This window comes from Cervus elaphus, chromosome 13 (assembly GCF_910594005.1).
Source record: "Cervus elaphus chromosome 13, mCerEla1.1, whole genome shotgun sequence".
Classification (NCBI taxonomy): Eukaryota; Metazoa; Chordata; class Mammalia; order Artiodactyla; family Cervidae; genus Cervus; species Cervus elaphus.
In genome coordinates this window covers 54,606,659-54,678,747 of record NC_057827.1, presented here as the reverse complement: position 1 = coordinate 54,678,747, position 72,089 = coordinate 54,606,659, and the positions used below count along the sequence as shown (strand labels likewise).

The window sequence follows — 72,089 nt, the reverse complement described above, 5'->3', positions numbered from 1 at the left end:
ATACCATACCACGTGGTGTGTGGATTCCATTATGGGTTGAATTGTGTCCTCTCCAGTGGTATTTCCCTTCATACATTAAAGCCCTGATCCCCACTGCTTTGACTATTTGGAGGTAGGCTCTTTAAAGAGGTGATTTAGAGATTTGGACACCCAGAAAGTCACCAGATATGTGGACACACATAGGAAGGACCATATGAAGATGAGGCAGGCTGGAACCTGGACCCTTTGCTGCAGTGCTGGACAAACATCTCCTTGAGCAACAAAATGCAAAGAAACTGTATGGGACTAAAAATAACTGTGCAGTTGGGGTAAATTCTGGACAAAAGATACAAAAAGACCAAAAAAAAAAACCAACTTCCACTTCTGAAGAGCCAGGAGCAAAAGCAGGGCACTGGGCATGCAGGACCACACCACCAACCACCTAAGGAGGAGCAAACCAGCTCAGCCACCCCTCCTGCCAATCTCTGGAACACCCCAACCCTCAACCCATGTAAGGAGCCAGCTCACCCCGCTTAAGGAGTGAGCAAGGGAACCTGTTACTTGTTCTCTCTCCCCTCTGCTGCAGCAGGGGCCCTGTTAAAGCCCTGCCTGAATTTCTTGACCAGCCTCATCAATTGCTATTGATTGGGGAAGGCCAAGAACAGTGGTCAATATCACTTCTATTAGTATGTCCTCCTCATAGATTAACTATTATCAGCATCAGTTTTCCGTTTATCCTTCCCTCATTTCCTGCTCTCTCCTCTCCTCTCTGGCTCTCCTTCTTTCCCTTTTCCTTTCTTCCTTTCTCTTTCCCTTTTTCCTCCCTCCCTCCCTCTCTCCCCCTGTTTTTCCTTTCCTGCCCCCCTGCTTCCATACCTCTCCCTTCCTTTCCAAAAAAGTTAGAGAGATACAAAACTATATATTTCCTTACCTCTTCCTCTTTCTTACAGAAAAGGAGCCTATCATGGAATTTTTGCACATTACTATTGCCAAAGTCCTTTCCAAAAGGACAATTTTTTATTCTTACCAGCAAGGAGTCAGAGTGACTGTTTCTCTAAATCAAGCATTTCTTATCTGCCAAGGCAGCAAAAATCAGAGTTGAATTAAGTAAAGTATATATAAACACCTCCCTTCCTATCAAAGAAGCGTCTTTATTATTATCATGACCACATTGCCTACTGACTAGGCATTAAGTCAACTTAAACCCTCCCACTCTGACTTCAGTTATTTGAAGAAGGAATGAATGTCTAAATATATCTAGAAAAATGCTGTGTGAATGATCACTGTTTTAGATAAGCAGCTATAATTGAGGAAAGCAGTCAGATTCACTCTCAGGGAATTTTTACTCTTAAAAACATGAAAAAAATCAGCAAGTTGGGAGCTGTGGAGATGGAGATGGAGCTAAAATAATAGTCAGGAGTGTTATTTTTATTGTTTCTGAAGGAGTACGTAGGGTCCAGTTAATCACCTAGATTTGCTGTTGGACTTTTAGAATTACTGCTGCAAACTGAACAAGCTTCTCTTTTGAAGAGACATGGGCAGCACTTTTTCTGTCTGTCTAACTTCTCTAAGTAATCTTAGAGACAACATGCTGTGAGATGACTGAACATGGGTCTATTTGTTAATATAACTGAAAACCACAATCCATGGGGTTGCAAAGAATCAGATACAACTGAGTGACTGAATATGCATGCACTGTTCCATCTAAGGAAAAAAAATTCTCAGTTGCTTCATTCTAAGGGGAAAAAGTTTATGTTGGCTGAGCAAAGAGTACTTTGTCATTATAAATTTTTCGAGAGAAGATAATAAGCTATAAATTTTATGAGACAAAATAAGAAAATGTAGTCTATAGTCCCAAACAGTGTGCTTAGGGAACAGAAACATTCAAAAATTATAACTTATCCAATATCCTCTATGTTTCTTATCAATTAGAAGTATATGTGTGTGCATTTCAATTTTAATATGTATGTGTGTGCTAAGTCACTTCAATTATGTCAGACTCTGCAACCCTGTGGACTGTAGCCTGCCAGGCTCCTTTATCCATGATTCCCCAGAAAGAATGCTAGAGTGGGTTGCCATGTCCTCCTCCAGGGGATCTTCCCAACCCAGGGGTCAAACCCATGTCTCTTATGTCTCCTGCGTTGACAGGAGGGTTCTTTGCTACTAGTGCAACCTGGGAAGCCCTGAAACACTCATAAATTCTCTAAAGCATCTACCAAGAGGAAACATTTTGAGCAGAATTTTAGGAATGAGTTTAAGGTTCAATCTGACTTTAGCCAAACTAAGTTAGCATGTAATTATTTAACCTGATCCAATAGGTGATGATTTTAAAAGATAATGTTTTATGTTCCTAAGCAAGAACTCATATCCAGCATTTATTAGTACTTTGGTAATGAAGTTGGGAATTGGGAGTTGGTGATGGACAGGGAGGCCTGGTGTGCTGCAGTCCATGGGATCACAAAGAGTCGGACACGACTGAGTGATTGAACTGAACTGAACTTAATGAAAATAATATTTACTTCATATGATTTCTATGCACAATAATAGGAATAACATGTTTAAAACAGAACAATGCCAAGCATATAGTAAATATTAAATAATCAGTAAATGTTTAAACTGTATTTTATTGATGACATAAATGCTATAGGTAGTAAGTATTCTGATGTGTGCTAGATAACAATAGAGATTTAAAAAATTAAAAACTTCTCCAAGAGTGAAAATTTTAGAAGTCTAGTGATTGATCCATTTTGTAGATAATTTGTATTGACTTACAGAAAGCTAGTCACTAGATAACAGGTCTGATTTGTATGTAAAATAATTTTATGTTTCTATACAAATTTGCCACCTATACTATAGAAAACAAGAGAACTCAAAATTTATTTTGAAATGAAGTATCGCCTCAATTCTCTCACCTTTTAATATTCACATATACAGGGAAAATGATTTGATCTTTAGAGTAGATCATAGCCTATATATACATATATATACATACACACACAGATACACACACACACATATATGTACAGTAACATCTCTTTAAGTTTTTTTAAGCACAATTAAATTTCATACATAGATACACATTCACATGGGGTCAGAGATATGCATGAGAAAATTTTAAATGACCTTGTACATTTTTAAAAAATGCTATACTTAGGGCTTCCCTCATAGCTCAGTTAGTAAAGCATCCACCTGCAATACAAGAATCTGCCTGCAATGTAGGAGATCTGGGTTTGATTCCTGGGTCAGGAAGATCCCCTGGAGAAGGAAATGGCAACCCACTCCAGTATTCTTGCCTGAGAAATCCCACAGACAGAGGAGCCTGGTGGGCTACAGCCCATTGGGTCACAAGAGTCGGACACGACTTAGCAACTAAACCACCACCATGCTTATCACTATGATTTAGGCTTGACTGCTACCTAAAGGGGAGAAGGAAATGGCAACCCACTCCAGCATTCTTGCCTTGAGAATCCTGTGGACAGGGGGGCCTGGTGGGCTGCTGTCCATAGGGTCGCACAGAGTCGGACACGACTGAAGTGACTTAGCAGCAGCTACCTAAAGGAGACACCAGCTGAGATACCTATCTTCAAATAAAAAACTGAAATTAAGAAATATAGATGTACTGTATTGCACTGTTGTGGGAAAACGTTCTTCCCTGTCCAGTGGTGTGGAGTAAGAGCTGTGTACCTCCAAATTTCACATTTAGCAACATTATTATGGTTGGCTTCAGCCCAGCAACAAAATAATCTGACAGGGTCATTTAAAAAAGGGCTTGGAGGACATGGTATGACAGCAATTTGCTAAATTCAAATAATAGCATGATTATTGGTCTGAAAAAAAGTGCTAATAAGGTGTCCTGCTATCTGACTCTATGTCTTTTTTTGTGTGTGATCTGTGGTTGGATTCACCATAAGCCTTATACAATGATGAATATTGTGGTACATTTATGAATAAAAATGACTGAAAAAGTCAAAACCAGACCCATTAAGCAAAGTGACTTTAGATGCTAAAGTGCTAAATCAAATGAAAAGATCTTATTTGAATTTAAAAAATAGCATTAAATGGACTGAAGCTGTCATATGAAAGATGAGGCAAAGCACAAGAATATAATAGGCACTAATCCTTGCTTTTATAAAAATCAAGGACACATTGTATCCATGTACATTTTACTATGATGCTAACATAGAATACAAATTAAACCTGACTTTAAAAGCTAAGTCCAGTGATAACTATAAGAGAATAAGAAAATTAAAAAAATTCAATTAAAGAAGTTAAAATGACAATCGCATTTATATATCTAGTTCAAAAAATACAATAATTTAATGGAAATGTCTAAAGGAAGTTTTTATAGGGTTTTAATTGAATTTAAAACAAAAATGCCCATATCATAACTTTATACCTGATATTTTATATAAATCTCTTGAACTTTGCACGAAGTAGTAATTTATCTTTCAGCTTTGACTTTATTTTTAAATGATGTTAATTTAATAGATGCTTTTAAGGATTAAATATGACTTAACTGATTATTACAAAGGGAACTTTATATGAGGAGGAAAACTGAAAATAGATTTTAACATAGACCAGAAAGAGTGAAATGAAAGGTTTTTCTTAATGCATTTTAAGTTTATAATAAAGTACTTCTCTAAATACTTTAAATTAGTGTGTTTCAATCATAGAGAATGACAGAGAACTGTTTTGCTTTGTTTTTACTTTTTCAGTCTCCGTAACTACACAAGTCAATTATTTAAGATAAATCTCTTTGTATTTATATGGTTCTGTTTCTCTGGAGAACTCTAATTAATAAAAATTTTAAAGTCTCTAGTAGATTTTGGCCTTGGTGCATCTCTCTTTCTATATATATATATGTGTGTGTGTGTGTATATATATATAAGTATTCAGTTGTGATAGGTAAGGGTTTTTTGTTGTTGTTTAGTTTGTGGGTTTATTATTATTATTATTTTTTTTTCCAGTGGGTTTTGTCATACATTGATATGAATCAGCCATGGATTTACATGTATTCCCAATCCCGATCCCCCCTCCCACCTCCCTCTCCACCCGATTCCTCTGGGTCTATTGTCAATCCAAGTACAGTAGGATACCTCAAATAAATGCATATCTTTAAGTATCTCCTCCAAACTCCTCCAGATATTTTAGTGTATTGGTGTGAACTATATTTAGGCCTAAGATTGGAATCCTGCTGTTTAAATTTTTAAATATTTTAGAATTTTATGTTTAAAGAAAACAAAGTAACTATTTTTCATCAAATACTACAAGTTTGAATTATTTAAGCATTGAAGGGCTGTCAATTGAAGAGATCCTTTAAAACACAGATTTCTTATTGAAAATCATGTACAGATAGGAGAAACATTTTCTTCTCTCTCAGAAGTCCTTGGAAGCCATGGTAACCCAAGGAAATAGATACAGATAAGGATAAAATTGCCACAGGCATATTGACTAAACTTATGCAGAATATGGGAGTAGATTTGGTACTGATAGTCTCATTATATTCCTTACTTGAAAGGAGTAAAGACTGAACAGTAGATTTTAGCTGTGATGCGCTGAAATAAAAGTTTTTCATTCTGAGCCTTAAGATTGTGTAAAGATAGTCTCTGAAAAGACAGCTAATATAAGTATGAAGGTAAGGACTAAATTGAAAGCTTGATATTTTTGTTAAAAAAATACAGATTTATTTTCAACATATACGGATTGCTTTTCTTTAAAATAGGGAGCAATAATATTTTCAAAAGCCAACATGGCTGGAGGCCTTTTATTCTGAAAATTACCAAAAGCTTAAGGAACCTCTTGGACAGCGAGGAGATCCGTCCAGTCCATCCTAAAGGAAATCAGTCCTAAACATTCATTGGAAGGACTGATGTTGAAGCTGAAACTCCAATACTTTGGCCACCTGATGCGAAGAACTGACCCATTTGAAAAGATCCTGATTCTGGGAAAGATTGAAGGCAGGAGGAGAAGGGGACAACAGAGGATGAGATGGCTGGATGGCATCACCGACTGTATGGACATGAGTTTGGGTAAACTCCAGGAGTTGGTGAGTTGGGGGAGTTGGTGATGGACAGGGAGACCTGGTGTGCTGCAGTCCATGGGATCGCAAAGAGTCGGACATGACAGAGCGACAGAACTGAACTGAAAGGAATCTTTTAAATGAGAACCCAGGACTAACAACAATGCTGAATTAAGTGATGAGACTACCAATACTTGCCTCACAGTCTAAACGAGCAGTTCTCAAAATAGAGCATGCATTATGGAAGGCTTGAAAAACACAGACAACTGGGTTCAACCTCACAGCTTCTAATTTATCAGGTCTGAAATGGAGCCTGAGAATCTGCATTTCTAATAGTCCCCACGTGATGCTGATTCAGCTGCTCTGGAGAACACCCTTGAAGAAGCACTAGTCTGTAGATCTCAGCCAACTCATTTCAGGGAATATTTAATGGGCAGAGCAAACATACTTAATTAGGTAAGATACTTATACTAGATAACAAAGGAAAGTAAAGACCTACATGCTATCCATGCTGCAGCCAGCCCTACATACATGCATGCATGCACATACATGCACACACAATTTTAAGACTGAAAAGTTAGGCCTACTTATCCAAGAAATGTGGGCCAATTAATGTAGTCATTAGGGAGGAAGGAGCTAAAATAGCCAACTCAAGATCCAATTATTTCCCAATTTTCAGGGCTGAGGGAAAAGGACACTCTTCCAAAAAGAAAGAAAGCAGGTGACGCTGTCTAATCATCTCCAAACATGTTGGCAACTGACTATCCTGGAAAATAAACCAAGGATATTAGAATAAAGGGAAATCCATACTAAAGGAATTATCTTATAGAGGATCTCTAACTCAGGATTGCTTATAGTAACCAAATCCATCATTTATGGATTTATGAGACTGAATCCTTAGAAAATATAGTGTAAAATAAATGATCATCTAGACTATGATATAGAAATGTTTCATTAACTAAGTGCTCTTTTATTAAAAAAGAAAAGTGAAAGTGATCAAAGACCTCATTAGAGACGTATCTATTACCCTGAGTCTGTAATGTGGGAAGGAAGGACTTTGAGAGAACCATAAATTGTCCCAAGTCCTTTCTTCTCATAATAAAAATGACTCATTAGGAAGCTTCACTAAAAATTTAAAAGACATGTCTGATAAAGAACATGTGTTGTGAAGCTTTATAGTAAGATCTGTCTACTTTTTTGTTTTAGCTCTCTCACCAAAAAGATAAATCACTCATCTTGGTGAATTAAATAAGTGACAAAAGACAACCAAATTTTAAAATGAGAGAGGGTTGGAATAGACATTTCACCAAAGAAGTTTAGCCAGTCAGCACAAGAAAAGATACTCTACATCAAATGATTAGGGAAATGCTAATCAAAATGAGATACCATTTCACACCCACTTGATAGCTGTAATAAAGATGCAGACAATAATACTGATGAAGATGTGGAAAATCAGAACTCATATATTACTAGTAGAAATGTAAGACTTTTACAGCCATTTTGGAAAACAGTTTGGAAGCTACTCAGAGAACATAGTTACCTTATGACCCAGCAATCCCACTTTACAGTCAATGTGCTAAATACGAAAGTGAACGTGTTACTCCGTTGTGTCTGACTCATTGCGACCCCATGGACTGTAGCCCGCCAGGCCCCTCTGTTCATGGGATTTTCCAGGCAAGAATACTGGAGTGGGTAGTCAATCCCGTCTCCAGAGGATCTTCTTTCTTCCTGACCCAGGGACTGAACCCAGGTCTCCTGCAGTGCAGGCAGATTGTTTATAATCTGAGCCACCAGGTGCTAGGTATACACCAAATTAAAACATGTCCGTGTAAAAACTTGTACGTAAATACTCACAGCAGCATGATTCACAATAAACAAGAGCTTAACAACCCAGTGCCCATCAGCTAATGAATGGATTAAGGAAATGTGGATGCCTGTATATTATTGGTTGAATTGTATCTTTCAAAAGATATGTTGAAATCATAATCAAACTTGTCTGAGGATGTGAACTTTTTAAATAGAATATTTGCATATTTTATCAAGTAAAGAAAAGGTCTTCATGAGGCCCTAATATAATATGACTGGTGTCTTTATTAGAAAAAGGACATACCCTCTAAAATCAGACACAGAGGAAGAAGGCCATGTGATGACAGAGGCAGAGTTTGGCATGATGGAAATACAAGCCAAGGGAAGTCAAGGACATGCAGACACTTCCAGATGCAAAGAAAGATTCTACCCAGGGTCTTAGAGGGAGCATAGCTCTGCTAATGCATTGATTTCATACGCCTAGCCTCTAGAACTATGAGGCAGTACATTTCTGTTATTTTGATCAATCCAATCTATGGTACTTCATTACAGCAGTCTTAGGAAATTAATATACCATACAGTAGACTATATTCACCACAAAAAGAAATAATGTGTTGATATACTACAACATAAATAATCCTTATAAAAAGTAGAATAAGCCAGACACAAGAGGACAAATAGTAAATGATTCCACTTATATGAAATACCTAGGGGAGACAAGTCTAAATGAACAAACGGTAGATAAGTGGTTGCCGGGAACTGGAGGAAAGAGGGAATGAGGAGTTACTTGTTAATAGAATGAGATTTATTGTGGGGATGATGAAAATCCTTAGTAATTAGACATTGGTGATGGTTGTACACCTTCGTGACTACACTAAAAAGCACTATGATTTACACTTTAAATGTGAGAACTATGACGCCTGGTATGTGTGCTCAATTGCTCAGTCATGCCCAACTGTTTGCAACCTCATGAACTGTGTCACCCATCAGGTTCCTCTGTCCAGGGAATTTTCCTGGCTAGAATACTAGAGTGGGTTTCCGTCTCATTCTCCAGAGGAGTACTCTGGTAGGTGAATTAAATCACACATAAATAATGATAATAGTAACAAGGAGTGAAACAAAATGGCTCAAATAGGATAACTCATTATGGAAACCAAATATTTCCATTTGTTTACAATATGAAGAATTTACACAGATCTCTCAGTTAGCTGAGACTTCTGTGCAATATTTCAGCTCCTCCTTGAGCCCAGTGAAACATTTATGAAGAAATCTGATTGAAACATCTCTCCCAGACTCCTTCTATGCCATATATAACTCTCATTCCATGGTGATCAAGCTCCTTTTGGTGCTTATATTAACTGAAATTTGGTTCACTTCTGCACTTCTGTAGCCATCTTATGAGGAACATGTTAATACTCATATGCTCAAGTTCTTGCATTAGAAATAAGGTTTTAATAATCATAGTTATTGTGACCACATTCATAGCATCACACTTACTATCTCATACAAATAAAACCAGAACTTCTCCAATGAAGTTCTTCCTAGTCAATTCTCCCTGATACTACCTTGTTATGGTCAATTATAGAGATTGTCCCAGCCAAAACAAAAACAAACCCTTATTAAAAAAATTAATCTTTTAAAAATCAAGAAAAACAGCAAAAGAAATGAAATAAAGTGATTTAGTCTTCTTGGATCCCACTTTAAATTCCTAAAGAAGAATGTGCTTCTTCCTAGGTTTACACAAAGAAGTTTATTTCAGGAATCAGTTTTTTTCCTGGTTAAGATGTTTATCTCTTTATTTTTTATCTTTACTCATATTACAAACATGATGAAAATTCTGGGAATGTGGCTCCAGTTTTAAGAACTCCAGCAATAAATCTCAAAAAAAGGATATGGACTTAGCAATGATCATCACTACCACCATAATACAAGCACACCTCAGAGATATTGCCAGTTCCTGACCACTGCAATAAAGCAAATGTCACATTGCAGTGAGTCACATAATTTTTTTGGTTTCCAACTGCATACAACAGCTATGTTTACCCTGTTAAATGTGTCATATCATTATGTTAAAAATGTAAAATAATTAAAGATATTTCCTTGCTGAAAATGCTAACCATCATCTGACCCTCCGGGGAATAATAGTCATTTTGTAGTTGTAACATCAAAGATGACTGATCACAGGTACCATTGCAAATATAACAATAAAATTTTTTTGAACTCTTGTGAGAATTACCAAAATGTGACAGAGAGAAGAAGAGTGCAAATGGTGTTGGGAAAGGGAGCCAGTAGACTCGCTTGACCCAGGTCACCACAAACACAATATCTCTGAAGTGCAATAAAGTGAAATGCAACAAAACGAGGCATGCCTGTATTTTTTTTTTTTTAATTAAATGGGAAACCTAGACGTGGCTGAACCTGAGATTTAAACAGAGGTTAAAATAATCCTGGGCTACATTTGACTAAATTATATGGCTCCTGGAATAACTTAATGAGCCATATTTGACTGTAAGAAACAGACTCCTTAAATTACATCAAATAAGGGGTTACATTTTTCAGATAAACATGAAATCTCACAGATATGTCAGATTAACTTCATGAAAACTGAAGTAGAAATGATTCTGCCAATTGAAGCTGGAAATCAATGCTGAATTCAAAGTAACTCTAGGGACACAGTCAGTGGTTCTTATTGCTTTGCTCTAGTGTTCTGCCCCAGATAGATCAGCAAGGTCCACATGGGCACTCTTAGCATCTGCTCATGTAGGACTTCAATTTGCATATCATTCCTCATGGTCCCTAACACAGTATATATTGAACTTATGCACCATTGCTGCTGCTACCGCTAAGTCACTTCAGTCGTGTCCGACTCTGTGCGACCCCATAGACGTCAGCCCACCAGGCTCCCCCGTCCCTGGGATTCTCCAGGCAAGAACACTGGAGTGGGTTGCCATTTCCTTCTCCAATGCAATAAAGTGAAAAGTGAAAGTGAAGTCGCTCAGTCGTGTCCAACTCTTGGCGATCCCATGGACTGCAGCCTACCAGGCTTCTCTGTCCATGGGATTTTCCAAGCAAGAGTACTGGAGTGGGTTGCGATTACCGTCTCCATGTGCATCATTATGTTTGGCTAATGCTTTTTCTACCTGGATCTTTTACAACATTTGAGAGAGAACAATTAGTTCAAGTCCTATTTGAAAAGTAAAATCACATATACATATAGAATATGTGCCCTTGGTCAGTTTTAAACTTGGGTCAGTTTTAAACCTGGGTCAGTTCTAAACCCCTTGAACTAGTTGTCTCTGTTACCAAAGAGTACAGTTTGGCTTGTGAGCAAGGAAACATTTATTAGAAGATAGTATAAGCATCATGGTTGCCCCGAAGGACACAGTTAGTACCCTCAATCTTGAATGCTCTGCCCCAACATTGTTTATTCTATTTGTTATTACATTCAGTTCAGTTCAGTTGCTCAGTTGTGCTGACTCTTTGCGACCCCATGGACTACAGCAAGCCAAGCTTCCCTGTCCATCACCAACTCCTGGAGCTTGCTCAAACTCATGTCCATGGAGTCGGTGATGCCATCCAACCATCTCATCCTCTGTCGTCCCCTTCTCCTCCTGCCTTCAATCCTTCCCAGCATCAGGGTCTTTTCCAATGAGTCAGTTCTTCACATCAGGAGGCCAAGGTATTGGAGCTTCAGCTTCAACATCAGTCCTTCCAATGAATATTCAGGACTGATCTCCTTTACAAATGACTGGTTGGATCTCCTTGCAGTCCAAGGGACCCTCAAGAGTCTTCTCCAACACCACAGTTCAAAAGTATCAATTCTCTGGTGTTCAGCTTTCTTTATGGCCCAACTCTCACGTCCATATGTAATTACTGGAAAAACCATAGCTTTGACTAGATGGACCATTTTCGGCAAAGTAATGTCTGTGTTTTATAATATGCAGGCTAGGTTGGTCATAACTTTCCTTCAAAGGAGCAAGCATCTTTTAATTTCATGACTGCAGTCACCATCTGCAGTGATTTTGGAGCCCACAAAAATAAAGTCTGTCACTGTTTCCATTTCTTCCCCATCTATTTTCTATGAAGTAATGGGATCAGATACCTGGACTTCATCTTTTAAATGCTGAGTTTTAAGCCAACTTTTTCACTCTCCTCTTTCTCTTTCATCAAGAGGCTCTTTAGTTCATCTTCACTTTCTACCATAAGGGTGGTGTCATCTGTATATCTAAAGTTACTGATATTTCTCCCAGCAATCTTGATTGTAGCTTGTGCTTCATCCAGCCTGGCATTTCACATGATGTACTCTGCATATAAGTTAAGTAAGCAGTATCCTAAATAGTGCTTTGCCAGGCAGCCATATGAAAGAATAGTGAGGCCTGTTTTACAAGGTTATGTACAGCCTTGATGTACTCCTCTCCCAATTTTGAATCACTCCATTGTTCCATGTCTGGTTCTAACTGTTGCTTCTTGACCTGCATACAGATTTCTCAGGAGGCAGGTGATGTGGTCAGATATTCCCATTTCTTTAAGAATTTTCCACAGTTTTTTTGTGATCCACACAGTCAAAGGCTTTGATGTATATATAGTTTCAAATATTTTGCAGCAAAAGTGTTCAAATTCTCAAATGGGGTTTATCAAAAACTCTCCACCCTCCCTCCACTAGGAAAACCTCCAAGCCATATCATAAATTTTTCCTAGAGATGGTCTTTTAAGTTCCATTATGGAAGTGGTTCACAACCTGCTTAATGTGTTACCATAACCTGGAAAGATATCAAAATGCATTGATGTCTGGGCCCCACCACAAACCTATTAAATTAGAATCTCCAGGGGTAGAATGCAGATACTGATATATTTTGAAGGCTCCTAAGATGATGCAGGTCTGTACATTTTAAACACTGTCAATCTCAAAGTCCATAACTTCCAGGTAATAACCATTTCTTTTCAAAACTTCTAATGACTTTTCCAGGGTTATTTTCTCATCAGTGTCCAGCCAAACCACCACGAAGTGGCATATGTAAAGATGAAGAAGAAAATAGCAAATTATACAGGTTCAGCTCCAAAGTGCACAGTGCTTGATCTCATCTCTTCTGTTCTTGGAGCAAGACAAAGCTACCCAAACTGAGAATCAATGGTTTTTCTTGGACTCCAAGATTTCAGGACACACAATTGCTTTAAAACCTATCCGAAATGATAGAGCACAGTACGTCCAATCACCGGAAGCAGAAACTACAGAATCAATGTAATACGGGTAGAAACATTAAATGGCAGTTGTGATGAATTACTAGAGACAGAGTGTGGAATAGAGAGGGAGAGATTTCTGAGGGGAACAAACTTAGATATTCCCAAAACTTTCATGTGCTTCCCTTCAAGGAACCTGACCAGGTTCACAGTTTTAGGACCCAAGAAAGTCCTCTGCTGTTCCACAGAGAAGAAGAGGAACTACTGTGAAGTGTAGACAAAGCATTCCCCATAAGACAAACCTAGTCTCTACGAGAAAGGACTTTGCCAGAGCTCAATTCTGGAAACAAACTGGCTGAAGGAGAGAATTTATCCCCCGCCGAGCACTCTCCAGCCTTCCCCGTTTCACCTAAGGGGTGAAAAAGCATCATCAACAAGATACACAGTTTAAAGGAAATAATTGGGTACTTAGCAGTTCAGGCTTCCAAAGTGGCACCAGTGGTTAGAACAAAAAAAAAAAACCTGCCAGTGCAGGAGATGCAAGACACACGGGTTCAATCCCTGTATCAGGAAGATCCCCTGGAGAAGAGCATGGCAATCCACTCCAGTATTCTTGCCTAGAGAATCCCACGGACAGAGAAGCCTGGTAGGCAACAGTCCATCGGGTCACAAGAGTCAGACATGGCTGAAGGGATTTAGCACACACACATGCACATTGCACCCAGGGAAAGAATAGGGAACAGGAAAAAAACTATACCACTGAAAGACTTGCAGAAACAAACAAACATTTACAAAAACAAGGCCCTAAATTGAGGACAATTTTGAACTACTTGTGGGGACAGTGTGGTGTCCTAAATAGTGCTTTGCCAGTCAGCCATATGAAAGAATAGTGAGGCCTGCTTTACAAGTCAATAGGATAATACAGTAAGAGAATTATGACAGATCAGTGAACAAACATACATATGTTTTTAATACAGTGACCCCAGCCAGTTATTAACTTGGCTTTATTGGGTTAACCGAGCCTGTACAACTCTCCATATCTCACCAATCAGATAACTCAGTCCATCAATGTGGAGAAAAAGACTATTAAATCACCTAGATTGTTCACTCTAGTACTATACATTCTTGAGCCTGAAGCAAAGTCCCCTCATTGAAAAATGAGGACAGATATCAATGATATTGGTGACTTCTAATAGGTTGTGCTCACATGCAATATTTAGAGTAGTCACCTTTGTGTTTTCCTTTTGTAATGGGTAACTTTCTGGGGAGGAGGTAAATTTTTCTGTAAAATGAACTGTGAAATATTTGAGCAGTGGAGAACTGTTGATATATTGATCTCAAGGTGAACTAAACATGGATTTTTATATGTTGGGTTGATGTTTTCCTGGCCATGTATGTGGGGACCATGCAAATGTGTGTCCTCACATATATTCATGCAAATATCACATTTTATTATGAACTAAAGACAAAACACCAGAGGATTCCCATGCCCAGAATGAGAAAGATACTAATACTCAGTTATAATTGATCCTACAAGACTCTTGATGAAATCTAGGGACTGTCTACCAACACCTCTATCTCCCTCTTACTATACATAGTCTCCATGAACTCACCTTTCCAAGGATCTGTCAGTATTGGCCACTGCTTTAGAATGCTGATAAAAGAACGCTTGTTATAATATAGAATATTCATTTATAGGTCTTAATCTTTATTTCTTTATAATCCTTTGCAAAAACTCCTCTCATATGGAAAGTGTTTTTGTGATTGTGCAGCTGGGCTCCTGCCAGAATCCAATCATATGGCCCCAACTACAAGTTGGCAGAGAACTGTGGAAGTGCTCATGAATATTCAGTGGTTGTTAATTGTCTTCCACAGACCTCCAGGAGCAGAATCCTAATATGACTAGGTGTTTCCTAATTGAGTTCTCTCAGGAAACTAAATTTGTGATATTCTGCTTGCTCTCACTTTGCTAAAGTCCAACAGATGTAACCAACTCAATGCACAATTCTTAAATTTTTAATCACTCTTAAATTATCCTATGATTTTAATGATGCAATTACGCAAAGTCTATTCCCAGATCTTTAACTGCTACGCATGTGTAGCACTGCAGAGATCAACAAATCCATTATCTCTAGTCCATCCACTTCTGAGCTTGAAACCCCCACAGCTTGCCCATTGGATATCTCTAGCACAAGGTCTGAAAGAGGTTTCAAACTCAGCATGTCCAACAATAATTAAATCCTCTTGGTCTCACACCTATTCCTTTCTTTTTTTTTTTTTTCTTATTAAAATGGTATTGACAATTTCCTAGTTGTTAAAGCCACAGACCTGAACATTATTGCTATTTCTTCAACATTTTTCTCTGCCTTTCCCCATTAAATTAGTCAGCAAGACTGGCTGATTTTATCTTATGCTTTCTTATTTCCAGCTCTATTTCTCCATTCCCATGTCTCAGATCAATAGTGTCTCTTTCCTTGGTTGAATGATCTCCAGTCCATTCCTTACTCTACAGTCAGAGTGACCTTAATCAAAGACAAATCATCGTATCAGTTTCTTACTTAATGGGAGTCAGAGACTTCCATTACCCTCAAATGTGTTTCAAAATACTTAATGTTTACAGAGTGCTGCAAGGTCTGTACCATGTCTAACTCTCTGGCCTTATGTTTCATTATATTTCAGTTTCATATATTTCAGTCATTACTGACCTTCTATCCTTTCTGTCTTTCCTCTTTGACTTGAAATTCATACATGTTTCTGTACCTAAATGATTCTGAAGTCTTCTCCACATATACTCTCAACCCTTGTCAAGTTAATCCCTAACTTTCCTTCAAGTCTCGTCTTAACTATTATTTTCCTAAGAAAGCATTATTTCATTTTTATATAAAAGTTAGATATTTCACCTTTGTAGTACTGCAGTTCTTGTATTACGGATCTAAAGCATAGCTAATTAAAATTATCTACTCAAATGAATGAAGTTTCCATGTTGGTTCAGCAGTAAAGAACCCCTTTGCCAACACAGGAGATGTGGGTTTGATCCCTCGGTTTGGAAGATCTCCTGGAGAAGGAAATGGCAACCCACTCCAGTATTCTTGCCTGGAAAATCTCATGGACAGAGGAGCCTGGCAGGCTACAGTCCTTGGGGCTTCAAAGATCCAGACACAACTTAGCAACTAAACAACTTGAGTGGGTAGCCATTTTTTTCTCCAGGGGATCTTCCTGACGCAGGGGTCGAACCCTGGTCTCCTGCATTGCAGGCAGATTCTTTACAGTCTGAGCCATCTGGGCAGCCGCAACAACAAAAACAACTCAAATGAAAAGGCTGTTTACCATATTCACTCTTCTTGACATTGAACATTATTTATTTTTAATCTAAATTTTAATTAGATTTAATATTTTAAATTTTATTTCATTTTATTATTTAATTTTAACTTATTTTGGATACTATACACGTTCTAATCTGAAATCCCACACCATAATTTGTGAACACCTGTATTATGTTGAACAATTCCTGAGTATAACCTATTGCACAACTTCTTTTATTTATATAGATCTGCAATAATTAGTAATAAACATTACAAGAGTACTCATATTCACTGTTCAAAACTCCTGACCTAATTATTAGCATTTTAAAAATTGCTATGCAAGACAAATAAAAATTAACATATATCATATAATCAATAACCCTGAAAAATACACTTTATATTATCAGTTGGTGATGATGGTTCAGTCACTAAGTTGTGTCTGACTTGTGACTGTCTGGACTAGAATAGCTCACCAGGCTCCTCTGTCCATGGAATTTCCCAGGTAAGAAGCATTTCTACAAATGAGACAGCAAAGCATAATATAAACCCCTATGTGTAAAACTGCCTCACTGCATATGTATCAGTGGGGAAGATGTACCTACTCTATTTCCTAGAATATAAATTAAAATATTTTATAATAAAAATATGGTCTATGCTTTACCTAGTTAATCATAAATTTCATGGATATTTATGATACTATACATAGGTGCATTTCAAAAGTTGGTTTGATAAAGTTTTAAAAAATATTTTAACATGAAAAATGACAGATGTAGCTTCTGAAATTTATAATATCCATGGTGCTATTTAGCTTGCAAATGAGATCCTATTTATTAACATACAATGATTCAAAATTGAGAGATGCCCTTAGCTAAATGTTTATCTGAAAGAAATTGAAATCAAACAAATCTCATATATTAAAAAACCTCACACACATACAAAGCTTCCAGTCTTTAAGATTTCACACAGAGTTGTTTCTCAGGGATTACTTTATAAAAGAATTCCTGTAGAGTTTACTAAGATATTTTTTTAAGATAAATAGTTAGCAGACAGCCACTGTGATGAGTGGACACTACAGCTAGGAGAATCACAAGGAGGGGGCTGGAGTGTAACACAAATGGAGGGATGGCATAAGTCCACTGGAAGCTTTATCTCCTTGATAGATTGATGCTTTCTCTGACTGGGCTTGTGGCCCAAGTGTGGACACCTGGGAGCCAACAGAAGTTTCACTTGGTATCACTAAAAGTTACTTGAAGGAAATGGAAGCTCAGCATTCTACAGCAGACACGTTCAACTTGATTCTGAAAAACCATTATTGTTGTCAATTGATAAGAGTTCAAAGTTGGAACCCTTGAAAAGACAGAAGCAAAAGGGAAGAGTTAGGAGATAAAGTTATTATTTCTAAAGGAAGATTGATGAGTTAGGTATTTATCTGGTGACTTAATAAAAATGTGAACTGTAGGCTTGAAAGTTGGGATCTAAACAGGCAGACTAATAGGCTTAGTGAAGCCTGGATGGCTGGTGCTCCTTAATTTCCAGAGAAGATTGGTTTGATCTTGCCATAAGTCCTCTTGGAAACTAAGTGATTTCTCATCCTTTGCCAAGAACTTTCTTTTGATTGCTATTTTCTATTTATAACTGGCCGAGATTTTCAACTTTTGATGCATTCCCATACTCCTGCTATTTACAGTAGTCTAATGCTGATAAGATTGCCGGGAGAAATATCAATAACCTCAGATATGCAGATGACACCACCCTCATGGCAGAGAGTGAAGAGGAACTAAAAAGCCTCTTGATGAAAGTGAAAGAGGAGAGTGAAAAAGTTGGCTTAAAGCTCACATTCAGAAAACTAAGATTATGGCATCCGGTCCCATCACCTCATGGAAAATAGATGGGGAGACAGTGAAAACAGTGTCAGACTTTATTTTCTTGGGCTCCAAAATCACTGCAGATGGTGATTACAGCCATGAAATTAAAAGACGCTTACTCCTTGGAAGGAAAGTGATGGCCAACCTAGATAAGCATTTTAAAAAGCAGAGACCTTACTTTGCCAACAAAGGTCCGTCTGGTCAAGGCTATGGTTTTTCCAGTGATCATGTATGGATGTGAGAGTTGGACTGTGAAGAAAGCTGAGCACCGAAGAATCGATGCTTTTGAACTGTGGTGTTGGAGAAGACTCTGGAGAATCCCTTGGACTGCAAGGAGACCCAACCAGTACATCCTGAAGGAGATCAGTCCTGGGTGTTCATTGGAAGGACTGATGCTGAAGTTGAAACTCCAGTACTTTGGCCACTTCATGAGAAGAGTTGACTCGTTGGAAAAGACCCTGATGATGGGAGGGATTGCGGGCAGGAGGAGAAGGGGTCAACAGAGGATGAGATGGCTGGATGGCATCACCAACTCGATGGGCATGAGTTTGAGTAAAGTCCTGGAGTTGGTCATGGACAGGGAGGCCTGGCGTGCTGTGATTCATGGGGTTGCAAAGAGTCAGATACGACTCAGTGACTGAACTGACTGACTGACTGACAGTTTATATTCTCTTTCTATTTTTAGAGACAAGACTCCCTTGAAAACCAATTGTGCAATATTCTTAAAGCTACAAATTGAACAGACTTCAAATGTAATTCCGCCCATTAGAGGAGAAAACAAGTGAGCCTCCTTCATTGTCTTGTATCTAAAAGTTCACATTTCAAATTTTTAAGAAAATATTCCATTCTTCTTTTACCACTACATAATTTACCTTCATACTCGTACTTTATAGAAAATGAGCCCTATTTAGCATCTTTTAAAAATAAATGCATTTAGGTAAGTGACAATTATACACATTCAATAAGGGTTATCTGAATTCCCACTAAATTTTTTAAACAGGGGACGATATTGTTTTTGCTAGAAATATGAAGTTAATAGCTAGAAATTATTTTTACTTTACCTCAATTAATTCAGTTATTTCTACTTAAACTATCTGTTTAATCTTTGGAGCATAGCATCTACTGGTGCTGAGCAAAACTAAATCTGCCACATTATACTGAAAAATCTTGTTGAAATATGCATATTAAAATAAAATTAAAGTAGGTCAGATATTTTGTTTCCAGTTGTCCCATTCTGCTCATTTAATTACTTAATTAAAAAGAAGCCATAAATGTCAGTATGCAGTGACTAGATAAACAAAGCAAATAAAGGCTGTTACATTTGATTGTGAAGTCATATTTCTGTGTGTGACCACTAGATAGTATCCGTTTAGAACTAGTATCATTGATGACCTTTAGGAGGAAGCAATTTTCAGAAAGTCAGAAGAACTACTGAAACAGCAATGGTACAAGGCATGTAATTAATTAGTTAAAAGATACAAAGAATAAAATCCAAAATCAAAGGAATTTACTCTCAAAAGCTAGTCTTTATATATTGCCTAGTAATAACTATTTGAATGGTATTCAATAAATATTTAGTTGAATATTTATTAAATAAATGTTTAATAAAATCCAAAATCAAAGGAATTTACTCTCAAAAGCCAGTCTTTATATATTGCCTAGTAATAACTATTGGAATGGTATTTAATAAATATTTAGTTGAATATTTATTGTTTAATAAATCTAATAGTTTAGGTGTCTATACTTTTAATGTATAGAAGAGTGTAGTTAACTTTTTTTACTTAAGTTTTTACAAAGTATATGCCCATTTGTGTGTTCCTATGGCATCAGGTACACTTTGAATGTTCATGTGATAATGTCTCAATGTATAGGGAATACATGCTACACACTTCAAAAACCTTTTTCTTAAAGTAATCATTCCCTTCTCTGGATGCCTGAAGTGATTACTGCCTTCAGCATTATTTTAATTCTTTCTGCATCTGATTTTAACTATTCAAGTTTATAAATTACCTATCCTACACCTCCAAAGAAGTAAATAAAACATTTAAATCATTGAAGAACCATTTACTCCTATATATTTTATGCAAAATATACCCTCATCAAGATACCTCACTAAATATATTGCACAAAGTATGTAATCTCTAAATATGTTTACCTACATAATTGAACTAGAACTGATTCATTGGAAAAGACCCTGATGCTGGGAAAGATTGAATGTGGAAGGAGAAGGGGACAACAGAGGATGAGATGGTTGGATGGCATCACCGACTCTGTGGACATGAGTTTGAGCAAGCTCCAAGGGTTGCTGATGGACAGGGAAGCTTGGTGTGCTGCAGTCTGTGGGGTCTCAAAGAGTCAGACAGGATTGAGAGACTGAACTGAACTGAACTGATGGGATATTAAATCACTATTTTACATTGAATAGAAAAAAAGACAGTTCATCTTCATGATTCTAAAATTATTTAATTAAGACAAATAATATCTAATGCTTATATATCCCACGCTCTTTTTGATTAAATGTACATATACTTTTGTTTCCCAGATGGCGCCCAAGTAAAGAATCTGCCTGCCAAGGCAAGAGATGTGGGTTTGATCCCTGGGTTGAAATGGCTACCTGTTCTAGTACTCTTGCCTGGAAGATTCCATGGACAGAGGAGCCTGGTGGACCACTGTCCATGGATCACAAAAAGCTAGACACAACTGAACACACATATACACACACATGTACTACTGAATTAGTTAAATGCTATCTCTAGTATTTATTATTTTATTTAGCTGCTTGTATCTTTATGAGCACCTTAGTTTCTATGCTTCAAATCAAAAGCCAGTTAACTTGCATGTCTTAAATGATTTCTTAACACTAGAACCCTCCTCTTTTCCCATCACTGGCCTTTATATGCTATAAGACAGCAGGATCTAAGACTAAAAATTTTGTATAGAAGCCTGTGACCTGCTCTCTGTAGAGAGAATAGCTTCTAAAATAGAACAACAGCATCTGTGTTGCTCTAATTTGAAACAGCTCATTCATAGCAAATTTGCAATTATTTAACTTCAAATAATTCAAAGTTTTTATCTACTTTAATTCCCTTTAGCCCATGGAGGATAGAGTAGAAAGGGAACTAATTACTTTATATAGTTTATACAAACAGAAATGATGAATTTTGATTTCCTTTAATGTTCCAAGAGAATATAGTTAAAGCACATACTTAAGACAGGTGAAAATATCCCATTAGATATCTCTACAGATTGATATCATTCATCTTTTAAATCTCTTCCATTGTCTTCCTTTTTAAATGATTTTGAGAAAGCACATGTAAATAGTCAAACAAAAACCATGTGGATATAACACTTCTTTAATTCTGATATTACTCGATTTTCCCCCTTATGTTTTTAACTCCTTGAGAGAAGTGATCATATTCTAGACACTCTCAACCAACTGAAATCTATTTACTTCTTTTATTCAAAAACTATTTTTCTTTTGTCAAGAACACTGTGATATCCTCGTTGTGGAATATAATAAATGACTTTCAAAACTTTTCTGATCTGGTATTTTGGAGCGGTATATATGATGCTTCTTTTTGGATCTTTTTCTTTCCTTCTATGACATCAGTATTTTTAACCCATTGGCTCTCCTCACATTCCTACTCTGCTCTTTTTTTTTTTCTTTCCTGTAGGGATAAATGCTTGTATATAGTAATAAATTTTGTTGCAAATATGTATATCCAGTTCATAAGTTTCTCTAGCCTTTTGAAAGCTGTTAATTTCAGGATTTTGCTCATTGTACCAGTTATTTTCTACTTTTTAAAAAATTCTTTTTCTCTGTTCTCAAACTGTCTTCTTTACTCTTGTCCTCTTCTCTCCTTTTTTCTTCTCTTTGTGCTTCTTTTTTGTTTTTTCTCTCATATACATCCCAGGAAACCTCATTCACTTCAGGGACTCAACTATAAAATAAATAAATGATGGACTTAGTCCATAGAATTCAGAGAGCCTGATTTGCAATAGAATAATTCACAATAGCAAATTTTATATCTTTAGCCATGTATGGGCTGTGAGTACTCAGGAAAATGTATTTCTTAAAGTGTTATGGGACTTCCCTGGTGACTTAGACGGTAAAGAATCTGCCTGCGATGTGGAGACCCAGGTTCAATCCCTGGGGGTCGAGAAGATCCCCTGGAGAAGGGAATGGCTACCCACTCCAGTATTCTTGCCTAGAAACACCATGGATACAGGGGCCTGGCAGGCTACAGTCCATGGGGGTCCCAGAGTCGGACATGACTGAGCAACTAACACTAAAGTGTTATACAAATCAAAACCTAGGATAGAAAATAAAATTGTAACCAAAAACAAAAATTATATCAATAAGTTGAGACAAAAATGAGACCAAACAAAAAGTGGGTAAAAGACCAGGACTATACAGAAATAAAGAGTATTAGAATAGATAAGAATTAATGGGTCTAAAGAGGAAATCATGTAAAGTTTTTAATGAGCAAACTAAAACTCTGCATATTGGAGATCATTTTAAAGATAGCAGATTAAAATGGACACCTATGAATAGAAAGAATATTAATTTATATCTGCTTAATTTCCTTCTTGGATTTTTGTGACGTTTCTTAATGGTGTCCTTTCCCTACTGCATTTCTTATTACTCCAAGAGTAATAGATGTAAAAGACAAATTTTTAATTCAGTCATTTTTATTTCAGCATCCATTATATAGTGCTCTTTTTCACTTAGAATAAGTACCAATATATTTTTCATATCTTAGCATATCCTTCATGATCTGGAAGTTATAGACCACTTTAATTAATGTTTTACCACATTTTCCACTTGAAATTCAACCCTAATTATATTAAAATAATTTCACTTCCCAATACTGTCATGCTCATTCAAGTTACCTTTCTTAGTATGTGTATGTGTTTGATACCTTTGTCTAGAAAGTTTGCATGTAGAATTCTTCCAAACATAGCTCATTTTTTAAGGAAGAGCTTCCATTTTTTCTACCCAAAATACCCAATGCTATTATTTTCTTGAAATACTTATCTAACTACATTACCTTTTCACCTATATATCAAATTCATTTTCCCCCCAAACATCAAAGGCCTTTTCTCTGTATATAGGACCTAAAAAAAGGGCAAGTACTTGGTAGCTGTTTATTTTACTTCAACTATAAAGAGAATTTTAAGAAATTTTGATGAGGCATAATAAAATACTGATAATGTAAATTAGATAATTGAAATAATTTATAGCTTTCTTGCCTTGCTGTGTATACAGACAGCAGTACATATAATCAGGGCTATGCATTCTGCCTTTTCCAAACTCTGGAACCTTGAGAAAGAACTAAAGTTTAGTTGTGACTTGACATTCAGATTAAATAAATCAGTAACATTATATATAACTCAAAATTAGCCTTAAATAGGTTTAAAACTTAATTTAAAAAAATTAAAAATTACCATACTATATATCTATAGGAAATGCTAAGGGAGAGAATAAATTTGAAAAGGTTGAATCATTTTCAATTGATTCAACTGTACTCCTAGTATTAAGAAGATAATTCTCAATATTCTTCCTGTTGTCCTTATTATCTGGCTTCTAACTTACTAAGAAGTTGTCAATTGTGACTCTATCACTGACATACAGGAAGTCATTTTTCTTTTTCCAGTAGCTTTTGTAATTTTTTTTCTTTTTAGCAATTTCTGTTTTCTAAATATGTATAAACTGCTTTTAAATTATTTAGGTATTCATCAGTGAATTTTCAGTCATTGTTCTTTGAATATACTCTGTTACATTCTTCTTTATTATATATGGCCTATCTACGTCTATATATATCATCTATGTATCCATCTATCCATCCATGGTCGACCTTCTCACTCTAAAACTTCTTAGTCCATTCTGTGTTTCTTAACATTTTATGGTTGCCCCTCAGTATCCTCAGCGATTGTTTCCATGACCCTACAGATAACAAAATCCACAGATGCTCTAGTCCCTTGTATAAAATGGTGTAGGTCCTTATTTGTTGTCTGTAAGTTGTTGGCCCTGCAGGGACTCTATACTGACAATGCTGAAACTTTGGATAGGGATGCAAAGGATAGATGGTAGTCCTTATTTCTTTATATCTTTGTATGTGTTATGGATACTTCATATTTACATATTTCCCCCTGATTCAAGAGTCAGACACAACTTAGTGACTGAACAACAACATGAGAGGTTTTAGTTTCACAATTTAAAATTCTCCTGAGAGTTGCTTTTACACTTTTGCAAATCTACATATGCTTTCTCACTCACATTTTCATCTCCACTTTTATTTCTTCATACTTATACCCAAATTTAATGACCTGCCCGTCAGTTGAAGCTGCTGATTCATCTCCTTATTTCTGCATTGCTTCCTTCCTTCCTTCCTTCTTCTCTTCCTCTCTCCTTCTCCTCCTTTATCTTCCCTTCCTTCCTTGCTTCCTTCTCTCCCACCTCCCCTACCTTCCTGCCTGCCTCTCCTCCCTCTCTTCCTTTTTCTGTCCCTTCCTTAGGAGGATGCTAACATATACTATATATATATATACACACTACTATATATAAAATAGATAACAAATAAGGACCTACTGTTAAGGAGAGGGAACTCTATTCAATATTTTGTAATAAGTTGTAAGGGAAAGAATCTGAAAATATACTCATATATATATATATACATATATATATATGATTGTGCTATACACCTGAATCTAAAATATATCTGAAATATATATCTGAGTATGTATCTGAAAATATACTCATATACATATATATATATATGATTGTGCTATACACCTGAAACTATATGCCATTGGAAACCAGCTCTACTTCAATTAAAAATTAATTAATTTTTTAAAAAATGAGCTCCACAGTTTTAGATTCTATGTATAAATGAGATCATACATGAGCTCATTTGTTTCTAACTTATTTCATTTATCATATTGCCCTCAAAGTCCATCCATGTTGTTACAAATAGCAAGAGTTTCTACTTTTTTATGATTAAATAATATGCCATTATATATTTTGGTTATATATATATATATTCTAAATTATATCAAAGTTTCTTTGCCCACTTATATGTAAATGGACACTTAGGTAGTGAATGATACTGCAGTGCAGTTATCTCTTCAAGACAGTGATTTCCTTTTCCTTTGGAAATATACCCAGAAGTAAATTGTTGCATTATATGATAGTTTTCTTTTTAATTTTTGAGGGAACTCCATGCTATTTTCCAAGCAGAAGATTTGCCAGTTTACTCTCCTAGCAACAGTATACCAGGGTTCCCTTTTTTCCACATTCTTACAATTGTTATCTTTTATCTTTTTGATGGTAGCATAAAAGCATAAAGTAATATATCATTGTGGTTTGAATTTACATTTCTCTGAGAATTTAGTGATGTTGGGTACATTTTCATGTACTTATTGGTCTTTGTATGTCTTCTCTGGAGAAATATCAAGTCATCTCTCAATTTTTTAATCAAAAAATTATTTCTTGCTAATAAGTGTTATGAGTTCTTTATATATTTAGGACGTCAACCCCTTATTAGATATATGGTTTACAAATATTTTCTCCCATTCTGTAGATCACCTTTTAATTCTGTTTATTGTGTCTTTTGCTGTGCACAAGTTTTTTAATTCAGTGTATTTCTTCCTTGTAAATTTTTGTTTTGTTGCTTGGGTTTTGGTTTCATATCCAAAAGATCGCTTTCAGGACTGATGTCAGAGAACTTCTTCCCAAATGTTTTCTTCTAGGAGTTTATGGCTTCAGGTCTTATAATTAAGTCTTTGTTTCAAATTAATTTCTGTGAATGGTGCAAGATATGGATCCAATTTCATTTGACTGCATGTTCAGTTCAGTCCAGTCACTCAGTCGTGTCCGACTCTTTGTGACCCCATGGACTCCCTGTCCATCACCAACTCCCTGAGTTTACTCAAACTCACGTCCATTGAGTGTGATGCCATCCAACTATCTCATCCTCTGTCATCCCCTTCTCCTCCCGCCTTCAATCTTTCCCACCATCAGGGTCTTTTCAAACGAGTCAGCTCTTCGTATCGTTGGCCAAAGTATTGGAGTTTCAGCTTCAACATCAGTCCTTCCAATTAATATTCAGGACTGATTTCCTTTAGGATTGACTGGTTGGGTCTCCTTGCAGTCCAAGGGACTCTCAAGAGTCTTCTCCAACACCATACTTCAAAAGCATCAATTCTTCAGCGCTCAGCTTTCTTTATAGTCCAACTCTCACATCCATACATGACTACTGGAAAAACCATAGCCTTGAGTAGACAGACCTTTGTTGGCAAAGTAATATCTGTGCTTTTTAATATGCTGTCTAGGTCGAGCATAACTTTTCTTCCAAGGAGTGTCTTTTAATTTCATGGCTGCAGTCACCATCTGCAGTGATTTTGGAGCCCCCAAAAATAAAGTCTGACACTGTTTCTCCATTTATTTGACATGAAGTGATGGGACTGGATGCTGTGACCTTAGTTTTCTGAATGCTGAGTTTTAAGCCAACTTTTTCACTCTCCTCTTTCTCTTTCATCAAGAGGCTCTTTAGTTCTTCTTCACTTTCTCCCATAAGGGTGGTGGCATCTGCATATCTCAGGTTATTGATATGTCTCCCAGCAATCTTGATTCCAGCTTGTGCTTCATCCAGCCCAGTGTTTCTCATGATGTACTCTGCATTTAAGTTAAATAAGCACGGTGACAATATACATCCTTGATGTACTCCTTTTCCTATTTGGAACCAATCTGTTATTACATGTAGAAATCATTTAATCATCATTCATAGATGGAACTGTATATCTCCAATGAGAAATTTTGGTGCTTTGTCAAGTACTGTTGTTTTTCATTGTCTAGTCACTAAATTGTGTCCAACTCTTTCACGACCCCATAGATTATAGCCTGCCAGCCTCTTCTGTCTTTGGGGCTTCCTGGGCAAGAATACTGGAGTGGGTTGCCATTTCCTTCTCCATGGGATCTTACTGACCCAGGGATCAAAAGTGCATCTCCTGCATTGCCAGGCAGACTCTTTACCACTGAGCCACCATGGAGGCCTGGTTAAATATTAGTTGGACATATATACATTGATTTGTTTCTGCTTTCTTGATTCTGGTCCATTGGCCATGTGTCTGGTTTTATGCCAGTGCCATATAGTTTTGGTTACTATAGCTTTGTAATATAGTTGGTAATCAGGAAGTGTGCTGTTTCAAGCTTTGTTCTTTTTAAAGATTGTTTTGACTTGTTAGAGTCTTCTGTGGTTCTATACAAATTTTAGGATTTTTCTTTAATTTACTGAATGATGCCATTGGAATTTTGATAGGGATTACATTGACCCTGATGCTGGGAAAGATTGAAGGTGGGAGGAGAAGGGGACGACAGAGGATGAGATGGTTGGATGGCATCACCAACTCAATGGACATGAGTTTGGGTAAACTCCGGGAGTTGGTGATGGACAAGGAGGCCTGGCATGCTGCAGTCCATGGGGTCACAAAGAGTCAGACACTACTGAGTGACTGATCTGAGCTGAACTGACATTAAATCTATAGTTGGTTTTGGGTAGTGTGAGCATTTTAACAACGTTAACTCTTCTGATCCATTGTGTGCGGTGCTTAGTTTCTCAGTCATGTCTGACTCTTTGCAACCCCATGGACTGTAGCCCGCCAGGCTCCTCCATCCATGGGGATTCTCCAGACAAGAATACTGGAGTGGGTTGTCATGCCCTCCTCCAGGGGAACTTCCTAACCCAAGAATCTGATCCATTAGTACAGTTTATATTTCCATTTACTTGTATCTTCTTCAGTTTCTTTCATCAAAACCCCATTTAAGGTGTATAGATCTTTTACTTCCTTGGTTAAATTATGTTTTCTATCTCTTTGTTGAACTTATAATTTTTTTCTTATATTTTCCCTCATTTTGTTAAATGTTTATCAGTGCTCTCAATGTCTGATCATATTTACAACAATTATTTTGAATTCTTTGTTGAGCAGTTCATGTATCTCCATTTCTTTGTACTGTGTTCCTTTGGTGAAGTCATGTTTCTGATTATCCCTGATCCCTGTAGCCTTACATAGGTATCTTCACATGTAAAGAAGCAGTCTCCTCTTCCAGACTTTATGGGCATACTTCAGTAAGGAAAAACATGCACCCACAGATGGGGCATGCTGGAGTGTGCTGTGACTATATGTTCAGGGTGCCAAGTGAGGACTGTGTGGCAGCTCTGGGTTCTAGGCAGTGTAATGTCTGATGGACAGGGAGGCCTGGCGTGCTGCGATTCATGGGGTCGCAGAGTCGGACACGACTGAGTGACTGAACTGAACTGAACTGAATGTCTGATTGGCTCGGGCTACTGAGGTTCTTCACGTTGACAAATGCCTGCACTTTGACAAGAACGGCAGGAGGTCCTTAGTGGCTGCAAAGCTGTGGGCTTTCTCAGCAGTGACCCCAGTTTCAGCAGCTAGGGACCAGGTCATGCCACAGAAATGGCCAGAGTAGGTGGTATGCACACACGCTGCTGTGGGGACCAATTGCACATACCCATGTGGGGTGAGGGTCAGCTGAAAACACATACCTAGTAGTGGGGGTCAGGGCCAGAAGCAAATGTCTAGGCCAACCGTGAGCACACTGCCAGCTGCTGAGGCCTTAAGTGTCGATGTGCATGACTGTGGCTACAGGATTGTGCCACAGCTTTGCACACAGCTGTGGACGTTGTGTAAGTGCATAGCTGGATGTGTTAGTCATAAGCACATTCATAGAGTGGGTCGGGGGGGGGGGGGGCTCTGCCATGGTAATCTAGGTGGGTGTATTGCAACCACCCAGCCACAGAGGTCTGAGATAGATGTGGGTATGGCTCCTGAGGGTGCAGGACAGAGGGTAAGGGGATGTAAAGGAACCCAGGTGAAGGGCATCTGCAAACATGAATACCTGTGGGGAAAAACCAGTGAAATCTGCAGGGAGGTTCCTGGCAGCTGTGATTGCCATTGATTCTTCAGTGGTGAAAGCAGAGAATCCTCAGAAGAGGACTGGAGGCCATGGTTGCTCAAGCTCCATTGCTGATATTGGTAGCCCCTGCTCTTCTTTCTTGTTCTTAGCCATTTCTATATGTCTCAGCTTTGCTGATCTTTGGGTGTGATTAAACTAAAGTAGGTATTTTGTGCCCTGACCTGAAAGGTTGGAGAAGCTGGTTATTCACTCTGCTCTCCAGCTGCCAGTGAGGGGAACTTTCTGGCTGAGGAGTTCCCTCTTGGCACTGAGCAATTCTGGTGTAGAGGACTGGATGAAACGAAATGAAATGAAAACCTTCTTCCTTTCCATTTTATGTAGTAATTCTCAACTTGTTTGTTCCACTGTATTTCTAAAGTTTCTTAAGGACCCTCCTGAGCTCTCTCTGAGCCATTTGGTCTTTTTTGTGGATGGCTATTTAATTGTTGATCTTTATAGGGACACAGAAATTGGGGTTGTCTTAAAGATGTTATTTCTCTAAAATAAACTGTTTGCTTGAAAGTTTTTGACAGTAAAATTTCATATATTCCACACTGAACCCTAATTAGCATAGGTTTAGAGGTTAAAGTTTATTTTTCACTCATCTTTACAATGTGGATGAAGCCCTTTGGCATCCCAAGTTTATCTTAGATGCTCTTTGACTTGCTGCCTTGGGTAAGCCTTAAATCTTTAATTCTAGCTCCATTGTCCTCTGAAATATTTAAAGCAAAAGCTCAAGCATATTAGGGTTCAGAACATAATGTCAGATCAAAAACTAGCTTTAGTATTTGTCTATCTTCGTGTCTTTCAGTTTCCACTTTATTTTTGGCCTCGAAGGACATGCGACTTTTTGTCAGCTTGGCATTAGACTTGAAATATTAAGTATTTAATCAATGTATTCTATGTTTTTTTAGTTGTTAAGAGGTTTATTCAGTGTCTGTAAACTGTAATACTGCTGGAAATTGAAATCTTATGTTCCCATTCATCCTCTTAAGCAGTTCGTAGTCTCTGGTTCTGAAACTAATTTTCCCAAATTTATTTTTCATATTACTTCAACCAAGTTTCTGTTTTCAGAAGATCTCAAATTAGAATAATTTGGATGGATTATCTACCCTTAAACCTTTTCCTAGGTAAAATATGGATTTTTTCAAAACCAGTTATTAATCTGTGGCTTTATATTATAAATATGAACAGTTAATTTTGAAATAATGTCCTCCTCCTGTTTATTATGGCAATTTGGTACATATGCGTACACATTTGATTGACATTTCTTTTCTACAGAACATCTCTTTCCAACTTCTCTGGGACAACCCTTCTTTCCTTTCACAGTCATACCTTAAACCATATGGGAAGAGCGACTAAACACAAATTCAAGTAACCTCTATAACAAGCCATAGTATCAATGTGTCACAAGCTAACTCATTCAAGTCCTCATTTGGTAATTTGTATTTTGAATGATTAAGTCTATAGTCAAAAGGTTTTTGAAACTTGAGTCATCTGAGGTTTGTGCTCAAAAGTAAGGTTCCAGAGGTGTCATTGTGTCATGCCATTATTAAGCTTTCAGCTATGTTAGCAAAGCAGCAACCAGCCAGTATATATAATTCAATTTTTTAATGTTACTTCCTTTAGCAATAAGAAATCTTTGATATTGATACATACCTCTTCTTAAAGTAGAGTAAATCTGAAAAAAAGAAAGAAGGTAATCAATAGGTAAGATGAAAGGGACAGAGGGAGAAAGTAAAAGAAAAAAAGAAAGATATTAATTCACTCATCCATGAAAAGTTGGATGGATTCAGGGCCCCAAACTACTGTAATATGAGAGATTTTCTCTACTCGTGGTGATGACCTTCTCTGTGTTGACTTCATTTTCTGGTCATCTGTATACAAACTGTCAGTAAGAAATATGCCTTAATATTTCTCTTTAATATTATCTCCAAAAATAGCTCCATTGTTCTGTCATGATCTAAATTCCAGGTGGACAGAAAATATCTCTCCAGTTAAAAGTAGAAAAAATTTCCTGGAAAGGTACCATTAGAAAAAATCATTTTCAACCTAAACAAGGATGAAAGAGGCTTCTGAGAAAGTCTAGGTTAGGAGGCCACCTCTGGAATCTAGAAGGTGGAGTGAGCATCACTCAAAATCACAAGGACGGATATGGTATGAGCAATGTATCTTCAAAAGGAAACATCAAATTCAGATGGAAGAAGTGATATAGTGTCAACCAAATAGCACAATGGCCATTATACTTTCTCGTTTCCATCTGAATAACAGTAACCAAAAAATATAATAAAATAAAGCTTCACATTATTTGCATTTATTTTGAAATACATCTATGTGAAGATGTACACAAAGCTCCATCTTTAATGATACCTAATCACTAATTAAAAATAAAAAAGGAAAATAAGGACTTAAAGCCAAACTATAAGATGCACTGCATTCTGTCTCATTTACAGATATGTGCTTTTACCCAAGGGTTGATCTGAATAAGCATCATGAAAATTTATGCCATTAGTTAAAAAAAAAAAAAACAACATAAAATAGCAAGAAGTTGAACAGGTTAATTGAAACATATTTGAAACTTAAGTATACAACACAAGTCAATTCAGGAAAGTACTTTAATCCTTGTATTTAGAGGATGCTATGTATTTATTTTTCAAACAGGCACTGACTATCATAAAGTTATGTTTGAAAGAAATGTTGGTGCATGCAATTTATGCTATGAATTTTTGCTTAATGATTTGTTTAAAGTTATCTATCATATTTGATTTTCCATGAAAAAAATTAATATTTTTCTTGTTTTAATGATTAACTGAGAAACCCTTATTTTAATTTGTAGTCTTCTTTATAGACATATATATGTATACAAAGGAGGTTCAAACTATTCACTTGCCCTCTGTAATCAGAGGAGGCATTATTATGGAGTTAGAAGTATGTGTCCTTTGGAAAGAGGCTTATTTTTTAAATCTGAATCTGTCAATTACAATTGTATCATGTTGGACAGGAAATGTAACTCCCATATAGCTCAGTTTCTTCATCTGTAAAATAAAAAGCCTAATATCTATCTCATAGTATTGTCAGAATAAATTGGGCAAAATATTTAAAATACCTAATAAGTCTACAAACTGAAATTATTACAATGTTTGTCCCTTTGCTTTACATTATTATACTCTTGCCCCTTCTTCTCACATTTAAGTTCTTGAGAGTACAAAGTTCAACTCTACCAGTTGCTCACCATTGTCTATAATGTCTGAGCTCTACGACTTGGATCAAGATATTTCCTCACAGAGAACAGAAAGAAAACTCTTGCTTCTCCTTTAGGACCCAGCTTTGAAGTACTTATGTAGCATTTCCTCTCTTTACTCTTTAAAAACTGAATTAACCACTTTCTCCTTTGTCCTCCATAACCATTTTGAGCACTTATCACATTATCATTTATACTATAACTATGCTTATAAATTTCTGTCTCCTTCAGCATATAAATCACTAGAAGAAAAACAGCTGTAGAAAAGAACCAGGGAACACATATCCTTATGAAAATAAAGTGAAACTGTCATGTCTGACTCTTTGTAACCTCATGGAGTGTAGTCTGCTAGGCTCCTCTTTCATGGAATTCTCCAAACAAGAATACTGGAGTTTGAGCATTAACTACAATTTTGTTTTTCTGCCCTCCCGTAACATCTTCCAATAAAGAGTTATTATTATTTTGTATTGTTATCAGTATGGGGCATACAAGATTTTAGCACTATGCCTAGTACACAGAGAACGTTCAATAAAGTAAATTATTATTTAGTGGTCAGTCAGTAGAAGCTGTGAAAGGCAACATAACTTAATTCTTAGGAGATGAGATTCTGGACATCTCTAGATTTGAATTTTAGTTCCTCTACTCTCTGGGAAAGTGTGAAATGTACCTCTTTGTAAAATGGAATAATAATACAATCTATACCACTGGGTTATTGGGGAAATATAGTAAGTGATAAATCCAATAAGTGCAAAAGCATTAGAAGAATACTTGGACCATAATAAACACACATTGAATAAAGAATACCTGAGTTAAGCTACTAGAATCATATTCTTTGAATGAGGATTATACCTTCTCCTATCTGGGCAAAACTGTAGCAGTTATGTGACCTCTCTAAATCTTTTTCTTTTCTTTTTTTTTTTTCACTTACCATATGGGAACACTATGCCATCATTTAATCTTGAGTATTAATTGAGACCTGTCATTGTGAAATGCCAGGCTGGATGAAGCACAAGCTGGAATCAAGATTGCCAGGAGAAATATCAATAACCTAAGATATGCAGATAGCACCACCATTATGGCAGAAAGCAAAGAAGAACTAACAAGTCTCCTGATCAAAGCCAGTGAAAAAACTGGCTTAAAGTGCAACATTCAAAAAAACTAAGATCATGGAATCTGGTCCAATCATTTCACGGTACATTGATGGGGAAACAATGGAAACAGTGACAGACTTTATTTTCTTCGGCTAAAGAATCACTGCAGATGGTGACTACAGCCATGAAATTAAAAGACGCTTGTTCCTTGGAAGAAGAGCTATGACAAACCTAGACAGCACATTAAAAAGCAGAGACATTATTTTGCTGACAAAATTCTGTCTAATCAAAGCTATGGTTTTTCCAGTAGTCATGTATGGATGTGAGAGCTGGACCATGAAGAAAGCTGAGCATCAAAGAATTGATGCTTTTGAATTGTGGTGTTGGAGAAGACTCCTAAGAGTCCCTTGGACTGCTAGGAAATCAAACCAGTCCATCCTAAAGGAAATCAGTCCTGAATAATCATTGGAAGGACTGATGCTGAAGCTGAAACTCCAAAACTTTGGTCACCTTATGAGAAGAAATGATTCAGTGGAAAACACCCTGATGCTGGGAAAGATTGAAGGCAGGAAAAGAAGGGGACAACAAAGGATGACATGGTTGGATGGTATCACCGACCTGATGGACATGAGTTTGAGTAAACTCTGGGAGTTGGTGATGGACAGGGAGGCCTGGCGGTGCTGCTGTCCATGGGGTCACAAAGAGTTGGACACGACTCAGCGACTCAACTGAACTAATTGAGACAATACTTTTGTAGGGTCTAGGATCTCTGAATATATAATAATTACCATCCTTGCCATTTCTTAAAATAACACTCTTGACTGCTCTGTGTTCTTTATTTTTGCTGTTGAACTCTGGGAGAAAACACTTTACATGATTGTGTCTTATTTTCCAGCTATCAAAATATCACATAATTGTAAGAAATAAGATCCCTTTTGGAAATATCTGTTAGTATATGAAATTTAAGTACTTAAGGCATATTTTCATAATTGACTCTGTTCAAAGTAATTTAAGTGAAGTACCTTAGGCTACATAAATTTCCAGAAGAGGTGTTATTTTTCTCTTCATTAGTCACCTGCAAATAGGCAATATATGTATAATCCTTAAGTAAATCAACACCTCAGCACCTTAAAGGCAGGTATAAAGTAGCAAGGAGGGAGTTGCTCTTTCAATTATCTCAGGTTAATGTCTAGGAAAGAAATCACAAATAAAATTAGAAATAATTTTGACACATAAAAACTGAATTGTTAAATTAATCTGTACTAATGGTGGCTGGCAACCCACTCCGGTATTCATGCCTGGAAAATCCCATGGACAGAGAAGGTTGGTAGGCTGGTAGTCCATGGGGTCGCAAAGAGTTGGACATGACTGAGCAACTTCACTTTCCTTCACTTTCACTTCTTCAATGGTGGCAGTTATACAGGGTTCATTTTCCAATCAGGATTCACAGAACCCAAGATAACATTGTTTACAAATCCACCATTTACTGCAGGAAAATACAGTATAGCAACAGCATTAATCACAACATGAATCACAACCAAGGGCTGCCTCATAGCAAGGAGTCTGAACTGATCTGGTGTGATTTCCCTATTGCCTTATTTCTGTAAAGTCTGTACCATATACTCTTCTTTCTCAAATCAGTGATCACTGATTTTGGAACCAAGACAGGGTTGCTGTACCCTCCTAGGCATCATGGTTTCATGTAACGAGCTCCAAAGACAAAGCTCACTGGGAGTCTTACAAAGACCATGTGAAACTTGCAAATTGTACCATTATTAATACCCAGTGCTGATAAATTGTTGCAAATTGCCCCAAATTCTTTGAGAATATGGCTGTAAATCAACATTAGTAACCAGTCTGTTTGAGCCAAAGTGTAAATACTTTAGTATAATAAATCTCATGAAAACCAATTGTAAGATAACCAAAAACACTCAATAGGCAAATGAGCTGTATAATATATACATATTTGGGAAAGGATAAACACACAAGAAAACATATTCAAATTCTAAAAATTTTAAAAAGTTAAATAAACACAATTCAATTTTTCTCTTTTCATGTTTATTTTTATCACCTTTCAAAAAACAAAGCTTACAAATATTAATATGATTAGCAAAAATTAAGCCTGACAGGTGCTCTCACACCCTGCTAATGCGTCTATAAATTGATACAAGTAAATTAGCCTGAATTTATTAATCATACTAGTTGTATGACTCAAATATTGGTCTAGAATGGAAATCAGGAATTTAATCTATCTTGTCCTGCTTTCAAGCTCTTATACTTTTTGAACTTGTCAGACACAATTTTAAAATATCAAGTTATAGTCTCCGTCTTTCCTTGAAGCAGAGTGAATATGAGTGATAGATATATTGTAGAGTTCTCTCTCATGGAAGATATCACTGGAGCTAAATGTTTATCCCTTTAATGCTTGTTCATATATATTAAACAAATAACATATCAATAGCTCCTAAAATATCCAATTATTGTTTTACTTTATATTTAAGCTTAGTACTTATCTGAGAGGCTATTAGGATGGTACAAAAGTAATTGCAGCTTTTGCATTGTTGAATTTGCCTTTGATCTTGGAATCCATTCTTAAATAAATGTGATTATGCTATACATAATTTTAATGCACATTTCTCACTTTATATTTTTTACTTGATTTTTTTTTTTTTTTTTGTATAAACCATGGAAATGATGTCAGACAAAAAGCAAATTCAAGCAATTTTCTTACTTGTGTTTAAAATGAGTTGTAAAGCACTGGATATAATTTTCTACATCAATAATGGCCCAGAAACTGCTAAGGAACATACAGTGCAGTGGTGGTTCAAGAAGCTTTGCAAAGGTGATGAGAGCCTTGAAGTTGAGAAGTGTAGTGCCTGGCCGCTGGAAGATGACAATGACCAATTGAGAGCGATCATCAAAGCTAATCCTCTTACGAGAGAAGTTCTCTTGTTGCCAAAGAACTCAACATTGACCATTCTATGGTTATTTGGCATTTGAAGCAAATTAGAAAGGTGAAAAAGCTCAAAAATGGGTGTCTCATGAACTGACCAAAGATTTTTTTAAAATGTCGATTTGAAGTGTCAGCTTCTGTTATCGTACACAACAACGACTCATTTCTTGATCAGATTGTGATGTGCGATGAAAAGTGGGTTTTATAAGACAACCAGTGATGAATAGCTCAGTGGTTGGACTGAGAAGTTCCAAAGCACTGCCAAAAGCCAAACTTGCACCAAAAAAAAAAAAAAAAAAAGGTCATGGTCACTGTTCGGTTGTCTGCTGCCCAGCTGATCCACTACAGCTTTCTGAATCCTCATGAAACCATTACATCTGAGAAATATGGTCAGCAAATTGATGAGATACACTGAAAACTGAAATGCCTGAACTCAGCATTGGTCAACAGAAAGGGCCCAGTTCTTCTCCACCACAAACCTGACTGCACATTGCCCAACCAATGCTTCAGAAGTTGAACGAATTGGGCTATGAAATTTTGCTTCATCCACCATCAGTTCAGTTCAGTTCAGTCGCTCAGTTGTGTCCAACTCTTTGCAACCCCATGGACTGCAACATGCCAGGCTTCCCTGTCCATCACCAACTCCCAGAGTTTACCCAAACTCATGTCCATTGAGTCGGTGATGCCTTCCAACCATCTCATCCTCTGTCGTCCCCTTCTCCTCCTGCCCTCAATCTTTCCCAGCATCAGGGTCTTTTCAAATGGGTCAGCTCTTCACATCAGGTGGCCAAAGTATTGGAGTTTGGGCTTCAACACCAGTCCTTCCATGAACACCCAGGACTTATCTCCTTTAGGATGGACTGGTTGGATCTCCTTGCAGTCCAAGGGACTCTCAAGAATCTTCTCCAACACCACAGTTGCCTTTAAGCATCTTGACAACTATTTGCAGGGAAAACTCTTCCACAACCAGCAGGAGGTAGAAAATGCTTTCCACAGTTTATTGAAACCTAAAGTACAAATTTTTATGCTACAGGAATAAACATTTCTCATTGGCAAAAAATGTGTTGATTGTTATGGTTCCTATTTTAATTAATAAAGGTGTCTTTGAGCCTAGTTATAATGATTTAAAATTCACAGTCCAAAACCACAATTACACTTGCACCAACCTAATATTATTTGTACTGCAAGTCAAGAGAGTCATATTCTAATTCTCTTTCTGTCCCAAACTTGCTGTATGTTATGACAAAATTCTCTTCAATTCACTTTAGTAGCTAATTCAAAATTCTCTCACAATTCCCACACTTTGATTCTTCGTCCTTCTTCCTCCCTTTTTCACTCCTCAGCCTCCCCATATCCTGCCCCTGCTTCCCTGGGAAAACAAAAGTCTTTGCAACAAAAAACACCCCATCTTTCTTAGTCCACAGCTATGTGTATCTGCACAAGCCTTCTCTGCTATTGCAGGTAAGCTCCCAGGCAGGCCTTCCAGCCTTCTGGAAGATTTTTAGTCATTGAGTCTCCCTGCTCTCTCATATAATTCCCTAATTTCTTATTTAAATCTTTAGTATTTACATAACATAAAAATTAAACAGTAGTTTCTACCACTGTACTTTTCTCTCCAAATAATACATTATACTGCCTTTGATAGTAAACTTCTTGAAAAATTAATTTATTAAGTATTGTTTAATAAAAAAATATTCACAGATACTTGTCAAATCATGGCAAGGAAGAATCTATTTGGGGGGGGGTGTCACTATCATAACAGGTATAGGGAATACTATGATGAAATTTTGCAGTGTGGGAGACAGATTGGATTTAACTCCAAATACAGCACATGCAAGTGTGAATTTACAGGCAAAGAACAGGGTTGCAGTCAGTAGATGTTAAATAAGAGAAACATCAGGAGTATGGGGAATTCTGGCTAAGGCCATCTAATAGATGTCTTGCTAAAGATGGGCCAGGGTGATCGGGAATTCCCCTGGGGGATTGTGCAAAATAAGAAATCTTATTGGATATCAGCATGATCAGATATTGAAGAGGGAGTCAGAGTTGGGGTGGAGGATTCTGACTAAAGTAACTTAGCAAGACTCTTGCCAAAACTGAATTATATAACAAACTCTATAGATAGGCCTAGGAGAAGGTTCCGGAGCCTGAGTAAAGTTTGGTCAATCGAAGAATTTTGTCACTATCTGGCCTTAAGGTCTCCTCACAAGAACACTCCTAATAACTTAAAACTTGAGTTTGCTCCAATAACTTACAGAAGTAACTTGTTCTAATGACAAAAATCTCCCACATGTACGCAAATTAATGGACATTTTCACTTCTCATCTTATTCATTTTATTTTCGGCTTCTTGAAAATCTTTCTTCCTTTGGTCTTTTCTGGATTTTCTCCTATCCAGGTATTCTTTTTACAACTTTTTTTTTTTCATTTATTTTTATTAGTTGGAGGCTAATTATTCACAACATTGCAGTGGGTTTTGTCATACATTGACATGAATCAGCCATGGAGTTACATGTATTCCCCACCCGATCCCCCCTCCCACCTCCCTCTCCACCCGATTCCTCTGGGACTTCCCAGTGTACCAGGCCCGAGCACTTGTCTCATGCATCCCACTTGGGCTGGTGATCTGTTTCACCATAGATAGTATACATGCTGTTCTTTTGAAACATCCCACCCTCACCTTCTCCCACAGAGTCCAAAAGTCTGTTCTGTACATCTGTGTCTCTTTTTCTGTCTTGCATATAGGGTTATTGTTACCATCTTTCTAAATTCCATATATATGTGTTAGTATGCTGTAATGTTCTTTATCTTTCTGGCTTACTTCACTCTGTATAATGGGCTCCAGTTTCATCCATCTCATTAGAACTGATTCAAATGAATTCTTTTTAATGGCTGAGTAATATTCCATGGTGTATATGTACCACAGCTTCCTTATCCATTCGTCTGCTGATGGGCATCTAGGTTGCTTCCATGTCCTGGCTATTATAAACAGTGCTGCGATGAACATTGGGGTGCACGTGTCTCTTTCAGATCTGGTTTCCTCAGTGTGTATGCCCAGAAGTGGGATTGCTGGGTCATATGGCAGTTCTATTTCCAGTTTTTTAAGAAATCTCCACACTCTTCTCCATAGTGGCTGTACTAGTTTGCATTCCCACCAACAGTGTAAGAGGGTTCCCTTTTCTCCACACCCTCTCCAGCATTTATGGCTTGTAGACTTTTGGATAGCAGCCATCTCGACTGGCGTGTAATGGTACCTCATTGTGGTTTTGATTTGCATTTCTCTGATAATGAGTTATGTTGAGCATCTTTTCATGTGTTTGTTAGCCAACTGTATGTCTTCTTTGGAGAAATGTCTGTTTAGTTCTTTGGCCCATTTTTTGATTGGGTCATTTATTTTTCTGGAATTGAGCTTCAGGAGTTGCTTGTATATTTTGAGATTAATCCTTTGTCTGTTGCTTCATTTGCTATTATTTTCTCCTAATCTGAGGGCTGTCTTTTCACCTTACTTATAGTTTCTTTTGTTGTGCAAAAGCTTTTAAGTTTCATTAGGTCCCATTTGTTTATTTTTGCTTTTATTTCCAATATTCTGGGAGGTGGGTCATAGAGGATCCTGCTGTGATTCATGTCATGTCAAATTCTTAGAAAAGTATAACTTTCCAAAACTGAACCAGGAAGAAATAGAAGATCTTAACAGACCCATCACAAGCAAGGAAATTGAAACTGTAATCAAAAATCCTCCAGCAAACAAAAGCCCAGGACCAGATGGCTTCAGAGCTGAATTCTACCAAAAATTTAGAGAAGAGCTAACACCTATCTTACTCAAACTCTTCCAGAAAATTGTAGAAGAAGGGAAACTTCCAAACTCATTCTGTGAGGGCACCATCACCCTAATTCCAAAACCAGACAAAGATGCCACAAAAAAAGAAAACTACAGGCCAATATCACTGATGAACATAGATGCAAAAATCCTTAACAAAATTCTAGCAAACAGAATCCAATAGCATATTAAAAAAATCATACACCATGACCAAGTGGGCTTTATCCCAGGAATGCAAAGATTCTTTAATATCCACAAATCAATCAATGTAATACACCACATTAACAAATTGAAAGATAAAAACCATATGATTATCTCAATAGATGCAGAGAAAGCCTTTGACAAAATTCAACACTCATTTATGATTAAAACTCTCCAGAAAGCAGGAATAGAAGGAACATACCTCAACATAATAAAAGCTATATATGACAAACCCACAGCAAGCATCACCCTCAATGGTGAAAAATTGAAAGCATTTCCTCTGAAATCAGGAACAAGACAAGGGTGCCCACTCTCACCACTACTAGCTCACTCTCACCACTACTATTCAACATAGTGTTGGAAGTTTTGGCCACAGCAATCAGAGCAGAAAAAGAAGTAAAAGGAATCCAGATAGGAAAAGAAGAAGTGAAACTCTCGCTGTTTGCAGATGACATGATCCTCTACATAGAAAACCCTAAAGACTCTACCAGAAAATTAATAGAGCTAATCAATGAATATAGTAAAGTTGCAGGATATAAAATTAACACACAGAAATCCCTTGCATTCCTATATACTAACAATGAAAAAACAGAGAAATTAAGGAAACAATACCATTCACCATTGCAACAAAAGGAATAAAATAGGAGTATATCTACCTAAAGAAACAAAAGACCTATACATAGAAAACTATAAAACACTGATGAAAGAAATCAAAGAGGACACAAACAGATGGAGAAACATACCATGTTCATGGATTGGAAGAATCAATATTGTCAAAATGGCTATTCTACCCAAAGCAATCTATAGATTCAATGCAATCCCTATCAAGCTACCAACGGTATTTTTCACAGAACTAGAACAAATAATTTCACAATTTGTATGGAAATACAAAAAAACCTCGAATAGCCAAAGTAATCTTGAGAAAGAAGAATGGAACTGGAGGAATCAACCTGCCTGACTTCAGACTCTACTACAAAGCCACAGTCATCAAGACAGTATGGTACTGGCACAAAGACAGAAATATAGATCAATGGAACAGAATAGAAAGCCCAGAGATAAATCCACGAACCTATGGACACCTTATCTTTGACAAAGGAGGCAAGGATATACAATGGAAAAAAGACAACCTCTTTAACAAGTGGTGCTGGGAAAACTGGTCAACCACTTGTAAAAGAATGAAACTAGAACACTTTCTAACACCATACACAAAAATAAACTCAAAATGGATTAAAGATCTAAATGTAAGACCAGAAACTATAAAACTCCTAGAGGAGAACATAGGCAAAACACTCTCCAACATGAATCACAGCAGGATCCTCTTTTTACATCTTATAGTGCTATTTTTTTTTCTATTTTTATCCAACCTATTAATATTACAACTATCCAAAGCCCAATTCTATGCCATTTTCTCTTGTTATGTTTCATTCTCTATGACTACAATTACATTCTATGTGCCAATGTATATGATGAAAGTGAAAGTGAAATGAAGTCACTCAGTCATGTACGACTCTTTGCCACCCCATGGACTGTAGCCTACCAGGCTCCTATGTCCATGGAATTTTCCAGGCAAGAGTACTGGAGTGGGCTTGCCATTTCCTTCTTCAGGGGATCTTCCTGACCCAGGTATCAAACCCAGGTCTCCCACATTGCAGGCAGATGCTTTACCATCTGAGCCACCAGGGAAGCATATATCTAGATTCTCTCTCTCCTACAACAACCGGGTGCATAATAATCACTGTATCAGAATTTTATAGTATCTTTGATATCTGATTACTTTTAGAGTGTCAGTCCTGAGTGTCAGACCAACAGAAGCCATGGAATTCAGTAGAAAAAGCTTTGCAAAGGTATAAAAGAACAGGTATTACCCCCCACCGTCTCAAACTAATTATATGACTTTACACAAGTAATTCAACTTCTACTGACCTTATCTATATGCAAATGCAGAAACTGCATTATTAAATAATCTTTAAGGTCCTCCCAACTCTAAAGTTTTATTATTCAATTTCAGCTTGTCTATCTCCATGATCTTGATACTAGTATTGGTAAGTAACAAGTCATCTTTTCATTGTAGTGTTATAGTGTTATAAGGCATGGCAATTATATAGATAACAGAAAATGCATTTAAGGTCATGAAACAGTTTATACTAGCCTTTATTCTCCTATAAGTATACTTAGACATGAACTTATAAATAAGTGATTATTGAAGGAAAGAAAAAAGGAAAAATATATTTAAAAAAAAGAAAGGAATACATGAAGGAAGAAATCTTAAAAGAAAAAGTCAATGAATTAGGATAAAAAGCTCAAAATGTTAAATACATACAAAAATATGGCCAAATATACTAGAAAACAAAAATATAGAACTAAGACTCATGAAGTAGAGAGATGAAAACAAATACCAGGAACAAAGTAGGCGGGTAGGAAAATTGCCCAAGTATAAACTAGCGTTGTAGATAAAGGTTCCTCTCTTATGTATGCCTATGCCAGAAGTAAGGGCTGTCCATCTTTAAAGGCCAACTAATGGTAAAGCTTCTTAATTCACTATGTCCTCTAAGATAATTTTGCCACAATACAAATCTCTTGGTTGATATAATTTATGAGAAAAGAAAACTCCTTGAAACAGAAATTTCCTAATCATAGTCCCATGCTCTGTATTTTATTCTCTAGGCCCTGATATATAAATCATTTTAATAGCAAACTCCAATTAAAATTAGAAATATAACTGCTTCTATGCAAAAAAGATTTAAAATATAAAACTACAAAATTCACAATTTAAACAATAAATATTTGTATAACCAATGAATGATTTTAATAAATTAGGCAGCACAATTTTTATAAAATTTGATAATGAAGATACAGAACACAAAACTGACATAAGTAGACAGGGAGACCAAAGAAGAATCTAGTTCAAAATGTTCATTCATTCATCATTCATAGTCGCATTGAATGAATAAATGTGTTAGTCACTAATTTTTAAAAATATGGTTATATAGTTTTGCTAAAAACTAGTATTTAGTAGGGAACACAAATGTGAAACAATTAATTACATTGAAATGAATATAAATAAGAAAATAAGAAAAATAATGAGTATATAATATTTTAAAGTGATTTAACAAAGGAGATGAGACTTTGAGAATCATTTTCCTAAATCACTTGAATAACATACGTGAAAGAGGTTATGAGATTAGAATGCACATTTTAGGCCACAAAACAAGACTCAATAAGTTTAAAAGACAGAAATCATGAAGCATTTTTTTCGAACTAGGCAGTGAGAGATCAGAAACAAACCACACGAAAAAAGATGCTAAAAACTCAAGCACATGGAGGGTAAAAATTATGCTACTAAATAAGCAAGGGATAAGTGAAGAATCCTAAGAGGAAATTTTTAATTATCTGGAGACAAATGAAAATGAAACACAGCAATTCAACATCTATAGGATTGTGTAAAAGCTCCTCCAAAGACAAAGATTACGGTGATAAAAGTCTTCCTTAATAAATCAGAAAAAAAATATCTCAAGCAACATAACCTTACATCTAAGGAAACTAGAACAAGAAGAACAAACAAAACCCAGCATTAGTTGAAGGAAAGATACCATAAAGATTGGAGCAGAAATAAATGAAATAGAGACTAATAAAATAGAAAAGATCAAGGAATCTAAGGTCTCATTCTCTGAAAAGATAAAATTGATAAACCTTTGGCCAGATTCATCATAAACGAAAGAGAGATTTCAGATTCATCATAAACAGAAGAGAGATTTCAAATAAACAGTATCAGAAATAGAAGAAGTAACAACTGAAACCACAGAAATACATTATAAGGGATTATTACAAATAACTGTCAGTTCAGTTCAGTGGCTCAGTCATGTCTGACTCTTTGTGACCCCGTGGACTGCAGCATGCCAGGCCTCCCTGTCCATCACCAACTCCTGGAGTTTACCCAAACTCATGTCCATTGAGTTGGTGATGCTGTCCAACCATCTCATCCTCTGTCATCCCCTTCTCCTGCCTTCAATCTTTCCCAGTATCAGGGTCTTATCAAATGAGTCAGTTCTTCACATCAGGTGGCCAAAGTATTGGAGTTTCAGCAAATAACTATACACCAATAAAACAGGAAACCCTGGAAATATTCCTAGAAATATAAAACCTTCCAAAACTGAATCAAGAAGAAATATATTACCAAATTGATTATCAGTAATGCAGTTGAGTCAGTAATAAAAAGAACTCCCAACAAACAAAATTCCAGGATCAGACAGCTTTGACAGTAGGGTTATACCAAACATTTAAAGAAGAGCTAGTACCTATTTTGAAACTCTCCCCAAACATTTAAAAGGAGGGAAGAATTTCAAACTCATTCTATCTCATTCTAAGAGGCTAGTACTACCTTGATATCAAAACCAGACAAAGACACTAAAAAAAGGAAAGAAAAAACAAGAAAATTATACGTCAATACTTCTGGTGAACATAGATGAAAACATCTTCAATTAGTAAACTGAATTAAATAATGCTTCTAAATTATCATTTTATGATAATTTTAAATGGTCAAAGAGATTAATTCCAGGGATGCAGCATAGTTCAATATCCACAAGTCATTAATTTGACATACTGTATTAAAATGAAGGATAAAAATCACACAGTCATCTCGAAAGACGCAGAAAATGTATTCAACAAAGTCAAACATTGATTTACAGTAAAAGTTCTGAAGAAAGTGGACATAGAGGGACTATATCTCAAGATAACAAAGCATTTTTCATAATTCCAAGATACGGTACTAACCTAAGTGCCCATGGATGGATACAGAAGTGAGATTTTATATATATGTGTATGTGTGTGTGTGTGTGTGTGTGTGTGTGTGTGCGCGCGCGCATGCGTGCGTGTGCTCAGTCACTTAGTGTCATAAGATAGATCTATGCTGCTGAAAATGGCAAGAGTCCATTCTTTTTATGGCTGAGAAATATTCCATTATATATAGATATACATACATATATATACATACACACATAACACATTGTATTATATATGACAGTGAAAGTGTTAGTCTCAATCGTGTCCAACTCTTTGTGACACCATGGACTGTAGCCTGCCAGGCTCCTCTGTCCATGGAATTCTCCAGGCAAGAATACTAGAATGGGTAGTCATTCCCTTCTCCAAGGATCTTCCCACTTAGGGACTGAACTTAGGTCTCCTACATTGCAGGCAGATTTCTTTACCATCTGAGCCACCAGGTAAGCCTATATTATACACACACACACACACACACACACACACACGTAAAATTTGTTGTTCATTCATTAAGTCATGTCCAATTCTTTGCGACCACATTGACTGCAGCTTGCCAGACATAATGGAATATTATTCAGCCATAAAAAGAATGGACTCTCGCCATGTTCAGTAGCATGAATGAATCTATATTATGCTATGTAAAATAAGTCAGTCAGAGAAAGACAAATGCCATGTAGTATTACTTATATGCAGAATCTAAAATAAAATGAACAAACATAACAAAAGAGAAATGAGTCATAGTTTGAGGGAAGAAACTGGTAGTTGTCAGAGGGGAAGGAATGAGTATTGGAGGATGAGCAAAATGTCTGAGGGAGATGAAGTGGTGCAAACTCTCAGGTGCAAAATAAGTGTATCATGGGGATAAAATTGATAACATGTGGACTGTGATCAATAAAATTATAATAGCTTGGTAAAAAAGTTGCTTGAATTTACCTGAGTTGGTAATGATACTTTATTTTAATACACACTAATATTTTCAGACATACAAGCACTTTATAAATAATGGGAAAATTGCACTTAGGTTTCCTGAAGCTATACAATAAATTGTTAATTGGGGGGAAATTATATCAATAATGACTACACTGCTCCTGATAGCTCAGTTACCTACCTATTCAATATCATTGTAATAGTCTATGTCATTGATTATGATGTATCGCTGGGCATTCCCCTGTGGCTGCTTTTCAGGGCATAATTATTGAAATGCATATTACTTTATTATAAGTTATTTTTTGTTTTTCTTTTATGTTATTGTTAGTATACTCTTTACATTAGTGCTTTACAATTATTTTATATGGTGTATTTTTTTTCTATAACTTTTGTTTCAGAAGAGTGAAGTGAACATGAAAAAAGGATTGTGATAAAAATGGAGCTTCTGCTTCTTAGAGCTTGAAAGTCAGTTAGTTTACGGTAAAGACTTAATAGGTGGCAATAGTAACACAAATGCAACAGAGAGGTTTGAGTGAAACGTACTGAACAGAATCAGTCAGACTTGCTAATGATTAGGTGGAGGGACAGTAGGAGATGTTAAAGTCCATCCATACCCCACTGGTATACATCTAAAAACTCATTTTCAGTGCTGTAGCTATTTCCTATACACTGTAACTCCTGTTTTTTAGTTTCTCTAGGTAAGCAATTTCTCTAGCCCTTAAAAAATAAGTGTAAACTAACCATGAACTTGGCTTATCTCACCCCTCAGTGAGACAATTCTGAGTCACACTTTATCCCACACGTAGCGGGCCCTCAGCTGTGCCGTGTAACCTGCTCTGCAGTTTATACTTTTCTGGCTCTTCCCCCATCCCTGTAAACCTGCCCCACTGTCCGCTTCTGCTATGATTATTTCCAAATAAAATCTCCATTCAAATTTTTTATCAAGTCTTGTTTGGGATGGGAGTGGTGAAACCCAAGCTAAGACAAAGAAGTAACATATATAAATAACTTTAAAGTTTTGTAATTGCTTGTTTTCTGCCTGGATAAAATTTCCCTGGAATATTTGCATGGCTTGCTGTCTTTCGTCTTTAATCTTTGGCTCCAATAGTACCCTGTTGGTGAGTATTTCCCCGACCCCCTATTTAACGCACCCACACGTACCTACAACAAGCACTTCTTATAATCCTTTTGCATTGCATTTGAGTTTTCTAGAGGAGACAGGAGTGCATATTTTTAGATGAACGTTGGTTTCTAACCTCTTGTTTGGTCGAGAGGTCTAGGCACAGAGAAAAATGTGGGGATCATCAAATTGCTGATGGATATGATGGTACAGGAAGATAAGCAAAGTAGGAATGATTTCTAAAATATAAGAATTTCTACATCAGGAAAGGTTTCAGACAATAAAAACAATAAAGGGCATAATTTGCAAATCAACTTCTCTCCAGGAAAGAGAAAAACCACTCATATGAGCATTTTAATATTTAGCCAATCTAAATTTATATTACAACTTACACTTCCAAGTGGTTTCTTTTTCATGCTTCTATTAAAGATATAACTTGCTTTTGTGTAGTTTTAGATATTCAGAAAAACTTCATTTAACTTCTGTCACCATGGAGTAAATTTAGAGTCACATTAGCATCAGACTATTCAACGAAAAATACTAGTATTCATTTCTCATAGCTAAAACGAACTTTCAACAACTGTTGGCATTAAAGAAAAGTTATCTTCAACACTTATTCATCTTTAAGACTTCTTCCCAATCACTTTTGAAGATAAGCCTGCTGTGAATAGCCTCCCATTAACGACTCCTAGAATATCAAAATATACTTCTTTATAGATGTTTTTACTTCAGATATGCACATTGAATGAAAATTGGCTTTTGACTGTACTTCAGAAGATTAAATACATCATATAAATGTAAGTATTAAGCTTTAGAAATAAATGCATAACTAAATTCTGAGTTTACAGTGAATACACCTGGGTGTTTATAAAGAGAATTTTAATGCAAAATTGTGAATGATAATAAAAATTTTAGACATTAGTCCCAAACCATGTAAAACAAAAATATACTAATTCAAATGAAATACAATTAATTTCCTGTAACAGATTATTGCAAAACAGATAATAAAGGATTATGTTGTGGGATGGTTAACTTCATGTGTCAACTTGACTAAGCCAAAGGGTGCTCAGATATTTGGTTAAACATTATTCTGAGTGTGTCTCTAAGGGTGTTTCTAGAAGAAATTAATACTTAAATCAGCAGTCTGAAGAAAGCAGATTGCTGTATCCAATGAGGCTGGGCATAATCAATCCATTGGATGTTGAATAGAGAAAAAAAGTTGAGTAAAAGAGAATTAATTCTCTCAGCCTGATCATCTTCAAGCTCAAGCTGGGACTCTTGTCTTCTCCTGCCTTCAGGCTCAGACTGAAGCTTAAATTTTTAAATGTACTAATGTGGTTTTAAATTAAAAAATATAAGAGTGGGGAAAAAAAGTATTTTCACATTGTCCCCAACATCTTGGGATGAATAATGTTAGTTTTATTGTATTTCTGGTCTGCTTTATCAATTGGAATATTCTATAAGTACATAAGTGCATATTATCTACAAGAAAAAAATTTGACATTGGAGATACTCAGAGGCATCCTGCAGAATCATTTTGCTAAAGAGACAGTAAAGATTCCAAATATTTGAAATATATATATTTGTGTGTGTGTGTGTGTATGTGTATATATATATATATATATATATATGATTATTTTGTGTCAATTTGCCTTTGCTACGGGAAGCCCAGAGAGCTGAGATGCCCATCTTCTCCTGCCCTTAGACATTGGTGGCATTCACTCAGATAGGGTCTTATGCCACCAATGCTTCAATTCAGAGTCTTTTGGACTCTGACTGAATTAAAACATCAGACTTCCTGATTCTCCAGTCTACAGTTGGCAGGTCATGGCACTTCTCATTTTCCATAAGCCTATGAACCGATGACTATAAACATCACTTACATATATCTAGATATTACCTATTGTTTCCTATACATAATAAAATCTAAAAGTTTCTACAAATACTACTACAACTATCAAAAAATTCAGTAAATAGTAGCAGGATACAAAGTAAAAATAGAAAAGTTGGTTCCATTTCTATACACTAACATTAACTATCTGAACATAAAATTAAGAAACCAATTCTATATATAATAGTATCAAGAAATAATGAGCTAAGGAGATGAAAATTTTGTACAGTGAAGACCACAAAACATTGCTGAAAAATGAGATATATACATAAATGGAAATATATCCTATATTCATAGATTGGAAATTTTAATATTGTTAAGCTGTCAATCCTACTCAAAGTGATCTACATATTTAATATAATCACTATCAAAATTCCAAAGAAGTTTTTTTTCGTTCCAAAAGTAGAAATACCATTCTAAAATTCATATAAAAACTCAATGGGTATTGAAGAGTCGAAATAACTTTGAAAACAAAATCAAAACTGGAGGCCTCATACTTCCTGATTTCAAACTGTGTTATAAAACTATAATACTCAAACAGTAAGGTACAAACACAAAGATAGACATACAAACCAGTGGAATAGAATAATTATACCAGAAATAAATCCTTACAAACAAGTTCAAATGATTTTCAATGAATCACAAAATCATTCAATGGAGGAAAGGACAGTCAACCTTTCAACAAATGGTTGTGAAAAAACTAGGTATCCAAATGCAAAAGAATGAAGCTGGATCTTCACCTAGCACTATGTATGCAAAAATTTTAAAGTGGATCAAATACCTAAATCTAAGACATAAAACTATTACACTTTATAAGAAAACATTAGGCAAAATTTTCATTACATTGGATTTGGGGGTGATTTTTTAAGTGTAACACCAAAGACTCAGACAACAAAAGAAAAAGTAGAAAAACCAGGCTTCATGGAAAATAAAAAATAAAAATAATGTGCATCAAAAGATACTATTAACAAAATAAAAATGAATGGGAGAAAATATTTGCAAACCATATATCTAATATAACTCAGAATATTTAAGAGAATTTCTATATCTCAACAGTAAAAAGACAAACAACTGATTCAAGAAATATGTAAAGAATATAATAAATATATTTCCAAAGCTTTTTAGCTGGCCAGTAGACACATGAAAAGATGTTCAAAATCCTCAATCATCAGGAAAACACAAATCAAAGCTGAAATGATACTACCTTAGATGCATTAGGATGATTTTTATCAAAAAACAAAAACAAAAGTGTTAGAAAGATATAGAGAAATTGGAACCTTTTCCCACTGTTGGTGGGGATGTGAAATAGTATAGCTGTAGTGAAAAACAGGATGAAGTTTCCTCAAAAACATTAAAAATAGAATTATCACATGATTCAATATTTGCACTTCTGGGTATATACCCCCAAAATTAAAAACAGGATCTAGAATAGATATATGCACACTTCATTTTTTTTTTCATTTATTTTTATTAGTTGGAGGCACACACTTCATTTTTATAACAACATTATCAACAAAAGCTAAAACATGGAATCAAGCCAAATATTTATGGACAAGTAAACGTGTCTATGTGTGTATGTTTAGATATATATACTGGAATATTGTTCAGTATTAAAATGGAATGAAATTCTAATATATGCCTCAACATGGATGAACCTTGATGACATTATACTATAAGTAAAATAATAGAAAAAGACACATATTGTGTGACTCCACTTATTTGAGGTATTTAGAGTAGTCAAAATCATAGGGACAAGAACAGAATGCTTGTTGCCAGGAACTGAGAGAGTTGGGTGTTGTAGGAGTATAGTGTTTCAGTTTTGCAAGATGAGAGTTCCATTAGATGCACTGTGGTGATGTTTGCACAATATCAATGTACTTAATATCACTAAACTGAACATATAATAATGGCAAAACCTGTAAATTGTATGTCACATGCATATTACCATAATTAAAAAAATTAAAAAAGATATTTTTAGAAGACTTCCTGTCAATAGAGTGGAAGCACTCTGACTAGAAATGTAATCTGACTTGGAGTACAGAAAAATAAGTATTTTGGTGCTTCTGGTGCTTTTGGAACTTTTTTTTTTATATCTGCAATAAGCCATGAATTTCTAATTGTAGAGTAAATTTAAGACATATTTTCCCCAGAGTCCTGGTTTATGCTTGGTTATCAAGCATAACCAAGCTTGGTTATGCTTGTGTCAAGTATAAATAGTAATCAAATCTCTTTTAAAATTATTTAATGATAAGTTGACACTAAGTAATGGGCTTCTGGGGTCATTTAGAATGTGAAAAAAGAGCAAAGTTTTGCCTGATTATGTATTATATTGTTTACATTGAACAAGTTGTGTGCAGATTTTGTTATTCCTTTCAACTACAAAAGAACTTACACAGTTCTGTTTCTCTGAACTACATATATTTTAAATATCATATTACTTATAACTTTAAACCAAAGAAACTAACGTGTACTTCACAGAGAAAACTAGGATAGGATGATGTTGATAATCGTTCATGGTCATAGAGCAGAGTTTTACAGCAAATTTGCAGAGCTAATGAAAACATAACACAGATGTCTACAGCCATACACATCATTTATACAGTTCTCAAAGGGGCACAATGAATGCTCAGGACAGACCTAGTCTTTCTGAAGCATATAAAAATAAAAGGTGAAAGTATAACAATTAAATTAGGCTTAGTAATCCATGTTGTAATATTCTCCTATGTAGAAATGCTTCACATATCTAATGAGTATCCATTAATTCAACCTACTATCAGTCCAGACATGCAAGTTACCTAAAGTTTTTCTTTTTTTTTTAATTACCTTCTTACACATTATAAAATACAATTATTATTGTAATAGTCTGTCAGAATAATGATTCAATTTGGTTTAAAAATTTATATGTTCATAATCATAAGTAGAGGTAATTCTAGGCTATTCAATCAGTAAATCTATGTAGGTTTAGGGATAAATACCCAAGTAGAAGGAAAATGTATGTGTATGTTATACTTACTACTGATAAATCAGAAAAAGGCATAGCTGTTTTCATTAAGCCAAAAATATTAGACTAATCTTGAAACCAAATATATCCCAGCTCCCTCCTCAGCCCTCAAGTACAAAGGCCCCTCCACATCTTCTCCCTCCTTTGTAGAGAGGCTAAAGTCTGACATACCTTCCCCAGAGTCATAAAGGAGCAGGCTCAAGCAGTTAATGATTAGGACAACAGAGTCCTAATCATCCTAATCAGCAACAGTGTCTGATGCACATTCCTGAGTTGTTTTATATACACTGTAATTGCTACCAAAGGGGAAAAGTTGACTGTATGATGCAGCCATGACATAAACTCCTCTTTTTTGAGCAGTACTGAGTCTATGGCTAGCACAGTTCCAAGAACTGGCCTCAAGAGAATGGAATTAACACTACTGCTTATAATAATCTGTGTCTTTGTGGGCATCAAAATAATTGTAGCTTGTTCTGCCTGTATATGTAAATGAGCAATTACAACTGTCAGCAAAGAGATGCTACAGATCCATGTTGATACTTCCACTCTAAGAATATGGCACCCTAAGTTAGCATGAAGTTACAGAAAATGGACATTTGCCCATGATTCCATAGAAATGGAATTATGTTCTGACAAGTGGGGATTTGTAAACAGTTTTTGACAGGCAAGAGCTCTGTGCAGGAAATAATTCTCCACAGGAGTCCCCTTTGCCTTTTTACAAACTTTAAAATCAGACACTCCTTTGTTCAATTTATCTCTGGCCCTAGGACATCTTTCAAACCTTTTGGTCACATGATACCTTGACTAATTTGTTCATTCATTCCATAGATCCAAGAAGTAGAAATGAAGAATAAGCAATTAACAGATGACCAGATCTCTTTCCAAACAAACTGTGTAAACAAGATAATATCTAAAGAAAAATCACAAGAGGTCAACAAGCCTTCAGGCAGTGGGGAATGGTGATGACTCTGACACCTACCTCAATGATTAACTGAGATTACTTCCCTTTCCCCCTTTAAAAAACTTTTACAACCAATCAGAATATTCAGAGATGGTTTTGGTGGGACACTAAATCTAACATCTCAGATTGCTGGTATTCTGGTTAACAGAAACTTTGTTTCTACCAATATCTGTCTCTCACTTGATTATTGATTTTTTGATCAGTGAGCAGCTAAACTTGATCAGGTAGCAATCTTATCTATCAAGATTTACCTTAATTATGTGAACTTGAATTCTTAAAAATTTCCAAATTGGTTTCTTAAAGAATATTTTTAAAATCTCAAAACTGAAAGTCTCAGAAGCTCAGTTTTATTTTCGACTGTTGGGGAGTTTGTTATTTCCTCGGTTCTGTCACGTAACAACAAAAATTTGAAGCAATGCACAGACCAGTATTACAGCTCTCAGATAGACCAGTGTTTTATTTAGAAAGTAAAGGAAAATACACCCTCAAAGCATGACTGCATGGGGACCCAAAAGATGTGAAGAGAAGAGAGGCCCCCAGCCCAATTTTGGCTCCCTCTTTATATGTTTTTTTCTCCTCCCCCTGGGCCTGCCCTATGTAAATTGCGCTAGGCAGGAGTGTTGTTTGTTTTACCTGAGGTCCTCACTCTGGCCCTTGTACCTTCCTTTGTTCTATTTTTGTGGGTTTTTCCCCTTCCTTGTCTTTTAGCCACTGCCATTCTGGAATCCTTTTTCCTATTCTAACTATTTCCTATTCTAACACTACTAAAGAAATGGAGAATATTGTATTTATTGAAGGTCTACTTATCTATGTCTAATCACAATATAGGTTTGGTTTTTTTTAAACTTGAGATTCTATAATTAATTTGTATTACTATCTGGCAGGAGGAAATACTACACACTTCAGTTCAGTTCAGTTCAGTCGCTCAGTCATGTCCGACTCTGTGACCCCATGAACCGCAGCCTCCCTGTTCATCACCAACTCCCAGAGTCCACCCAAACCCATGTCCATTGATTCGGTGATGCCATCCAACTATCTCATCCTCTATTGTCCCCTTCTCTTCCTGCCCTCAATCTTTTCCAGCATCAGGGTCTTTTCCAATGAGTCAGCTATTCACATCTGGTGGCCAAAGTATTAATATGTGGTAAAGACTTCTCTGAATTATAGACACATAAGTGTACATACACATATATCAAAGCTTAAAAATTCAGTTCTAAAATCTCATCCCTGGGTCAGAAGTAAACACAGAGTTTTATATAAAACTTACAGGTCTGTATCAAAGATCTGTTATCTTCTCAGTGGGGACACATTCTTAACTGATTTGAGCTCAAAACAGAAAAAAAAAAAAAAAAGACAGAATAATAAGCCAATTTACCTGCCGTCTCTTACCCAATAAAGCTAAGAGCTCTATAAACCATTAACCTGTTTATAGAAATCACCAAATTGTTAGACCATAAAACCAAATTCCCTATGGGGGATAACTTATGTTGTCTATTAACAAACCAAAAATAAAACTCAAAGCAGCAGAAACCAGTACTAAAATCAAGCCAGTACTCAAAAATTATCAAAATCATATTCTTGCTCTGCTACATAGAAATAAGACTCAGAAGCACAAGATCAGGTGTTGAACTTCCCATCTGGTCCCAGGTTACCAGACACAAAGGGGCAAAAGCAAACAAACAAACAAACAAAAAAACAAGCATTGTTACCTAGATGGAGTGGAAGGGGGTTTAAAAATGAGAAATGGGATGAAAAGTGTAAAAGAAAATAATGCATTGGACAATTAAGAAAATCATTTTATTCAGGCTATTTTAATAAGGAGAAAGTTCATTTCTGCAGACAAATGTCTTAAAGAAAAGCAAGTAAGCCTTAGGTTTTATAGAGGCAGTTAAACAAGGGATGCAAACAGTGGGCAATGGCTATCTTAGCCAAGAGGAAAGGTGGTCCCTGCGCTTTATTGTTTCCAGCGATGGAGTGATGAGGAATTTGGCAGCCATCTGTTTTCCAGATATAAAGGGATGAGGCAAAGTTCAACATTGTTAAGAGTACGCATTTTTCTCCATCCTTACTCCTTGCCAAGAAAATCTCAGGGCAGTGATCAAGGTGATCTTAAAGTTCCTTTCAGCTGGACTAAACTTCAGACAGGTTTATTTCCACACATGGCCCTCATCTGTCTTTTCCTAGAGCATTTACTTTGAAAATTTATAACTGCATAGTCTTCTGCCTCACTGCAATGCTTGTAAATCTCCTTAGAAGCCTCTTGACCATTTTAGGACCCAGGGAATGTCTTCCTCAAAACCCTGAGAATCATCTTTTTGAAATGTGAACATCAAAACAGATTGTGCCTCAGTCTCCCAGCCCCTGAGGGAAGAGAGGAGCCAATGGGCACCCATTAGCAAACAAATGACCTAATCACAGAAAGAAACATTTGCAAACTCATGAATAACTCCTATTAATTCCCCCATTTACTCTCAAATAATTATTCAACTTTGAACTGACTGAACTCTCAGTCCATTAATTTCAGTTCATTGTTCAGTCCTGTCCAACTCTTTGTAACCCCATGAATCACAGCACACAAGGCTTCCCTGTCCATCACCAACCCCCAGAGTTTACCCAAACTCATGTCCATTGAGTCAGTGATGCCATCAAACCATCTCATCCACTGTCGTCTCCTTCTCTTCCTGCCCTCAGTCTTTCCCAGCATCAGGGTCTTTTCCAATGAGTCAGATCTTCGCATCAGGTGGCCAAAGTATTGGAGTTTCAGCTTCAACATCAGTCCTTCCAATGAACAACCAGAGCTCATCTCCTTTAGGATGGACTGGTTGGATCTCCTTGCAGTCCAAGGGACTCTCAAGAGTCTTCTCCAACACCACAGTTCAAAAGCATCAATTCTTTGGCATTCAGCTTTCTTATAGTCCAACCAACTCTCACATCCATACATGACTACTGGAAAAACCATAGCCTTGACTAGACGGACCTTTGTTGACTAAGTAATGTCTCTGCTTTTTAATATGTTGTCTAGGTTGGTCATAACATTCCTTCCAAGGACTAAGCGTCTTTTAATTTTATCTTCTCCCTAATGGCCCCCTCCAATAATTTTCCCATAGCCCAATCCATCAATGAAACACCCTCTAGCTCCCCCCCACCACTGCCCCTGTAGCAGAACTGAGTTCAAGTCTCTCTCTCTCCACTGAAATTGTTATAGCCACGCTTTCCGGGAAATAGACTCACTCAGAAGGACAATGCAGATAGTGGAGTGCAGTTTATTACGCCGGCGGGCCCAAGGCAGAGTCTCCTCTTAGCCAAGGACCCCGTCCAGCATTTGTGAAAATCTTTTATACACCATGCGTACGTGTCTAAACCCACCACCTGCCCCATGTGTACGTGTCTTAAACAGTCAATAGTCAATAAGCCCGCAGTTACATTCCAACCAGTTAATAATCGATAAGCCTGTGATTACATCTTGACAGATACGAAAAAAGTTTATGACCTGTCCGGAGACAGGTGTGATTACGGTATGCTTCCTCTTAGGCAATAAGTAGCCTGGATGTGCTCTTCAGGATTCCTCTGTCTGGAGGGGGTCTTATCCTTCCATTGTCGTCCTCACAGGCACTAAGCAGAGAGTTCAGAGTCCGCTGGAGAGGCGGTCAGCACAGCCAGCAGGACAGGCCTGAGATGGAGTTCAGGCCCTATGAATTCTTTCTTCAAAATAACTTAACTCTGTCTGTTTCACTTTGTATGGTGCAATCTTGCTCTGACAGAAATAAGTGAGGCAGTCATAAGGCTCATATCACTCGTGTCTCATCTCTCAAGTGTCACTGCCATTCACTGCCTGAAGTACCAAATCTTGGCTGGAAGCAGAACTATGTCATACAGATTACTTTCAGTTATTAAGAGAAGACAGGTGTCAACTGAGAGCAATAATACTGAATTAAGCTGGAAGCTCATTGATTAGATTCACTCAATCGTCCACTGAATAGATTGAAAAGATTCATTCCATAAACATAAAAAATTAATAATTGAAAATATTCTAAAATGTTTAGATTTTTCTGCTGTTCAGATAATCACACTGATGTGAAATCCGTGAAGGAAAGAAAGGCTTCTCTTCCTTAGACCTCCGAATGTATCGAGTTCTCTCTGCTTTTATGCATAGCTCCAAGCCAATTTCTCCATCTGAAAGGTTTTTCAATTCCTCAACTGATTGTCTGTAACTTGCTTTTAAAATTTCACTGTCAAAGGACTTTGAGATTACATACAGCTTTGTCCCCAGTAATTCAAGTTGGAAATAATTAGAAAAAAAGAAGTAGAACTTTGGAACATCAAAGGACACAAAGCTGAGATGACAGATCAGGAGCAGAGGTAGAGATAAAAGGCAGATGAGACAAAGCAAACCCTTTCAGAACTATTTGCAGCATTCTCAAAAAGAAACTAAAACTTTGAGTCGCTGAAGGACTAAAGTTAAGATGATTTGCCCTATTCTAATTGACAAGTTTATGTGTAACATTGTCATGGGGGGAATAAGATTAAATCATATATTTATAAAATTGAATGGGAAATGTGGCCTAGGAACTACTTTGGTAGGTAAATATTTGCTTCAATATAGATTTGAATGATATGATAATCTAAGAAAGAAGCTTCAGTGGAAAGAGAAAAATGTTACAAGCATCCTTTGAAATGAACATTTTAAAAGAGTAACAAATTTTGAAGATAAATTAGTTGATTCATTCTAATTAATGAGACTTGTAAATCACAAATTTATTTGGTATTTTACAATACATAATACTATACCAAATATTTTTATGAGTTTATTTTAATCTCTTTTTTCTCATTAGGTTTTTAAGATCGTAATCATGGTATTTTTGTATACGTGAGTCCAAGAGAAAGAATTGTATTTGTATACATATGTTTTAATGGTCTTCCTTCTAAAACATGAGTTTGTTGGGAACAGGACAAATTATTAATCATCTATTTTCAATGGCTAACTCAGAAATATAATAAAAGTTTGATAATTTCAGTTGAATCAAAATTATAGACTTAATGTGCACATGAATGTTCAGTGCAAAAATCAGCGAGAGTCAAAAACAATGTCTATGGGACAGTTTTCATACTTCAGAGCATCTATTTTAGGTATATATACAGATGGTGAAATTAGGTTCAATGAAAATTATTTAGGAAATGGTTAACCATTCATCTTATTATATTAGGCCAAAAAACATGATGCAATAGTACAAATAAATAATGATTACAAAGATTTTTTTAAATATGTACATAAAACTAAGTGAAGGAAATCACATAACTTTACAATAGTAATATTTTTGGGAGCATCCTAGAAGTATATTTTGGTATTATTTTATTCAATTTTCTTTAAATTGTTTTTAATAATTCCTTGAATCATGTCTGAGAACATATGTGTTACTACTAGGGAATTGAAATCATTCTATCAAAGGGATGAAAAGTAAAGAAAAATATAAATGATAGTACCTACCTCAATAGCAGTAGCCAAACTATACTCAGCCAGCAGATTATAGAATTGAAAATCAAATTTGCATGGTACAAAAATACAGCAGAAATAGCATAACAATCTTAAGTTATTTTGCCTATATATTTTATTGATTTTTTGTGAAGAAATAGTAGCCAAACACTCTGGGAAATGTACTCTATTTTCCAAATATGCATATGCACAAAATGCCTTGGTTGTCATTTTGGTTTTAGAGTAAATAGAATGTGTGGGCTATTTAAAGAATGAAACAGCTCATTGAGCATCAACAAATTATAATTTGTAAAGGATACCTAGGAGCCACAGATAACCTTTCATTGTAGTTTTTAGCTAGCTGTCTTTTTCCTATGTTCTCCAATAGCTACAGATTACCACCAGGACTTAAACATCAAGTACTTGATGAAGCACAATTTTTATCCTTTATTCTGGCTGAATCTATTAACAACCTCATCATACAATTTTTCTATAATAATTTCCAATAAAATATTCTTCATTTATCTTTTTATCCCAATTTTATAGTTATGTATCCATTTAGGAAAGACAAAGCATGACTATTCTCTAGTTATTCTTTTTTTTTTTTAACCAGAAATTAGATAATTTCTTTTGGGAATTTAGGCTTTGTCCCTATAATAATAAAAAGTACATTCAATTAAAAATATATATATTTTAATATCTGGTTGAGAAAACACTCAGTGCACCTTCTCAATTTTATACTTTCAATACTTCGTTTTGAGATTGTGTAGACTTACCTTGTGGCTTCCCAGGAGGCACAGTGGTGAAGAATCTGGCTGCCAATGCAGGAGACACAGAGACATGGGTTCAACTCCTGAGTTAGGAAGATACCCTGGAGTAGGAAATGGTAACCCGCTCCAGCATCTTTGCCTGGAAAATTCCATGGACATAGGAACCTTGTGGGCTGCAGTCCATGGGGTCGCAGAAAATCAGACACAACTGAGCGCACACACAGACTTACCTTGATTACGATACTTTTCTGAAGAGAGCCATAAATGACGTGCTTAGCTTTGCAAAAGATTACAAAACAACAATAAATATTTTCCTTCTTTATGTTTAAGATTTTGTGTATGTGTGTGTTTTCTTAGTGTTTATTGAAAATATGATACACAGTGACTGAGTCATAGCCATCTCGTCTCTGAGAATTGAAATCTAACATCAGCCACTCTATGTACACATGAACCACAAAACGACTTAATATTAAACCAGCAATTTAAGTGGACCAAATAAAAAGAAATGATGCAGGATAATCCATATGAAAATTAGCAATATGCTTTATGAAATATTCTCAAATTAAGTAATAAACATATTAAACATGTACCTAATTCTTCTCATGTGTAATTCTTGAATCACTAAAAGGAATATTTTCAAATGTGAAGTAAATATTTTTGGTATACAGTTTTGTTCATTTTTTTTTATTTTGTTTTTATCAAGAAGACTCCATTACTTAATTTCCTCAAAGAGACTCAAAGTTTAGTGAAATTTTTCACCAGTTAAAAATATGTAGTTTTTTTTTTTTTAATTAGTTGGAGGCTAATTACTTCACAACATTTCAGTGGGTTTTGTCATACATTGACATAAATCAGCCATAGAGTCACACGTATTCCCCATCCCGATCCCCCCTCCCACCCCCCTCTAAATTTTAACTCATATGATTTATATGCAGTCTCAAATACTTTTAAAGAGGAAATAAATAACAGATACATATAAATGAACATATGTCAGCAATTTCATTTTACTTATTAATTATTGAGGAAATCAGTAAGATATTTTTTAAAATGTTTCAAAGGAGAATGCAAACAACAGACACATTTATAGGCAATCAGGAATGCAAAACTGACTTATTTCACAGCAGTGTTAATACCTTATTTCTTGCACCAGAATAGAGTTCATTTGCATTTCTGAAAAAAAAGACCAAATTATTTGCACTGGTCTGTGAGGCAGGCTTGAACAAGAGTATAAAGCAAATGCCTGTGTTGTATCCTGTAATTCTTTCTTATGACAAGAATACTTCTAGACTGAACAAAACAGCTAACAAGGACAGCAAAGAGAGATGAGAAAGAATGGTCTGTTTCCAGCAAGGATGCTGAACAAATAGGAACCAATAATAAAAGTCCAAGTACCAAATCAAATAATAAATAGCCCAGGAACTCAACATAAAGAAGACAAAAAAAAACCCAGTTCAGATCCCCATGCTGACTTACCACATTTTCACAGGCTAGACGACCTGCCGCAGCAAGGCACAGGGGCCCTTGTGAATACTGACCCTGGTTGAAGGCCAGTGTCCGTGGCGAAGGGCAGTTCCCAACGGAGGGCTCTAGTGGGACTTCTACCACGTCTGTGGAAATAAACAAAGGCCAACCAAGTAAGAACAAGCAAAGGATATTTATTCAGAGCTTGCTCTAGCAAGAAAGTCACCCACTGTTGCTTGTGTTTGGTACAGACTCAAACTCAGGCAGAGGTGTGGAAAAGATATATAGCAAAAAAACAGAAAAAAACGAGAAAGCTTCAGTTGTGCCTTGATTGGAGGCCACTACAGGGAAGCTATCTGCAGGCTCACTAGAAGGCAGGCATGCGACATGACTGGTTAGGGAGGCATATTTAGGCTTTCTCTGATTGGCTCTAATTTGGAAACTGGGACAAAAATTAAGGAAATGCTCCACAAGACCTGACCATGTTGAACTGATTGCTGTAGAAGTGATTGTTTGACTTCCTGGATTGTTACTAGAAATAGCAGTCTGACTTCTCATAGAACAATTGTATGGATTTTAAAAATACCTAAACTATATGTGTACATAATAAGACCATAAATAATACACATGTATCCTATATGTGTCCAAAGATGTGTGTTTGTGTATATATGTTTGTGTACATATACATTTTTAGCCATTAAAATAACTCTGTGACTCCAGGCTCCTCTGTCCATGGGACTTCCCAGGCAAGAATACTGGAGTGGGTTGCCATTTTACCCTCCAGGGATCTTCTTGAGCAGGGAGATCAAACCCCTGTCTCCTGCATCTCCTGCATTGGTTGGCAGGTTCTTTACCATGAGCCACCTGGGAATCCCTCTTATATATGTGTATGAGTATATATGAATGTGTGTTCATATACTTTTTTAGCCATTATAATTGCCACTTTTTTCCCACCATAGATTTTAAAGCAAACATCAGTATGTAAAATTATATTTCATATTCTTACTAAGTGATTTATTCTTTCCTTTGATCTGAACAATTACCATTCATGTCTTCAAACTGATAGTCTGAGTTTGGAAGAGAGGATGTGAAAAGATTTGAAGTCTACCAGCTGGGTAGTCGTAGTTGTTGACATTTTTCATCAAGGTAACAATTAATTGTATTCATATAATGTCAAATAATTGTGCTTACAATTTTATATTTTCTAGTATTTGTTTTTGTGCTGGAATTCTAAGAGCATAATTGTGTTCCACTGGGATTCAGGGGAAAAAATGCTGGGATGGAAATTAGGTAATTGTAATGAAATCTCTCAGTTACAAAAAATCATACCCTGTGCTTGTAAATATTCTAAATGTAGTTCATTAGCTGATTTAATCCTTACACAGTGAGAATTATTATCTCTCCTGCTCTACAGACAATAATTGTGACTAGGAGTTGTAGATTTTGTTAAGGGCCTTGGAACTAGCCCTGAAAAGTAGTCATAGAAGGAGCTAGTACCTCTATCTCCCAGGCTCTGAGGAAGGCTATGAGTCTAATTTCAATGAGCACAAATTACCATAGATGGCCTAATCACAAAGGAAAACATTTGCAAACTCACAAATGACTCACATAATTCTTAACACATCCATTGGTCAACCTTCCCCTGACTCCTTTCTGAATATCCTCCAGTACTTTTTTACTAGCTTACCCAGTGCTTAAAGTTCCAGCCTACCCTTGGCCTATTTGCTCTCCCAGTGAAACTGAGTTCTGTTTCACTCCTCTAAGCAGTAGTATCAGAATAAAATCAACTTCTTTTTTCTAATCTTGTCAGGCGCCATTTTTTCTTTAATACCGAGAAAGTATTTTAATATGATGCCTACCTACAAAACAACTTCAATACAAAGGCTTCTGCCTAGTTCCTAGTATATTATGTGAAGTATACTTTGAAAAACAGGTGTATTTGCTCTGAGGATCACTGCGTAGAGTCCAGAGCTTCAAGGTAGACATATAATAGGGGTAACTGTCTTTGCAGTACATTGTGTTATTGCATTTTTAGGACCCTATTCTGTAGCAACAAGCTCTAAGGTGTTTTCTAGAGTGATAAAATATTTAATGAAAATAAGAAAAAGAGGCACAGCAGACCTCAGCAGCTCTTTTGCCCTTTTGAAATACATTACTTGCCTGAAAGCTATTAACCTAATACTCCTTTCTAGTGAAAACTATAATTCATCCTCTAAAAGCAGAAAGAATTCACTCGATCTATAAAACTTCTCTTCATCTTCATTCAAGGCCCTAGACCTGATCTAATATAAAATCACCTCTTTGCATGCAGAGTGTGATTATGTGAGAGATAAGATATTACAGTAATGTCATTTTCCCTATCAACTAACAATCAACAAATCTTCAGTGCTAAAAGGACACTGGTAACTTGGTCAATTACCTCCCAATTCTGTGCACTGATGTGAAGAAATCTGAGATGAGCATACCACTGACCTTATGAGGTTACTCTCCCATGAATTGTTAATGATTATCTTCAGAGAGTGATAGTATCCCTGGGTCATCCATTTCATTTTTCTTAAATAAGAGCTAAAGTTCATGGGCTGGACAAATTCTGCCACCAAAGTAGGCTCTTCAGCATGAAAAGTCACGGTGTTAAAGTCACACTCGGTGAACAGCAGCTAATTTTTCTTCTAATAGTCTGTATTTTCACAGATCCTTTTTGATATTGCATAAGAACGCAGAAAAAAAAATGTGTAAATATTGTCTCTTTTTGAAGAAGAATATATTCTATTATATTATTAATACAAAACCATATTCTGGAATAAAAACAAGGAAACAATCCCAAGAATGAACTATGAATATTTACTCTTACTTTTCAAACCAATTGATAAATTTTATGATCTTACGAATTTTTTAATGTACTGACATGTGCTTAAAATGTTTGACTAATGAGAATGTTCTGATAATGTTAGTCACGCAGTTGTGCCTGACTCTTTGTGATCCCTTGGACTGTAGCCCAACCAGCCTTCTCTGTCCAAGGACTTATAATTATCTTTAAAGTCATAGTAGGCTGGATGAGATTTTTCCTTTTGAAAATTTGATGATTGTTAAATATAGTAAAAATAACAATGTATTAAGCAGCTCCTATATGCCAGCAGTCAAGCATTCATTATCTAACTTAATATTCAAGGAACATATGAGATATTCACTATTATTATTTATCTTTCATGTGTAAGGAAGAAGTCAGAGTGGATGTGTATAATGCAGCAGTGCTAGCGAGTAGCAGAAGTGGAATTTGGAACTGACTTCCCATCTCCACCTAATAATAACAATGCCTCATGCTTCTCAAGGAAAAAATGCTTCCGTTGAATTTCTACTTCATTTTGAAGAAATAATACAGTCACTTCTTCTATCTCCTTCTTTGTGTGATATTCCAATCAGTAATACTAGTTTGGGTCTTTGTGTTTTCTATTAGTCCTGTTAATTTGAAATATTTTTACAATGGAACTATAGACTTAAGTCATCTTTATTACAGATGATCTGTATCATCTATATCATATTGATTCCTATAACATTTTTTGATGAAGTATGCAATCCAGACTCTTTTAGAGAAATGGCTAAATATTCACCCACTATTTGACATTAAAAACATAGCAATAATCAGAATGGGAAGATAAGGTGTCTGGTCCTGTTCCAGAAAGGTCTGAAGCAATATCTCTAATCCAGAAATTCCCAGGTGATGAATGATTTTTCTCATGGTAAAACTATATTAGTAAAAGATTGATTTATGATGACAGAGACAGGTACACATGTTCCCTGCAGGAGAAACCCAGACATAGATATGGCCAGAAGAGACCTAAGGGGATAACCATATAAGCCATCAATTATCAAGGAAGCTTGATATGGGGTGATGGGATCAGTAAGATAGCTTCTGCCACAGAGGTCAGCACAATGCAATCTCCTGGTAACAACTCTCAGTTGCAACTCAAGATGGACAGTTTAAGAGCTCCAGACTAGGAGATATTCACAGGATAATGATGTAATTTGTCATCCAAATTGAGATACCTGTCATATTGAAATGGGGCCCTATGAATAATTATGGGCTTCCCTGGTGGTTCAGATGTTAAATAATCTGCCTGCAATGCAGGAGACCAGGGTTTGATACCTGGGTTGGGAAGATCCCTGGAAAAGGAAATGGCTACCCATTCCAGGATTCTTGCCTGGAGAATTCCAAGGACAGAGAATGCTGGCAGGCTACAGTCCATGGGGTCGCAAAGTGTCGGACACAACTGAGCAACTAACATTATATACTGTGAATAATTAGACTGAATAAACTGATACTCATAGGGACAAACCAGGGCATACCATCTCCTCAAGTCTTTGAAGTCATATAACAATGAGTATAAACTTGAGTTCTATTATAACTCCCTATAAACTTTGAAAAATTACTTAGTCTTTCTTCATTTGATTCCTAATGCACACCATGATAGTAATTCATCTCAAGGTGTTGTTTATGCAGGCTAAATATGTTCATGTTCACAAAGTGCAAGTCCTAAGACTTAGCCAGTAACGAAAGCCTCAGTGTGTACAGAACTTTATTCCAGCTTTAACAGAGTAGACTTTGAAGACTGAGGCCTATGTTTTACTACATGCTATGGTAAAAACTAGCTGTAAATAATCTTAGATAACAATGCTGCCTCAGTTTCCTTATCAGTAAAATTGGAATAGAGTGATATGATTTACCTAAGAGCCTTATTATGAGAGTTTAATCACTGTACACACATTTAGAACATATATTATTAATATTTAACATTGAAAGTGAAGTTGCTCAGTTGTGTCTGACTCTTTGCAACCCCATGGATTATATAGTCCATGGAATTCTCCAGGCCAGAATACTGGAGTGGGTAGACTTTCCCTTCTCCAGGAGATCTTCCCTACCTAGGGATCGAACCCAGGTCTCCCACACTGCAGGCAGATTCTTTACCAGCTGAGCCACAAGGGAAGCCCAAGAATACTGGAGTGGGTAGCCTATCCCTTCTCCAGCAGATCTTCCCGACCCAGGAATCGAATGGGGCTCTCCTGCATTGCAGGTGGATTCTTTACCAACTCAGCTATCGGGGAAGCCCGTTAACTCATCATCATTATTATTATTCGTTGAAATTGTTTACAACGTTTTTAGTATGGGTACATTGGCACACTGGCCTTTCATAGCTTGGTGTCAAGAAGAAAAGAAGGAATAAAAAAAGGAAGACAGTAAAAGTGTCATAAAAAATAAAAAGCATTAATTAATCATATTTTTATATTACATGTGTATTTAGAAAAACACCTAGATAATTATCTCTCTTCTGGTATTCAATAAAAGAGGTACCAAAAAAAGATTTTGCCTTTTTTATATTTCTTCACAAATTTCAAATTATTATTTACACAAAATTATTTCAAACTGTGAAAGAATGTGTGAAGTAAGTGACATTTCTAAAAATCCTAATTACTGTCTTTAAAGATCATGAAATTCTTTTTAGCTTGATTTTTATTTCTCTCAACAAACTGATTTAATGTACAGATATTCCCTCACTTTTTGTACACATTTAGCAAAGGAAAGTTACCTACGAATAAAGCTCTCCTTATTTCAGATAAGAAAAAACTTAATCTTTACAGAAAAAAAAAGTTGAAAAGAAAAATATGGATAGTGTTCAAAATAAGGTATGTGACTAACTTAAAAACTCATCAGTAATTAAAATAAAAGTAAAATGCAGATCATAAGAATTGTCAGATAAGCACATGAAAGTGTGCTTATTACTACACACTTCATGTAAATGAAAATAAAAAGACAAATTTTTATTTGGTACCAGGTACCAAAATTTTACAAGGGCAGGAATTTAACTGTTTTGTTCATTATCAAATACTCAAAACCTAAACTAAGACCTGGCCTATGAAAGCAGCCACAAACATTTGTTAAACAAGTAAATTTTTATGCAAGAAACATGCAAAAACTTCCCTTTTGCTCATATTAAACGTCAGCAGAAAGAAATGTATATATATGGTGGGGGTATAAATTGATATAATTGCATTGATAGAAAGTCTTGTAACTTTTACAATTAAAAATGTATATCATCTATTGAAAAAAATTATTAATCACTATTCTAAAACCCAACTTGCCCACAAACACAAAGATATTTGGTTGATGCATTTATTAAATGCAAAGTAACAATGACAGTTATAATGTCCAAATGGTAAATGCTTTTGCAGTTTTGATGTTATACTGAGCTATCTAATTTTAAGAAATTTAAGAACACTATAATAAAATACTCAGTAAAGTGTATATTTTGTTATGGAATGAACATGAATTAGTACAATTATGACACTCATTCATAAGGTTATGAATTTTTTTTTCAGGATCAGGCTTTTTAGAGAAAAAAAAATATTACAGAAGGTGTTGACAATTCTGTCAATTATGCCCTCTCTTCAAACTAAACCTAAACAGCAATGCAAATCATGTCTTAATCACTCTCAAATTAAAGCATATACTGCCACCTCAAAGAGAGCTACAATGAAACTTTAAAGTCCTATATGTGTGCTGTGACTTCAGTAGTGTCTGACTCTTTGCAACCCAATGAACTGCAGCCCGCCAGGCTCCTCTTTCCATGGGATTTTCCAGGCAAGAATTCTGGAGTGGGTTGTCATTTCCTTCTCCAAAAATGGAAGTACTTAATTTCAAGTAGAGAGCTATATCTCTCTCCCTGTTATGAGGCTGGTTTTTCACTGGGCAAGGCATGTGGGTGGTGATTTTTCCCCAAAATATCTTCTAACTTTTCAGATTAGATATAACAATTTTCTGAATTAATAAATACATACAGTTAAGCTATGATTATCTCTACCAGCTACACTCTGCTATTAAAGTTATCATAGAACACGTTTAAAGCTATAAACATAACTGAACTGAAATCAACATCTGTTTTAGGTTTACAAATGAAGCAAATGATTCCGTTTTTAAAGACTTGCTCATTAAAAGATTTGCCTCAGAAGAGGACAAGATCCCATGGTGAGGCCAGCTGGGGCAGTCAGCCTGAAGTGCTGGTTCTGGATCTTTTGTGAGCATGCCCTGAATTCCCTTAGAGCTGACTACCCTGCTAGATGGAGCTTGGTGTCTATGTCTCCAGTTGGTCAGCCATCACTTCCTTGCAAGCTCCCAGCCTCCTACTGTCTTGGCCTCCCTCTGAGGTTATCCTGACATGTGGTAACTGCCTCTTGGCCTCAGGGACACCCAAGCTCTAGCCAAGTTGGCCCTAACACTCCACAAAGTCTCAGGTTTCTGACCCAGCAAGGCACGGGAATTAAAATTCATATGGAGTTTCAATTCATTCTTGAATGCTGGGTGATTTTTCTTAATTAAAAATATTTTGAGTAAATGAATAAAAAAGAGGTTAAATAGCATGTTTCTGAACAACCAATGAGTCAAAGAAAAATATTACAGAGAAATTTAAAAGATATTCTGAGACAAATAAAACTGGAAACACAATTTGCCAAAACATATGAGAGTCAGCAAAAACAGTTCTAAGAAGGAAGTTTATCTCAACTAAACAACTTAACTCTATACCTTCAAGTGAGTGAGTGAAAGTCACTGTCATGTCTGACTGTTTGTGACACCATAGATTGTAGCCCACAAGGCCCCTCTGCCCATGGAATTTTCCAGGCAAGAATACTGGAGTGGTTTGCCATTCCCTACTCCAGGGGATCTTCCCAACCTAGGGATTGAACCTAGGTCTGTATTGCAGGCAGATTCTTTACCATCTGAGCCACCAGGGAAGCCCATTATACCTTCAAATTGAGCCCAAATTAAAAGAATAAAGGAAATAACAAAGATCAGAACAGAAATAAATGAAATAGAGATTATATGACTATTGTATTTTAAAATAAATGAAAAGAAGGGTTTTTTAAAAAAATATATGGAGAAAATAGACAAATCGTTATCCAAACTTACCAAGGAGAGATATTACAATTGATACCACAGAAAAAAAGAATCATAAGAGCCTACTATGACCAATTACATACCAACAAATTAGACAACCTAGAAAAAGCAGATAAAATCCTAGAAACATTCAACTCACAAAAACTAAATTATTATGAAGAAATAGAAATCTAATCAGATTAATTATGTTAGGAGACTGAATAATCAAAAACCTGAGAAAACTAAAAGTTTAGAATCATGATTTTATAAGTGAATTCTAACATTTAAAGGACAACTAATATCAATCTCTCAAATACTTCTCAAAAATTGAAGAGGAGGGAAAACTTCCAAACTTATATTACAAGACATTACCAGGGCTTCCCTGGTGGGTCAGTTGATAAAGAATCTGCCTGTAAGGCAGGAGACGAGGGTGCTATCCCTGAGTCAGGAATATCCCCTAGAGAAGGAAATGGCAACCCACTTCAGCATTTTTGCCTGGGAAATCCCATGGACAGAGGAGACTGGTGGGCTACAGTCTATGGGGTTGCAAAGATTCGGACACAACTGAGTCACTAAACCACCAACACAATCCTGATAACATAGCCAAAGTCACTACACATACACAAAAGGAAATTACCTTAATTAAAGACCTGGATTAATGTTTTCATTAATGGTAATACTTATACTACATTTATAAGATTTGCATCCAAATGTGTGCATTTTATTTACATGCAATGATAAGTACAAGATAAGAAATTTAGGCCACAAATACCTTAAGACTATGGCTTCCAAATTAAATTTATTTACATGTGAAATTTATAGAAAAATTAATACATGATACTCTTACCTATTTCTTTCACATTGTACAGTAAAGCCCACTATTCCTTTCTTTAAGGTGTATAAAATTTCTAGTAAACACAGATGCAAAAATCCTTAATTAAATATTAGAAAACTGAATGCAACATTTTACATTAAAAAGATCATGCACCATTATCAAGTTAGATTTATGCCAGGAAATCAAGGGTGGTTGAGTATCTTCAAATCAATCAGTATGATACACCACATTAACAAAATGAAGGATAAAAATAATATAATTTCAATAGATTCAGAAAAAGAATTTGACAAGATTTAATATCCTTTTATGGTAAAATCTCTGGTTAGAGAGGGAATATACCTCAACATAATTAAAGGTCATTATGAAAAAACCTACATCAATAGCAACTTTAAAAAGCTAGATTATTTTTCTCTAAGATCATTAAATAGACAAGGATGTCCACTCTCACCACATTTATTCAGCATAGTTTGAAAGTCCTAGCTAAAGCAACTAGGCAACAAAAAGAAAAAGCATATAAATAGAAAAAAAAAAAAGAAGTAAGACTATCTCTGTATTTGTAGTGAAAGTCGCTCAGTTGTGTCTGAGTCTTTGCAACCCCATGAACTATGCAGTACATGGAATTCTCCAGTCCAGAATACTGGACTGGGTAGCCTTTCCCTTCTCCAGCGGATCTTCCCAACCCAGGGATCAAACCCGAGTCTCCTGCATTGCAGGGAGTTTCTATACCAGCTGAACCACAGAAGAAGCCCTTCTTTATTTTATTTTTTTATGTTATTATATATACAAAACCCTAAAGAGTCCATCAAAAAAACAAATACAGTATTAATGAAAATAAATAAGTTCAGTAGACATACAAGATAGTCAATATACAAAAATTGTTGCATTTCTCTATACTAATAATGAATTATCAGAAACATAAATTTTAAAAATATATTTATAATATAAAAATATATTTACAATTACATAAAACAAAATAATGCATCTGGGAGTAAATTTAACCAAGAAGGTGAAAGACATATACACATTAATCTATAAGATACTGATGAGAAACAACAAAAACACACATATCCATGAAAAAATATTCCATGCTCATGGAATGGAAGGAGTAATATTGTTACAGTGACCGTACTATTCAAAGCAATATACAGATTCAATGCCATCCCTCTCAAAATTCCAATGGCAGTTTTCAGAGCAATAGAACAAACAATCCTGAAATTTGTATGAAACCACAAGGGACTCTGAATAGCCAAGTAAATCCTGAGTGAGAAGTACAAAGCTGGAGGCATTTCAGTTCCCGATTTCAAACAGTAATATAAAGCTACAGTAATCCAAATCGTGTGATACAGGTATAGAAACAGACCGCCAGAGCAATGGAAGAGAAATGACACTCAGAGATAAATCCGCACATATCAGTTCGGTTCAGTACTCAGTCTTGTCCAATTCTTTGCAACCCCGTGTACTGCAGCAGGTGAGGCTTTCCTGTCCATCACCAACTCCTGGGGCTTGCTCAAACTCATGCCCATCCAGTCAGTGATGCCATCCAACTATCTCATCCTCTGTCATCCCCCTCTCCTCCCGCCTTCAATCTTTCCCAGCATCAGGGTCTTTTCCAATAAGCCAGCTCTTCGCATTAGGTGACCAAAGTATTGGAGTTTCAGCTTCAGCATCAGTCATCAGGACTGACATCCTTTGGGATGGACTGGTTGGATCTCCTTGAAGTCCAAGAGACTCTCAGAGTCTTCTCCAACATCACAGTACAAAAGCATCAATTCTTCAGTGCTCAGTTTCTTTACAGTCCAACTCTCATATGCATACATGACTACTAGAAAAACCATAGCTTTAACTAGACAGACCTTTGTTTGCAAAGTAAGGTCTGTGCTTTTTAATATGCTATCTAGGTTGGTCATAGTTTTTCTTCCAAGGAGCAAGTGACTTTTAATTTCATGGCAGCAGTCACCATCTGCAGTGATGTTGGAGCCCAAGAAAATAAAGTCTGTCACTATTTCCACTGTTTCCCTGTATATTTGCCATAAAGTGATGGGACCAGATGCCATGATCTTAGTTTTCTGAATGTTGAGTTTTAAGCCAACTTTTTGACTCTCCTCTTTCACTTTCATCAAGAGGCTCTTTAGTTCTTCTTTGCTTTCTGCCAAAAGGGTGGTGTCATCTGCATATCTGAGGTTATTGATATTTCTCCTGGCAATCTTGATTCCAATTTGTGCTTCATCCAGCCCACCATTTCTTGAAGAGAAGTCTAGTCTATCCCATTCTACCGTTTTTGTCTATTTCTTTGCATTGATCACTGAGGAAGGATTTCTCATCCCCCCCTTTCTATTCTTTAGAACTCTGCATTCAAATGGGTATATCTCTCCTTTTCTCCTTTGCATTTCACTACTCTTTTCATAGCTATTTGTAAGGCCTCCTTAGACAACCATTTTGACATTTTGCATTTCTTTTTCTTGGGATGGTCTTGATCCCTGCCTCCTGTACAATGTTATGAACCTCTATCTAGACATATCTAGAA

At 36.1% G+C, this 72,089-nt stretch overlaps 1 long non-coding RNA gene across 1 annotated transcript; it reads right to left on the bottom strand.

The window, feature by feature from the left end:
* Positions 1-35,991: 35,991 nt before the first annotated feature.
* LOC122706637 lies at positions 35,992-60,490 on the bottom strand. Its single transcript, XR_006344428.1, has 3 exons — positions 60,479-60,490; positions 59,317-59,324; positions 35,992-36,113 (listed from the first exon to the last, which is right to left on the bottom strand). It is a non-coding gene; the product is annotated as an uncharacterized LOC122706637 (long non-coding RNA).
* Between the last annotated feature and the right edge of the window lie 11,599 nt (positions 60,491-72,089).